Raw genomic sequence first — 72,089 nt, 5'->3', positions numbered from 1 at the left:
GATCAGACTATTTTGACATGTGGTTTAATTTTCATAGTGTCTGTTTGTAATTACAATATTTATTTTTAATGTTAACTTATTTTGTGCTGCCCCAATTTTACTCTTTTTTTTCTATCAAATTTCTTTATTCCTCTTCTTCTACCTACTGTTTTGATGCATGTTCTAATTTGAGTCCATTTGGACTTCTCTTACAACTTTGTAATTATTCATCACTTAACAGAATCAAAAGATAAACAATATCTGCTTCCCAGAAAATACTAGACTTTGGAGTCTGTTACCCATTTCTTTGGTTCTAATTTGATTTAAATGATTTTGCAGTTGATCTTTGTTATTTTAATTGTATTGATGTGTATCTGGATTGATGTATTGCTTACAAATTTTCTTTGTTTACCTTTGCTTCTGGAACATTTTTACCCCTTCTGGACTTAATTTTCTTGTTAGTTCTTTAATGAAATGTCTACGATTGTTAAAAATCATTCAGTCATTGCCTCAACATTTCTTTAATTTGCATTTACTCTTGAATGATAATATTGCTGGTAGAATTTAGTTACCTTCCATCAGCAATTTGATGAAATGGTTTTATTGCCTCCTGAAATCTGCTGTTGCTTAGGAGAAATTTTGTATTCATCAATTTTATTCCTTAGAGATGTTCTCTTCTGTCCTCCGACCACTTTTAACTTTTGTTTGTTTAGTTTTATTTGTTTGATTTCAGGTCAGATCTGTGAGGCTTAGGGCTAACTCATGGCTCTGTGCTCAGGGATCCATATGTAGTACTGGGGATCAAACCAGGGAAAGAGCCTTAATCCCTATGTGTTTCTTTTTCTTTCTTTCTTTCTTTCTTTTTTTTTTACTTGTTGGGTCACACCCGGCAATGCTCAGGAGTTACTCCTAGCTCTGCACTTAGGAATTACTACTGGCAATGCTCAGGGGACCATATGGGATGCTGGGAATCGAACCTGGGTCGACTGCGTGCAAGGCAAACGCCCTACCTGCTGTGCTATCGCTCCAGCCCCTCCCTATATGTTTCTGGTCCCCTCTGGCCACTTTTACTTTTTGAATTTAAAAATCCATCATGATCTCATTAGATATGGATTTAACCGTATACATTTTTCTTGAGGCCCCCTTTTCTTTTTTATTCCAAAGTCACATTTCTTTTCCCAAATCTTAATATTTCTCTCCGAGTAGTCTCTGGAACATTTTTCACCCTTTACCTTCACTTTTCAGTCATGGAAATCCCAACCGTCATCTTCCTACTGTCTCTTTTTCTCCCTCCCCTTTATTTCTAGCTTGTTCATAAAATATTTTCATCCTTAGAAAATCATGGTTTCTTCAGAATTCTCATTTATGCTTTAATTTCGGTCCTAATAAAAGTTACTTAACACTTGTTTCATTAGACTCTGGTTTTTAATCTCTTCTTACACAATGTTTGGGTTTGCTATTTCTTCTTTTTTTCATCTATTCAAATCCACCCATTTTAGGTTTTTTTGTGTGTATTTTTGTTCACATGCTTTGTAATCTTTGTTATGAGTTCATCTTCAGTGAGGTTTATTTTTTCTTTTTAAGTTCTCTGGAATCTAAGATGTGAAAGTGCCCCTAAAAATTTCTGTTTGCTTTTGCCTAAACTATGCCAGTGATTTGTTATTTTTTTCCTCTCTCTCCATGTATATGTATAATTCTACATATGTGCACACACATACATAAACACATATATGTATACACACACTACACACACGTGTATATAGATATAGATATATCTTCTGTATAGTCTTCACTATATAGCAATGAAACCTAATTTTTTTCCCCATAGGTGTTTTCAACTTTTGCACACAACCATGGGCACACAGAAAGCTTTCCAATTTCAAGGGGGCTTCCAATTTTTCAGCTCTCCTGATCTCGTTGGGCAATTTCGTCATTTTTTTGGTCTCTTTTTGAGCCTTAAAACCCCACCCCTCGTCCTTAGGACATATGTTTGTGACCTAAGTTTCTATGGTTACATGAATTAAGTTCTCTCTATAATTTTCTGGCTGTGGCTTGCTTGCTTTAGTTCTTGGCTATTACAGAAATTGTTTTTCTGGATGTGGGAGCCAGTGTTATATTTTCCATAGTATTGCAGTCCGTTTTTAATGGGATAGGGTGTGACTGTCCCATAGGGTCTGTCTGCCATATGGTGCCCTTGGGTCACTGTTTAGGAAGATTATTTATTGCACTTCTATTAAGTGCTGGGACAGAGTAGACATTCATTAAGAGAAATTACCTTTTTTTTAGTAAAAGGAGGGAGTGGGGAGATTGGGGCCACACCCATTGTGCTCAAGGATTACTCTTGGCTCTGTGCTCAGGGATCACTCTTGGTGTTGATCTGGGGAACATATGAAGTTCCAGAGATTGAACTGGGAATCAGCTATGTGTAAGTCAGATGCCTTACCCCAAGTTCTCTCTCTCTGTCCTGAGAAATTACTTTTCATTATCTCAAAATAGACCCATGGTTACTATACTACTCAAAAATTGACACTGCTGTTAGTATAAAAGAAAATTTTATAGGAATATGTTAAAGAAAAATTTAATTATACCCTCCTTATGCAACTCTCTTCACTTTGTATTTTATAACACATTTGCATATTTTTCTAATTATAATCTATTTATATAACATTTTGTATACTCTATTTTCTAATGTATGTTTTCAGGTAGGTAACACAATTCTTATAATTTTGTAGGCATTTAAGGGGAAAATTTGCAATTGAACGTCAGGCTAGTAAAATGTAAAAGGAGAGGAACTAGATTAACATTTTATGTTCAAGGACTCTAAAAAGAAAAAAGTAAAAGGTCTGTAATTTTGAGGCTTTTAGCAAATCAAAATTGTTTGTTTCTTTCTCTGGGAGCCAAACCTAGCTAGTTCAGGGTTTACTGCTGAACTGATGAACTTCAGATCATCCTGGCAGTGTTCAGGGGACCATAAGCAGTGTCAGGGAATGAAGTAGATTTGGCAAGGCAGGCACCTTACGAGTAACTATCTCTTCGCTCCCTTGATAAGGAACATTTTATGAGACTGGAGCAGCAGAACAGTGCTTAGGATGTTTGCCCAACATGTGGCTGACCCAGGTTCAATCTGTGGGACCCCACAGAGTCCCCTAAGCCCCATCAGGAGTGAGGCCTGAGTGCAGAGCCAAGAGTAAGCTCTGAGCACTGTTGGGTGTGGCCCAACTGTACCCTACCCCCAAGAACATTTTAACAGCAGGAAAAAACAAGAAGGGTGTAATCTAAAAGGAGAATGGCTTCAGTTACTTCAGCTTCCTAAGTAAAATCACTCTTCTTCCTCCTCTGCTCTTGCTCCCAGGATGAATTATTCTCAGACAGTCCCTGGGCAAGTTCAGATTGGGGGGAGTCTGAGGTCTGAGCGTGTGCCTTTGCTCGCAAGAGCTCTGATCCAGCCAGGAGAGCCAGTGAGAAAGATGTGTTGCCCTTGGTGGCCCTTAGTTCACTCCTTTCCCACAGGGGAACTTCCCCCACAGGCCAGGTCAGAGATCACAAAGGAAGGCCCAGACTGGTTAGTTGGCTGACATAAAAATATCACCTGAGAACTGCCTGGAAGGTGTGTTGTTGCCAAAGGTCTGGGTATTCTTTATCATATACATCATACACATACTCATCATCTTACATCATATACCATCATACCATCCTACAGTGTATACATACACACCATTCTACATTATATACATACATACCATCCTACAGCACATACATACACACCATCCCACTTCATATACATACATATCAGCCTAAATCATATACATACATATCATCCTACAGCATATATGTACACATCAGCCTACATCATTGATATACACACTATCCTACATCGTATGCATACACATCAGCCTACATCCTATGCATACACACCATCCTGTAATATATATATACACTCATTATCCTACATCATATACAATCATGATGCCATCCAACAGCATACACATACACACCATCCTACATCATATACATACATATCATTCTACATCATGTTCATACATATCGTCCTACATCATATACATGCACACTATCCTACATTACATACATACATGCCATCCTACACCATATACATACATACTATCCCACATCTTATACATTGTATACATACATGCCACCCTCCATCATATACATCATGCACATACACACATCCTACATTATATACAACATACACATATCTTTCATCATATACATCATACACATACACATCACCCTACATTATATACATCATATACATACACATCATCCTATATCATACATATCCATCCTTCATCACATACATATACCATATACATATACATCCTTCATTATGTGCATCTTATACACACATATACATTACATATAGGTAAAGGTAAAGGTAAAGGCCCTCCCGTTGATCGTCGATTTGCTCGAGCGGGCCCAGTAACGTCTCCATTGGAGACTTTGTTGTTACTGTGTTTGGCATATCGAATACTCTCGGTAGCTTGCCGGGGTGCATCCTTTGTCATAGACATATACACCTATGTCCTTTGGCATATACATCATATACATACATATACATCCTCCCTCATATACACCATATACGTGTAGACCCTTCATCATATCATATACATTCCTCACCCTATACATCTACATCCTTCATCATGAAACATATTTACTCAAAAGTAGATTTGATCTGGACAACTTTCAGATCTCTCCCTATAACAGAGAGAATCCTCACAAAATAAAGTTATCTTTTTTGGGGGGTGGGAGGCTTCCAAAAAATGATAATGAATTCTTGGGGTGGGGGGCGGGGCATTGCTGATTCTTGGCCAGCCAGGATAGTGGTTCATTGCAGGGCCCAAGGATGGGATTCTGCTTGGACCTTGCAGTGCTTGGGTTTTCCGGGTCACCCTAGTGGTGTTTGGGGACCACCAGGGCTGCCCCAGGTGATGCTTGAGGGGGTACCTAGGGGTTTGGGTGGTGCTGGGAATCGAACCTGGGTCTTTCTCACTTGGTGCTTGGTGTGTGGTCTAACCACCCTCCCGCCTCCCAGCCACCAGAGAAAAGTTCTATGGGCTGTGAGGGATGAGAGGTGCTGAAAGTTTCATCCCTGTAAAGAATCTACCCCGTCCAGTGTCAGTGAATGGTTGATGCCCGGGCTGGACAGAAGCTGGGGCTTCCCCGGCCCAGATCCCCCTCCAATGTGTCTGAGCCGGCCCCATGGCTCCTTCATGCCCTGTGCCCAAGTGGCTTGCCAGCTCCCCCTCAGCGGAGACAGAAGCTTGTCGAGAACTATTTTTTTTATGTGGTTTTTCTTTCATTTCTCAGGAGGAAATTCATTCTAACCGGAATCCTAACTTTCCTGAGGACTTTTCACCAGATCTTAGAGGTTAAGGAAGTGAAAGGCTGGTTGTGTTTGATTCAGGAAACTTCCAGCTGCTTTGAGTGGTGGAATAGAAAAACCTTAAATCATTATGAGCTGTTCAAAGATATTCTCCCGAAGGGCTTGAGAGAAGGAAGAACCAGAGGCCTCCATCAGTGCATGGTCCAGCATTACCCCCCACCCCCACCCCCACCTTACACACACATACTTTATTCTGTGTTGTTCTTTGCAGGTAAAGGAGCTTTTCAATGACAAGATCAGATTTCAGTGACTCTAAATAGATTCTCTCTGCTTCCCCAGTCCCCTCCATCTCCTTTCCCATCCTTTTAAAGTCAATATTGATCAAAAATAATTTTTTTCAAATGGCCAATGTTTGCACAGCTGTTTTGGTTTCTTTGCAAAAGAAAAAAAAAGCTTCTTTTATTTGCAGTGAAAAGTGTCAAAAGTTAAAGGCTGAAATTAAATCAAGAAGTAGGAGGTTTATGCCACTTGCAAACAGCGGGATGAAAATCGTCCAGGGAGACAAGACAGCTGGTTCCCAGGACTTGCAAAGTCCCAGCAAGTTCTCACTGTTTCTTGTGAAGTTCCTAGTAGCACTGTAGCACTGTCCTCCAGTTGTTCATTGATTTGCTCGAGCGGGCCCAGTAATGTCTCCATGGTGAGAATTCTTGTTACTGTGTTTGGCATATCGAATACGTCACAGGGAGCTTGCCAGGCTTTGCCGTACGGGCGAGATAATCTCGGCAGCTTGCCGGGCTCTCCAAGGGGGGCGGAGGAATCGAACTCAGGTTGGCCATGTCTACCGTGTGCAAGGCAAACGCCCTACCACTGTGCTATCGTTCCAGCCCTTTAATTCCTTTTTATGAAAGGTGCTGGTTGTTTTGATTTTTTTCCTATTTATTTAGTTTAAGCTTTCTTCTGTTATTACTCTAGGAGGACATTGTTGTTCTCTTGGCTTACAGCAGGGCCTGGAGATGCTTGCACACAGGAAAGGCAAGGCTCAGTGCTCCTAGAGAAGTGCTCATGGGGCATGGCGGGAAGTGAGTTGAGACACGGCAGGTGGGAGTAGAGGATGAGCAGAAGAAAAAGGGGAAAATGCTCTTCTGTGGGAACAATATTTAGTTCTGATGTGAACCTTGGTGTAAATGGTGGCACAGAGTTAAATCACTTACACACACACACACACACAGAGGCAGCTTGTCTGTCTCACATGTGATGCTGTAGATGCAAAGTGGGAGTGGGTGGAGGGGATGGTGCTCTTATCTGGGGACTCCCCACCCCTGCAGACCCCAGGAATTGAGAGCAATAGAGTCCAATGATGCACTTTCTCTGCTCTGGAGGAAAGTTCTGGCACAGCTGTTCGGCTGTCTGGAAGGGAAAGATGGTGTGAGGACAGCAGCTAAGCAGTTGCCCAAGACCTAATCACTGGCGTCATCTCTGAGTCCCTGTGCCAGGATGAGGCGGGGGAGGGGCTCAGCGTTTATCTTCCCAGAAGCTGCTGGCTGGACCAGATGGAAAGATGCGGGTGTTTCTTGAGCCCTCATTCAGGCTTTATCGAACCCAGTCCAAAGTGACAGTGGCTTCTTAGGTACCCTTATCCAGATTAGCCTGAAATCACTTTCTCGAACCTTCTCAAGAAGGTCATCTTGGTTGGGTGATATCTGGGGGGAAGTGAATTCAGAGACTCCGACACTGCAGTATAGCATCGTGGAGAGCTAGTAAAGCCAGAGAATGTGCTAGAACAGCAGCGAGGCCTGAGAGCAGAGATGGGGTGGAGAGAAGGTGATGTCTCCATGGAAGGACTCCTGCCTTCCGGGCGCAAGGCTGAGAGTTTGATTCCCAGCATGACCCTACACTGCTGCCGAGTGTAATTCTCATGTTTGCTGGTGAGCCCTACCTCACCGGTGCACTCTACAGTGAAGGAGCCCTTAGCTTGCATGGCCCCCCGCACACGTTGATTTGGGCCATAGGACAGAGTTGGTTTTGTTGGGTCACCTTGAATGTGTCTGACCCAGGTATCTCATATGGTCCCTTGAGCCCCGCCAGGAGTAAGCCCTGAACACCGGCCAGTTGTGGTCCAGGCAGGCAAGCAAGAAAACCAATAAACAAAACTCAAGGAAGACTTCAGGCCTTTCTTTACAGACTGGGTAGGGTGGAAACGAGAAACTTCTTCAGGCGTTTCTCTAAAACCAAGCGCTTCTGTGAAAATCCCAAGCTGGTGGCACTGTTTGCGGTGGGGGGAATACCCATTCCTGCCACTCCGTAGTGTTTTAGTACAGTCACGGGCTTAGAACAACTTATGACATGATGAGTTCAATGTCAGGCTTCTTTGATATTCCTCAAGCGTAAAAAGCAGATGAAAAGCTCTGTGCTCTGCCGGTGTTTTGTATTTGGTTGTTTTTAAGTGACAGAGGAGGGGCTGGAGCGCAGCACAGCAGGGAGGGCGTTTGCCTTGTACGTGATTGACCTGGGTTCGATTCCCAGCATCCCATATGTTCCCCCGAGCAATGCCAGGAGTAATTCCTGAGCGCATGAACCAGGAGTAACACCTGTGCATCACCAGGTGTGACCCAAAAAGCAAACAAGAAAAAAAGTGACAGAGGAGTAATGAGAAGGAATTGTAGAGACTTTCACAGTATCAGAGCATGCTAATTATTCTCCCTTCTTTCCGTCCTCTCTGCCTTTATCCTAGTGGTTTTTCTCAGGCAGATTTCTTCCGACCTGCCTCTTCCTGCTATATTCACAATAAAGACATGAATTGGTTTCTCCCAGGCATCACAGTGATGCTGAGAGCAACCAGGAACGCTCATATTCTCCGATCCCTCTCCTGATTAGTGTAAGGGAGATTCTTTTTTTTTTTTTGTCCTATTCTAGATCTTCTCACCAAATAAGAATTTTGTATTTCTTACTTGTGTTGTCCTGATGTTAACAAAATGTGGATTACTTTCACCGACCACCAGATGTTTTCACATACCACCTCAAAGGCCGTTGTGTGTCACTGATTGCGGTGCCTTTCCCCATTTAGTGATTTGTTTTGGCTTATGAATCACACTCAATAGTGCCCTTGGGCTACTCTAGGTTTTTTGGTGCTAGGGGGTTACTCCTGGAGGTGCTCAGAGGTGGCAAAAATCAAACATGCCAAGCCTGTGCCCAGCTCTTGCAGCTCTTACTCTCTTTTTTAACTTGTTTCTGCCCGGTGTGGGTAGCAAATGAGCATGAAGCAAACCTCACTTCACTTGCAAAAGATGGTATCCATGCGTTTGCCATCCTGAGGTTTTGACCCTGCCATTCTTTAAGATGAAATCGACTCTGACTTTCAAATTCCTCCTAAAACAGACTTCTCAGAGCTCTGTTTTCTTTGATGAATTTTCTTAGAAACACATAACGTTCCTTTAATCTGCGGCCCACTTGTCAGTTGTCTGCCCTTATGAAATGACTAAATGTTTATGTTTTCCAAGTTGAACCGAGGGGGGGAAAAAGAAGCCCTCTGGTCCCCTGTATTTCCTGGAACAGAGGCGCAGGAGAGAAGTCCTATTTATACTCGTTTCCCCTGGCTGCCTGTCACCTGCTGTTCAAACCAGGCCTGTTCTCCTTCAAATGTCTCCTTTTTCTCCTGGGGACCCACAGGGGATCCCCGTCCCCAGATGGAGGAGATGGTGTTTTGCCTTGGTGGGGGTGGAGAGGGTGGTTTTGGAGGGAAGCTAGCAAGCAAACCTTCCCCTCGGACATCAGCTTCTAAACCTTCGCATGCAAACAGCCGTGCAAGAAGGGAACAGAGACCCCGGATGTTTGTGTCTGCACGAAGGCGCAGTTTTGGCTGGATCCGTGTTGCTCGCCTCTAAGAAATCAGGACGGAGCTGTGTGGACAGAGGTCCGGATAGGGCTGGGAATGACCCACCAGCATCAAACTGACATGAAACCGCCCAGCACCAAAACAAACCCAGCCATCAGGAGCTCCGTGCCAGGGCCGAGACGTGGCTCTGACATGATTCACGGGCACTTGCTTCCAGCAAAACGGCTCCTGTTTATTTTCGCAACGTTTCGGCATGACTAAGAGCCAGAGAAGACCCTGTGGGGAATTCAGCACCATTCCAAGACTTGCCTCGCTACTACGTCTCAGCTGTACCGGGTCATGCAGCCCGCTGATTTGCAAAGTGGAAGCACGGCCGTGTCTGATGCACGGAGAGAACAATAAACAGTGACCCTTGGGGCTGACGCACCAGCTTTGGGGAGCACCAGCAGCTGAGCTGGAGGTGATTTAAGAGCTCCGGGCAGGCGGTGCTTTCCAGCTTTGGAACCCACCTCTTCACCTTTCTGTCTAGCGGTGTGTCTTGGGTGCAGCTGCCAGGAGAACGGCTGTTGTGTTTTTTTTTTCTTTTGCTGATCTTTGTAACCCTTCATCCTTCACAATTCCATCGGTTCCCCTGTAACCTCTTGTATAGACTCTCCTGGGGCGGCCAGGGAGAGGCCCCGACGGTTCTCCCCGTCGCCGCCCGCATCCGGGGTGGGCCCGGGCTGCTCCCCCAGCTGGGGCAGCCCAGGCCGTGGGGCAGACGGTGAACGAAATGAGGGCCAAGCTGGTTGGTTGATTAGTTGCCGTTTATTCCATTCTCCCAAAGCGCCTGCCCCAGTCTCTCTTAGCCCCCCATTCTAGTCTCACACAGCCCCTCATTCCCGTCTCCTCCTGTCTCTCCCGCTCATCTCTCCGTGCTCCATCTCGCACCCTGGGCTCTCTCTCTCCACGCGCCTGCTCCTGTATTCTTCTTCTACATCCTTCTCTCTCTGTCCTCTTTGCTAGTCTCTCCGCACTCCATCTTGCTGCCCTGTTCTCTCTCTCATTTCTCTCCAGCTCTCTTGTCTCTCCAACTCCCCGGCACTCTGGTCTGTCACTGCACCCAGTCTGGCAGCCACATCAACATAAGAAAGCCCTTCCTGAGGGCCCACCAGGTTAAAAAGAAATACCACTTGGGGTATTCCAAAGCCCTTCCTGACTGCCAGGGGCAAAATACCTCTTAAAGTGTTTTTCTCCTTTCCTCAGTCCAATAACTCTATCAACATCTTAATACTAGTTATTTTTGTATGGACACAGTAAGAGATACATTGAGGCTGGTAGGGCAGCTCTCCTGGGAACATCTTGCCACAGACTCAGACTACAGAGCTCGGGCTAGATTAATCATTCCTAATCCTAGCAGGATCCGAATCTAGTTATTACTTTTTGGATCATGACAGCATTTGTCCATGAAAGCTCTTAACTTATAGTTAAGCATTATGGCACTTTGGCCAGGCCCATCTCGATGCTAGGGAAGCACATAGCTTACCGCTTGCCCAGGGTCCCTCGTCAGGACCCTGCTTTTGGGGGGTGCTAGGAAATAAGGGCAGCTGAGGCTTAGGTGGAGAGAACAGATGCCCAGGAGGAAAATATCACTGAAAGTCACATTACAAAAGCATAGCATATACTGTCTTCTTGTTTCCATACAAAAAGGATATTGCTCTGAATAAACTATGCAAAGGACTTAAGGAGAAGAGAAAAACAATATCTACAGGTCAACAGAGCACAAAGAAAGAAGTTACAAATAAACACAGAGGAACGGGAGCACTGTGATGGGAGCAACCCAATAACCCTAAATTTTCTGAGGCTATGCAGGAAGGACAAAACAATGTTATCATATAGCCTCTGACTTCTGGGGCCCCAAGAGTAGAAGGGCAGCTTCTGGTGGCCTTCGTCTTTGTCCATCTCTCTCTCTGACTCTGGGGATTCCTACTGGCTCCTTGAAGTTAGCCGTGCTGAGAACACACACACACACACACACACACACACACACACACACATCAAAAGACTTGCCAAATGCTTCAAATTGAGAGTTTTCCTGTGTGGAGCTGATGATTAAATTTCTCATGGGAAACACACGCTGTGGACTTGGGCGAAGGGGGACCCCATGCACCATCCAGAGCACTGTTGTAACTTGAACTTTTCCGTCACTGGTTCTAGAATCTCTGCCCCTTACAATCTCTGTCCCTCCAGTTTTCCCTCCTCTTGTCTCCCTATAAACACATCTGCTATTCCCAGCCTTAGCAAACCAGTTAGAGAAACAGGTCACACTCAGTTGCACTGTGAATGTCGAGAGGGCAGGGCCTCGTCTGCTGCAAGGCTGAATCTCTGGCCCCAGCAGTTCTTGGGCTACCGTAGACCTATGGAGGCTGTCTGTGAATCACTGTATCACTGTTAACCCGTTGTTGATTGATTTACTCGTAACGTCTCTATTCGTCCCAACACTGAGATTTTAGCAGCCTCTCCTTACTCGTCCTTCTCAATGGTGCCATATTGGAGGCTCTTTCAGGGTCAGAGGAATGAGACCCGTTATTGTTACTGTTTTTGGCATATCGAATGTGCCATGGGCAGCTTGCCAAGCTCTGCAGTGTGGGACTGTCTGTAAATATGCTCATTGGTGCTCTTCCTTCACCCACTCTTCCCTGCTCTCTTGGTTGCTCAGTTTCCTTCCTTGATGACCTCCAACATCATCCTTCAAGCCAGCCACGTCCGAATCCTTGGAGACTGGCTTCCTCTGAAGCTTCTATGCAGCATGGCCAGCAGCCACCCAGAGGCTTCCCCTGGCCAGCTCCGACACCTGTTCTCAATATGTGTGTTTGGTTGAATGAATCTTCTCCATTCATTCATCTTTCTGGAGTTGGGATGCCGTGACCCATTCCTGTCTTACTCAATGTCCTCTCTTGGCTTCTCAGACTTGCAGCCTTTCTCGTTTGTTTCCAATTCTCAGTGTTCCTCCCTATGTTCTTGGCTCTTTTAAAAATTTTCTCTTTTAGTCTCCCAAGAAGTCCAGGTGCTGTCCTCAATCATATTCTGCTTACGCAACTCCTTTGTAGCTGGGGATCAAACTAAGGCAATGGGGGAGTTGGTATTTGTGATGGTTTTGTGTCTCCCTCTAGACACTGAAGTCACGGGCAAAGGCCATTCCTAGATTAGAGCTCGGCTTAGGAGCTGGCTCATGGAGGAACGGTGTCAGAGTGCCGTGGATGAATGGGTGACAGATGACGCATGCATGTGTTATGTATGTACTTATGCATAGATGAATTCATGATGGATGATGGATAATAGATGGATGGATGATAAATAGTGGATAATGGATGATCACAAATCACAAATCACAAATCATCCTGTTATTCGTCGATTGCCTCGAGCAGGCCCCAGTAAGGTCTCCTTCATCCTAGCCCTGAGATTATATCCAAGGCTCTTTAGGAGAATGAGACCCATCATTGTTACTGGTATTTGGCATATTGGCTACGCCACGGGGAGTTTGCCAGACTCTGCCGTGTGGGCAGGCTACATTCGGTAGCCTGCCAATTTGTCCAAATGGATGATGATGTATATATTTATCTACCGGTAGATCATAGATGATAGATAAAGGATGATGGGTAGCATTGTACCACTGTCCTCTTGTTGTTCATCAATTTGCTCGAGCAGGCACCAGTAATGTCTCCATTGTGAGACTTGTTGTTACTGTTTTTGGCATATTGAATACGTCCCAGGTAGCTTGCTAGGCTTTGCCGTGCGGGTGAGATACTCTTGGTAGCTTGCCAGGCTCTCCAAGGGGGCCCGAGGAATTGAACCTGGGTCAGCTGTGTGCAAGGCAAACACCCTACCACTGTGCTATCGCTCCAGTCCATTGTAAACTACTTTATAGAAATAAAATAAAATTTTAAAAAATAGATTATTGTTGGGGCCAAAGCGATAGTACAGTGGGTAGGGTTCAATCCCCGGCATTCCATATGATCCCCCAAGCACCGCCAGGAGTAATTTGAGCCCAGAGCCAGGAATAAACCCTGAGCACTGCTGGGTGTGGTGCAGAAGTAAGTACTTTTATGTGAAGCAGAATTAAAATATTTACAGGCACTGAGCAGCATTCTAATATGATTTGTATTCTTACAATTATCTGTTTAATGTACCTTGCTAAAAGTTTTTCTTTACAATCTATTTCGTAATAACAACTCTTCCTTTCTAATTGCTGCCATTATTACATATGAAGCTTGCTACGCACACATCCCTAGATTTTAGGATAAGGCAAGAAGAGCCAGAGAAAAAACAGATGAAGATAGAGCGGAATAAGGGTATAAAATATCCTAGACACCAAATAAGCTAATTTTATAAATAAGATGTAAGAGATGGGTAGTACTGTCCTCCCGTTGTTTATCCATTTGCTCGAGCGGGTCTAGTAATGTCTCCATCGTGAGATTTGTTGTTACTGTGTTTGACATATTGAATACATCACGGGTAGCTTGCCAGACTTTGCTGTGAGGGCGAGATACTCTCGGTAGCTTGCCGGGCTCTCCAAAAGGGGCAGAGGAATCGAACTCAGGTCATCGTCGTTGGCCGCATGGGCCACATGCAAGGAAAACACCCTACCTGCTCTGTTATTGCTGAGAAATGGGTGATACTTGAATGAATGAAAGGATTTGAAGGACAGGTTGAATTTAGATGATGGAAATAGGTAAGTCTATTGGGACTTTTCCTTAATTATATAGATAAGTCATGAACTATTTTTTTTTCCTTTTTGGGTCACGCCCAGCGATGCTCAGGGGTTATTCCTAGTTCTGCATTCAGAAATTACTCCTGGTGGTGCTGGGGGAGTGTGTGGGGGGGGCATATGGGATGCTGGGGATTGAACTCGGGTCAGCCGTATGCAAGGCAAATGCCCTACCTGCTGTGCTATCGCTCCAGCCCAAGAGCTATTTCTGAGCTGTATTTCGAGAGTGAGTCATTGCCCCTACAGGGTCCCTCTCCTGAGTTCTGTTCCTTCCCCTCAGGCCTTTGCTCTCTTCTTCATCCTCACACTCTGCCTGAGGAGGCGCTTCTGTCCTGTATGGTTAGATGGATGTGCTGCTCCTCTTTACCTCGATCACAGTTGCTGCCAACCAGCCCATTTTCTAAAAGCTGCCTCCCCCCTCCGATTGGGCTGGATGCCCATCTGGGATCTACATCACTGTCCTCCCATTGTTCACCGATTTGCTCGAGTGGGCCCAGTAACATCTCCATTTTGAGACTTGTTATTGTGTTTGGCATATTGAATACATCACAGGCAGTGAGATACTCTCGGTAGCTTGCCGGGCTCTCCAAGAGGGGCGGGGGAATCGAACCCAGCTCGGCCAGGCCAGCTGCGTGCAAGGCAAACACCGTACCACTGTGCTATCGCTTCAGTGCCAGCTTGGTGCTGCCTCTCTACATCACTTACCATCGTTATTTTTTTCCAAGCCCGCCATCAAATGCTGTGAGTGGGGAGAGGTGAGGGATGAGACAATTTCCTGAAATCTGGTTTGTTTTGAGATCGGGACTTGGAGAGCCAAGGGGACATGTGTGAATCCAACTCAGGTGGCCCAAGAATGACAGTGACTCTTCGGCACCTTCGGCGCACGGATCCTGTCATGACTAGGAGGGTTCGCACCTCTCCAAGTTGATCAATTCTGCTCTTCCTCTCCCTCGCAGAATCCCAGGGACTCACTCTGGCTTATTCCCAGTTGGTCATAGCACATGGGTTTCATCCTTGGGACTACCTCTCCTGAGAGATCGGAGTGTCACCCAGACAGGACATTGTCACACCTACACCTCTGCTTCGGCCAGCGGCTGTTCCCAGAGGTCCTCCCCTCCACACCATGCATTGGCCAGAATTCTATCAGAAACCCCTCTGCAGCAGTCCGTGGCAGGAGAGAGGACTGACCGAGGGTGAATCTCCACAGCTGGTGCTGGCTCCATCATCCTGAGGCACTTTGGGGTTGATCCTTGCCTCCCAAAGCTTCTTTTCAAAATATTGTTTTTGTTTTGTCTGGGACCACACTGGATGACCTCAGAGCTCTGCACTCAGGGATCATTTGTGGCAGTGCTTGTGGGATTATATATAAAAGGTGGGGTGGGCAGGCTGTGTGTAAGTCAATTGCCCTGCCTGCTGTAGTATCGCTCCGACCCCGGGTTTCATTTTCTGGGGGAGGGATTTGGGTGGCTAGACCCAGTGATGATCAGGGATTACTCCTGGATTTGTGCTCCCCAATGTCCTCTGGCTCCGGGCCCTGGGTGTCTTCTCTGGGGAGAAGTGTTCCCTTTAATATTTGTGCCACCTGGGGTGCGGGGTGGTCCTTCCCTGACACACTGTGTCCACCACACCTCGTGGGGTCCCTGAGGTTCCCTCTGTCCATTCCCGGTACAAATGAGGCTTTTCACAGAGTCTGAGTTTCCGCCCAGAACAGAGGCTGTTTCCCTTTGTAAAGGTAGAACTCAGATATCCAGTGGCCAGCCGTGGCTTAGAAGGTCTTGGCATTGTGGTCTAAAGGTAGCCAGAAGGACTGTGTGTGTGTGTGTGTGTGTGTGTGTGTGTGTGTGTGTGTGTGTGGCTTTTTGCTGGTGCCTTGGGGGGCAGGCAGAGATGGTCCTTGCACATGTCCATGTCACACTGTCCCCCGTGTTCTCCCCTGTGTGACCTGTCCCACTGACAGAGGGGGCTCTGCTGGTTGCTTGGGGGTGATGTGCCGGCCAAGACCTGGGGCCCCAAGAACAGGGTTCTTCCTTTCTGCTTCCCGTTAAGCTCAACCTCAGCCACTTTCAACATTGCCTTTATTATTTTACAACCTGCCACCCACCAAACAAAAAAAGGTTGAGAGAAATGAAAATAAAGGTTCACCAGATGAGGTGACAGTAGCCATCTCTGCAGAGAAATCTTTTTGTTTTGTTTGGCTTTAGGGCCATTCCCAGGGGTGCTCAGGGGCTACTCCTGCTTCTGGGCTCAGGGGTCACTCTTGGTGGTGGTTGGGGAACCATGTAGACTGCAGATGGACCCTGGACTTCCTCCGTGCCAAAAGGAAGAAAGCAGCTGTTCAGCCCCTTGATGCTTCTCTCTTGCCTCCAGGAAGAGTGTTCTCAGATTCTCCTGCCTGCGTCCACTTCTCCCCACACGGAATACAGGAAAGCCCCCATGCGGTCTGCACCTCTGGGTATTAGGGGAGTTTGGGGGGGGTACCACGGATGCCCACTTTCTGGGTTCTTCCGGTTCAGTGCCGCCAGGCAGCTTACATCGCCTTTTTGCTCAGCAACTGTGTTTGCGTAGTTCCTGAGTGTAGTTTGCGTAACTTCTGACCGTGGGCTTTGGTCAGGCTGGCCAGTATCTCACGGGCTGCGGCGAGCCTGCCACTGACCCGGCTTCTGTCCCAGAGTCGGCCGCATCTCTTTGGTTTCTCTGTGATTTCCCAGCTGCGCTGGGGCCGACATGTGCTGTCAGCTGGGTGGGTGTCTCTGGGTGAGGAAGGCGTCCAGATGTTGCTGATAAATCACCCAGGCACGCTTTTCAGGGTCTTTATTACCCTGGACTTCAGATCCAGTCCAACAAGGCTCATGGTAAATCAAATGAATATTTTTCCTGCAGAGTTGAAGATTTGGCACATACTAGGAGATTTTATACACACATGCGTAGTACCTACAAATGCACAACAGTACATGAATAGATTCACACACAATATATAAATGTATATGCATGAATGTATGGTAGGAGATTGGGTACCATAGGGTGACCTAGGAAATCTTTGTTCTTGTTTTTATTCTCTCTCTCTCTCTCTCTCTCTCTCTCTCTCTCTCTCTATTTCTCTCTCTTTCTCTCTCTTTTGGGTTTGGGAGCTGAGGATAGAGCTAGGATTGGCTACATGTAAGGAAACTCCTTGTCCTATTTCTCCAGCCCTTTTGTCACTTTTATTTATTTGTTATGTTTTAAATTTTTGGGTTATACCTGGTAGGTCTCAGGGATTACTCCTGGTTTTGTGTTCAGGGATTATTCCTGGTTCTGTGCTCAGGGATTACTCAGGGGACCAGTGCTCAGGTGGTGCTGGGGTTTGAACCAGAATCGGCCACATGAGAGGCAAGCACTTGATCTCTTGTGCTATCTCTCTGGCCAGCACCTTTCTTGCTTTTAAAAATTGTACTTCCCGGGTGGGATGGGGGGATGGGGGCGTGGGAGGGATACTGGGATTAGTGGTGGTAGAGAATGAGCACTGGTGGAGGGATGGGTACTCGATCATTGTATAACTGAAACCCAAGCACAAAAATTTGTAAGTCTACAACTGTACCTCATGGTGTTTCACTAATCACTGTCACTGTTCTCCCGTTGTTCATTGATTTTCTCGAGCAGGCCCAGTAATGTCTCCATCATGAGACTTTGTTGTTACTGTGTTTGGCATATCGAATATGTCACGGGGAACTTGCCAGGCTTTGCCGTGTGGGCGAGATACTTTCGGTAGCTTGCTGGGCTCACTAATAAATTTTTTTTTTAAAAGAAAAAGAATAAAAAAGAAAAAAATTGTACTTCCTCTGCAGTCATTGAGAGCTAACTACTATTTTGATCACTGGTCCTTGAAAAGCGATTAAGCCAGTGGTTATCAACTTTGGCCTTTGGCCACAGAGACTGGGACAATGGGAATCCCTTCCTTTCTGGTTTTGTTTTTGTGCTCAGGGTTTATGCTGGCTCTGTGCTTGGGGATCAGTCCTGGAGGGACTCAGGGGACCGTATATGGGTACAGGGGCTCAAACCCAGGTTTGGCACAAGTGAAGCAAGGGCCTTTCCCCCGTGTTGTCTGTCCAGCCTGGAAACAGCTCCTAGTTTGAAAACCAGGGGCCTGAGGGACACACACGGCCTAATAAGTCACTGGCATCTGGCGGTCTGGCTAGGCTCACCTCTGTGAGGACACTTGGGGTTGTGCTTCGGGTCACACAATCATTCTCGCTTTGGGTTTTGTCCCTCTGAGTGTCAGGAAGAACGAATTGTGTTTGGTTTTGAAGACTGAGCAATGAGTATTAATTATCAAGAGGAAATCAAGACTGCACAGTAATTTTTTGAGTATTGTTATTTTATTATTTTTTAACCTTATTTAATGGAACACCGTGAGATACAATTACAGACTGACACACTTTTGTAATTACGTTTCAGTCATACAGTGGTCGAGTACCCATCCCTCCACCTGTGCCCATTCTCCACCACCAATGTTCCCTGTATCCCACCCACCCCCCACCCCCCCCCACCTCCCAGATCTCTTTGGCAGGTACATTCCCTTTTACTCTCTCTCTCTCTCTCTCTCTCTCTCTCTCTCTCTCTCTCTCTCTCCTTTTGGGTGTTATGGTTTGCAATATAGGTTATAAGTGGCTGTCATGTTCAGCCTATAAGACTGCCCAGTAATTTTTGTTGGGCTCCCTTCTCTATAGTGTCTGGTGTTCTTTAGAGTACCCCACCCCCCACCCAACACACACACACTGGCCTCTCGTTCCTATTTTTTTAAAATTTTTATTAGTGAAACACCATGAGGTACAGTTGTACCGTCCCTATTTTTTTTTATTCCTTTTTAAATATTGGAGTCATGTTCTATATGTGGTTTGGTGTTCTCATTTCCTCCCCAAGAATGTCTTGTCATATTTTCCATAGCATAACTGATGCTTTGGGGGCGAGCTGAGCTTTGGGAACCCAGTGTTGGTGAACGCAGACACCCCCAGAGTTGAGTTGGGGTGGGCTGGGGCCTCGGGAGTACGCTGGGAGGGTTAGCTGGCCAGGGGAGCCCAGCAATCACGCTGCTTGTTGCGAAGATTGATTCTGATGTACTACTTAAGACAGTTTCTAATTTGAAAATATTTTCAACTGAAACAGTTGCCATTTGCAATTTGTCATGCTGTTGAGGATTCTATTAAGTAAATCGGGGAGCTGGATATTTCACTTGGAAAGTTGCGTAAGCACAGAAATCCCCATATCTCAAAAGGGGGGGATGAGGAAGAGGGAGGGGAAGAGAGAGGGGGGAGAGAGAGAGAGAGAGAGAGAGAGGAGAGAAGAAAAAAGAGAAGAGGTGAGGGAGAAGAGAAAGGGAGAGAGGAGAAAAAGGGAGAGAAGTGAGAGGGAGAGAGAGAAAAAGAGGGGAGAGGGAGAAAGGAAGAAGAGGGAAAGAGATTGAGGGAGGAGGAAGGAGGGAAGAAAGAGACAGAGATTGGACTTTTCAATTGTGTAAACAGGCATATTCTAAAGAACACCCCTCCTCTTTTTCCTCTTTCTTTCTTTCTTTCTTTCTTTCTTTCTTTCTTTCTTTCTTTCTTTCTTTCTTTTTTTGCCTTTTGGGTCATACCCGGCGATGCACAGGCGTTATTCCTGGCTCTGCACTCAGGAGTTACTCCTAGCAGTGCTCAGGGGACCATATGGGATGCTGGGAATCGAACCCAGGTCAGCCATGTGCAAGGCAAATGCCCTACCCGCTGTACTATCTCTCCAGCCCCAGTCCTTCCCTTTTTTCTTCTTAGCCTAACAGTATTCTGACCTAAAGCAAAGGCAGAGTTTTCTAGCATTTCCGGCTGAGCAAGGTTGCAAAGTAGTTGCTTATCGATGCTCTCTGCATGGTCCATAAGCTGTGACCAGGTTGTTAGGGGTCTGATGGTGGCAGGGGGTCGTGGAGTCTCCTCTGCCCTGGGTGTGTGTGGGTCAGTACCTGTCTTCCCTTCCTTGGCAGAGCTTCCCCAAGGTCTGTCACCTCGTGGCACCTCCCTCTTTCTCCTCCTCCCTGCCTTTTCTTAAAAGTTTATTTCCCTTTAAGGTTTTGAAAAAATGATGTTTAAGAAAAAGAAATTTGTCAGCAAGTGTACAGTTGATCCTTGGTATTAATATCTGGGGAAGAAGCCAAGGCTCACTAGGTTGAAATTCTTTTCTTTCAGGTTGTTCCAGGAGCTTTGAAAGACCCCAGAGCAGTCGTGTGGCCCCCTGTCAAGACCAATGACATACCGAGAACAAAGATGGTGGCTTCACGGGCAATTAAAGGTAAAAGTAAATTCAGACAGCCCTGTCACTCAAGCCCTCTTAGTCAGGAAACTTTAAAGAGCATGTGGAGGGGGCTGAAGAGATAGCACAGCAGGTGGGACATTTGCCTTGCACGTGGTCGACCCGGGTTCGATTCCCAGCATCCCATGTGGTCCCCTGAGCATTGTCAGGGTGACTCCTGAGTGCAGAGCCAGGAGTAACCCCTGTGCATCACCCAAAAAGCAGAAAAAAAAAAGAACATGTGGATACTTTATGTGGCTCAGGGTTGGTGCAGGGTGGGCCTAATCCTCCCAGGTCACCCTGCTTGCTCTGTTGGGACAGCAGGCTGAGCCCTGAAGCTACTGGGGTCAGCACTGGGCTCAGTCTGGCCCCATCCCCCTCCTGGAGCTCAGGGTGGGCAGCTGGGCTGTGTCTACAGAGCCCAGAGGCGCCTCTCGCGGCTGCTCTCTCGATCTCCATGGTCCTGAGTTTGCCGTGGCCATTGGACCTGTGCTCAGTGGAGCCTCATACCAGAGGGCCCTGCACCTGACCAGGAGGGACACTCTGCTGCCATGACCAGCTCCCCCCACAAACCAGGCTGGGGGGCTTCTGTACAAAACGCCACTCAGTTCTTTAGAAGGGGTAGATGTTCCCGGTAGGTCAGAACTGGACTGGGGATAGGACGAAGTTGGGGGTGGACCCATCGAACTCTCTGGCCCAGCCCAGAATGGAAGAGTGTCTCCTTGACTGAGATGGAACCAGGAGTTCCAGGAGGCGGGGGCCAACCCTGGTACCCAGGACATGGGTGCTGGGGAGGAAATGGTACCTGAGCCAGAGGGATGGTATGTGGGCAGAGTGATGGCATTCTGGCTAACCCAGGTTCAATCCCGGCATCCCAGAGGGTCCCCGAGCATCGATAGGAGTGATCCCTGAGCACAGAGCCAGGAGTAAGCCCTGAGCAACACTAGGTGTGGCCCCAAAAACACACAAAAAAAGTTCACATTCTCAATCTCATTAAAAAATAATACCCCATTTTGGCCTTATTTCTTTCCCTAGTGACCAGTCCATGTGTATACTAGAGTTTTATGATGATTATTTATTATTTTTCAGTTTTGCTTTTCTCAGTAATGTGGGAGTATTTACTCGAATGATGTTTTCCTTCTGGATATCTGTTCTCTCAACTTAAGCCTCAGTTGCCCTTACTTCCTAGCACCCCCAAAAGCAGGGTCCCGACAAGGGACTGGATGAACCTGGGGCAAGTGGTGAGCTATGTGTTACCCTGGCATCAAAATGGGCCTGGCCAAAATGCCATAATGCTTACTTATAAGTTAAGAGCATGGTCATGGACAAATTTTGTCATGATCCAGAAAGTAATAACTAGATTCGGACCCTGCTAGGGTTAGGAAAGATTAATCTGGCCTGAGCACTGTAGTCGGAGTCTATGGCGAGATGTTCCCAGGACATTGCTCTGAATTAACTATGCAAAGGACTTAAGGAGAAGAGAAAAACAATATTTACAAGTCAACAGAGCACAAAGAAAGAAGTTAAAAATAAACACAGGAATGGGAGCACTGTTGTGGGAGTAACTCCCTAAGTAAACCTAAGCTCCCTGTGGCTAGGTAGAAAGGACAAACCAGTGTTATCCTACACCTATAGAAATATGCTTTATCCTAAGAAAGGAATATTGGCTTTCTGTTACAAAATACAGATAAAATGTTTAAATGTTTGCATTGATAAGTAAAAGATTGTAATTAAAATTACATAAAAAGACCACCTGATATATAATGGTCACGGTCATGGTCACAGTCCTCCCGTTATTCATTGATTTGCTCCAGCGGGCCCAGTAACGTCTCCATCATGATACTTGTTGTTACTGTGTTTGGCATATCGAATTTGTCAGGGGTAGCTTGCCAGGCTTTGCCGTGCGGGCGAGATACTCTCGGTAGCTTGCCGGACTCTCTGAGAGGGGTGGAGGAATCGAACCCGGCTCAGCTGGGCCGGCTGCACACAAGGCAAATGCCCTACCGCTGTGCTATATAACAATTAGTGTAAATGAAATGCTAAATCTCATGATTGCGATTGTATAAAATTTCTTAGGATAGGAGTAAGCCTGGGCTGGAGCGATAGCACAGCAGTAGGGTGTTTGCCTTGCATGCAGCCGGCCCGGCAGAGCCGGGTTCGATTCCTCCGCCCCTCTCAGAGAGCCCGGCAAGCTACTGAGAGTATCTCGCCTGCAAGGTAAAGCCTGGCAAACTACCCCTGACGTATTCAATATGCCAAACACAGTAACAACAAGTCTCACAATGGAGACGTTACTGGGCCCGCTCAAGCAAATCGATGAACAATGGGAGGACAGTGCTACAGTGCTTTTCTCAGAAAGAAAAAATTGAAAGTATGTCTTGCCTCTCCCTTGCCCCCAACTGCAGCTCCCTGTTCCCCCAGTTATTCCCTTCATGCAACTTTGGTTCTGTTTTCGAGGCCACTGGCTTAGTTTTCATTGGTTTGGCTGTTTTTTTTTTCCCTTTGTTTCTTATGCTGGCCCTGTGGATCACAATAGCCAGTGTCTGTCCTTTTTCTGACTTATTTGGACTCACCTGCTGCTGTTGAGTCCCTTTGATTCTGTGCTGAAGAACATCATTCCACCACTTTATAGAGAATAGTGCTCTGCTGCATAGACAGACCATAGTGTCTTCCCCTCAACTAGTCACAGAGGTGCTGCCCTCTCCTCCTCCTCCTCTTCCTCCTCCTCCTCTTCATCCTTTTCCTCCTCCTCTTCTTCTTCTTCCTCCTCCTCCTCCTCCTCCTACTCTTCTTCTTCTTCTTCTTCTTCTTCTTCTTCTTCTTCTTCTTCTTCCTCTTCTCCTTCTCCTTCTCCTTCTCCTTCTCCTTCTCCTTCTCCTTCTCCTTCTCCTTCTCCTTCTCCTTCTCCTTCTCCTTCTCCTTCTCCTTCTTCTTCTTCTTCTTCTTCTTCTTCTTCTTCTTCTTCCCCTCCTCCTCCTCCTCCTTCTCCTCCTCCTTCTCCTCCTCCTCCTCCTCCTCCTCCTCTTCTTCTTCTTCTTCTTCTTCTTCTTCTTCTTCTTCTTCTTCTTCTTCTTCTTCTTCTTCTTCTTCTTCTTCTTCTTCCCCTCCTCCTCCTCCTCCTTCTCCTCCTCCTTCTCCTCCTCCTCCTCCTCCTCCTCCTCCTCCTCTTCTTCTTCTTCTTCTTCTTCTTCTTCTTCTTCTCCTTCTCCTTCTCCTTCTCCTTCTCCTTCTCCTTCTCCTTCTCCTTCTCCTTCTCCTTCTCCTTCTCCTTCTCCTTCTTCTTCTTCTTCTTCTTCTTCTTCTTCTTCTTCTTCTTCTTCTTCTTCCCCTCCTCCTCCTCCTCCTTCTCCTCCTCCTTCTCCTCCTCCTCCTCCTCCTCCTCCTCCTCCTCTTCTTCTTCTTCTTCTTCTTCTTCTTCTTCTTCTTCTCCTTCTCCTTCTCCTTCTCCTTCTCCTTCTCCTTCTCCTTCTCCTTCTCCTTCTCCTTCTCCTTCTCCTTCTCCTTCTTCTTCTTCTTCTTCTTCTTCTTCTTCTTCTTCTTCTTCCCCTCCTCCTCCTCCTCCTTCTCCTCCTCCTTCTCCTCCTCCTCCTCCTCCTCCTCCTCCTCCTCCTCTTCTTCTTCTTCTTCTTCTTCTTCTTCTTCTTCTTCTTCTTCTTCTTCTTCTTCTTCTTCCCCTCCTCCTCCTCCTCCTCCTTCTCCTCCTCCTCCTCCTCCTCTTCTTACTTTCTTCTCCTCCTCTTCTTCCTCTTTCTTCTCCTCCTCCTCTTCCTTCTCCTCCTCCTCCTCCTCCTCCTCCTCTTCCTTTCTTCTCCTCCTCCTCTTCCTCTTTCTTCTCCTCCTCCTCCTCCTCCACCTCCTCCTCCTTTTCTTCCTTATTTTCTTTTTCTCTTTCTCCTCCTCCTTCTCTTCTAATTTCTCCTCTTCCTTTATCCTTTTTAACTCCTCATTTCTTCCTCTTCCTTCTATCTCTTCTTCCTCCTCCTCTCTCCCCCAATCGCCAGCCAGACCTATGGTCCAGTTCATGGGCCCAGGGATGCTGTGCTGCTCCTTCCCTGCATTGCTGGGTACACCCAGCCCCCCGTGTGGTGCCAAGGCCTTCAGGCTTGCACTGGAGCCGCTCAAGGGACTATATGGTGCTGGGATAGAACCTGAGTCAGGGGCATGCCAGGCTGGTGCCCTATTTTAACTTTGTTCAGATGTCATAGCAATTCCCCCAAACAGTGGCCCCAGTCTTTCTTGGCACATGCTGGTGATGTATTAGGGCTGAAAAGAGGTGCTGTGCCCGGTAGAGAAGTCGATGTTCCTGTGTTTCCACTCATGTCCATGTCCTAAGGTGTCCCTGGGGCCTTCCCACAGTTCCCATGACTGATTCTCCTTCTCCAGGTGTATTCCACCCCCTGTTGTGGTCATTGACTGGTTTTATGTTGTTCTTTGTCTGCAGCTGTGTTGGGGCTGGAGCCGGTGGTGAGTGAGCTGACCTGCTGAAGGACATGATTCAGACTGTCCCCGACCCAGTCCTGCACGTCAAGGTAGGACGTCAAGGGCTCCCCCTGCTTCACGCTCACCGGAAGTCCCTGATTTCCTGCCGCAGAAGTTCATATCAGCTAGGGGCCTGTGGAGTCCCCCACCTGCTTTCATGTAGCTCCTGAGCTAAGTAGCAAATTCTCTTCTTTGAATTTCTTTTTGTAACACCCAACTCCATAAGCACAAATCCCCATGACTAAAAATGAGGACACTGAGGTTTCAGCATCCATTCCGACCATTTTCCTGGCTAGAGTCCCCCAGTGCCCTCAAGACCATTCCCACACAGACTGTGGATCAAAAAGCTGTGAATATTTACTCTCCAGCTCTTTGCAGGAAAACATCACCAACCCTTGGGTGACCGTGAAAACCACAATCCACCTTCACTGAATCCACTGCATCCCATCTGCATCCCATGCACCCGAGGTCTCCCAGGAGGAGATGGGGGACTCGGGCATTCTCCTTTGCAGCCTTGTCTTTGCTTCAGCAACTGGTTATGTCCCGATGGTCTCGCCGTGACTTGGAGGCGGGAACAATGCCTGGGTGAACCGGAAGCTTTCCCGCCCTGCTCTCTTCTCTTATTGTAGAGTAGTCATGTGGGGAAGAGCAGTGGTGGTCCCATGGACGAGGAAATGGGGGCTTGAGCTGAGTTATGCAGCTGGACTGTGTACACATAGACTGTCTAGCAGCGTTGTCTACACTGGCCCAGATCCTTCACTACTTTGCCAATGTCTCCCTGGCTCTGTGTGGGTTAATTTCTCCCAAGTGTCCTGCTTGCATGAATAAATTGTAGCCTTCGCCTAAAACATTTATTGAAGCTGGAATGTCATTCTGATCCAAAGGTATTGAACGAGTCACCATTTATTTATTTATATTTTATATATTTTTTGGAGAAATTCAATGTTATATATATTTTTTATTATGCTCCCCATGACGTATTCGATATGCCAAACACAGTAACAACAAGTCTCATGATGGAGACGTTACTGGGCCCGCTCGAGCAAATCGATGAACAACGGGAGGACCTTTACCTTTACCTTACCTTATTATTTTTAATAGTGAAACACTATGAGGTACAGTTGTAGACTTACACTTTTTTGTGCTTGGGTTTCAGTTATACAGTGGTTATACAAGGATTGAGTACCCATCCCTCCACCAGTGCCCATTCTCCACCTCCAGTGCTCTCAGGATGGGGGGGGGGTGAATGGGACGGATACTGGTCGCCTTTTAGTTTTGATTAAGATAGAAAATACCCTTCAAAGCACTCTCCATCCGCCGCACATTGAAAACAAGTATGTTTGGGAAAGTGTTATGTGTCCTATGTGACACATTCAAATACATTCAGCATTTCTTCGAAGAAGGGACCTAAGAGTTTTAGGACACTCTTTGTGGCTGCTTCTGAAGAGGGAGGGGTCGAGTGGTGGGGTCCCGGGAGTGCTGAGGATTCTCCTTTTCATTCACGGTCACAGTCCTCCTGTTGTTCATTGATTCGCTTGAGCGGGCCCAGTAACATCTCCATCGTGAGACTTGTTACTGTGTTTGGCATATCGAATACGTCACGGGGAGCTTGCCAGACTGCCGTGTGGGCGAGATACTCTCGGTAGCTTGCCAGGCTCTCTGAGAGGGACGGAGGAATCGAACTCGAGAAAAAAGAAAAGCCAGTATGGGGGTTTACTCTTACATTCCAGTTGGGTGTTGGTGAAATACGTTCTTGGGGTGCAGTCATTTTGGCTCTCTCCTACTTCGCTTCCTAAGGTTACCCTGGACGCATGGGCTGGGTGTGTCTGCATGTCACATAGATGTGGGGGTTGGCGCATTTTGGCTCTGTCTCCATGAAGTTGTGAAAAGCAAGCAAAGGCTTCTGGGAAAGGCAACACCAGTCATGCCCCGGCCATTCAAGCACAGGGACAGGCACTGGAAAGCCACTGGGCCCGGTGCTGATCCCCGCAGCTGTTGGAAACACTCGCGCTTCATTTAATGCAGGGAGGGGCTCCATCTCTGACTGGCCAACAGTCGTCAGAGTGGTTGTCACCAAGGTCACCAAGAGAAGGGAAGGGAAGGATTCATTTAGGAAATGGGAACTGAGGCCTTTTTTCTTTTTATGGAAAGGTTTAATTAATATATTTATGTGGGTCACACCCAGCGACACACAAGGGTTAGTTCTGGTTCTGCACTCAGAAATCATTCCTGGCTATGCTTGAGGGACCATTTGGGATGCTGGGGATTGAACCCAGGTCTGCCTCATGCAACGCTAGCACCTTACTTGCTGTGCTATCTCTTCAATCCCTGGAACTGAGGATTTTGCAAAAATAAATTCCCTCTCCAACTTGGAAGATAACCCGGCCATTTGGAGTTGCAGTTACTCAATATGACTCACAAGTGGAGAGAACCACAAAAAAAAAAAAAGATGATTGGTTCCTTTATAAATAGATCAAATTCTGCTGATTGAAATTTGAATAATTATTCCTGAGCTTTATTGCTTTTTTTTTTTTTTAGAGGTGAAATTGGTGTTGTTGACAAGCTAGTTAGGAAAATAGATTGCATTCTGCTATTTCCTTCGAAGAATCAGTTCAGGGGTTTATTCAGTGAAGTTTTAGGTGCTGGATGTGTCTGGGTGTGGCGTGCACTCGGTTTTATTTCCGGAGAGGATGTTCTTATAAACGCTCCATAAACGCTCCATGAACATTCCTCACGATGTGTTTGTGGAAGCAGCAGAAGCTTTTGTCTTTGGTTCTTGCTACTCATGTGCTTCCCTCCTCTGAAAATTCTACCCCGCTCCAGGTGTGTGTGTGGACCCAGCCGCCAACACACGTTCTTCCTGTGGCTGTGCTCGGACAGATCTAGAGGAAAGCAAACGTTTGAGTGTCTAAGAAATTTTGTGTCTAAGAAATTCATTCCTCAGGACTGGGGAGATAGTACAGTGGGTGGGTTGCACTCGACTGACCTGGGTTCGATTCCTGCCACAACATACAGTTCCCCCGATCCCACCAGGAGTGATCCCTGAATGCAGAGTCTGGAGTAAGCCCTGAGCACCTTGGGGTATGTCACCACAACAAAAACAAGGCTTGAAAGAGACACCTGGTTTGTAGTTGTGCCCTCTGAGGTTGTTTGCATTTGCTTCCAATAGCAATTTTCCCCTGTGGGGTATGTGAATGGCTCTCCCAGAATCCCATGTACATTGGGATTTTGGGGTTGAACAAAGATGACTGGGCAGTAAGGGGAAGAATCTGGCTGTCCTTCTGCTCTGCGGCTCTCTCTCTCTGTCTCTTTGTCTCTCTCTCTCTCTCTCTCTCTCTCTCTTTCTCTCTCTCTCTCTCATACACACACACAGTGACATTATTGGAGCCATGGGACATGGTCATTGGCCTCTCTGGGAAGAAGGGGGAAATAATATATAGATAAAACAAACTCATAGCATTCAAGGTTTGGATTGACCCACAGGGTCCTCTCCTCCATGCTGGCCTGAATGTTAAATACGAAAATTGCAAACTGCAGTTTTGTATTTTCTTGGTGTAACGGCTGGAGCGATAGCACAGTGGTAGGGCGTTTGCCTTGCATGCGGCCAACATGGCCAACCCAAGTTCGATTCCTCCGCCCCTCTCGGAGAGCCCGGAAAGCTACCGAGAGTATCTCGCCTGCACGGCAGAGCCTGGCAAGCTCCCCGTGATGTATTCGATATGCCAGACACAGTAACAACAAAGTCTCCAATGGAGACGTTACTGGGCCCGCTCGAGCAAATTGATGATCAACGGGAGGGCCTTTACTTTACTTTTTACTTTTAACCTCTTCAAACTGAAGCTGCATCTGTCTGGTGATATGAGTGTGGGTGTGGAGCCTTCGCCTCTATTGAATGATACCACCAGGACATTCACAAGAGCAAGACATTAGAAAGATCAAACGAAGAATAACAAACAGTTTGTAGACTGCGAACGGAATATTATGCACCAGTGAAAAATGAACACACATCTCTCTGTGTCCAAGCATCAACGTGGATGATTTTGAATGTTGATGAAAAATGGTACAAGAAGTCAAAGCAGGGCAAATGTAGTTAGATTCCCCATTTAAGATCACAGAGGGGCAAAGTTAATGAGCCTGTGTGGTTCAGAGGAAGATGGAGATACAAGGAAAGAAAGGCAGTTGAGTGCATATCTCTTTATACCTGGCATTCACTGCTGTGGGTTTTAGAGTACATGTGAGGGGGTTTGTGCCATGTCTTTACTGGCAGCATTATGTTCCATTTTGGCAAGAGGGAAGATTGCAATTTAAAAATAAAACAGGCTAGTTACTGGGGTGGGGGGTGGGGGATAAGTTAGGAAAGGGAATACTAGGACAATGGTGGAGGGGAAAAGTGTCTGCCACAGAGATAAGCTGGTAGGGGATGGGGGTGGGGAAGATAGTGGAGGGAGGGAAGTTGAGGACATTTGTGGAGGGAAGTGAACCCTGGTGAGAGTATTTGTGTTGGTACATTGTACACCTGGAACTCAATTATGAGTAACTTTGTAACTTTGTAATTCATGGTGTCTCATCTTAAAAAAAAGGTTAGTGAAATGAGAATTTTCAGAAGAAAATTCTACAAGAACTAGCTTAGCTAGTTCCCAGTGAAATCCCATTTGGGAGGCACTTTCTAATGTTAGGCTGGAGCGATAGCACAGCGGGTAGGGCGTTCGCCTTACAAGCGGCCAACATGGCCGACCCGAGTTCGATTCCTCCGCCCCTCTCGGAGAGCCCGGCAAGCTACCGAGAGTATTTGATATGCCAGACACAGTAACAACAAAGTCTCCAATGGAGACGTTACTGGGCCCGCTCGAGCAAATCGATGATCAACGGGAGGGCCTTTACCTTTACCTTTACCTTCTAATGTTGGTCCTTCTGCACAGCAACAGATCCTAGAGCTAGTTGGGTCCAGTGCTGGTCGGGCTGCTAAGGGAGGGGGGAGTCAGCTCTGGTCAGTGGCTGCCCCAGAGTGGAGGCCAGTGCAGGACCAGGTCAGAGGGATCTGTGGGGCACCTCCGGGTTGAGTGAGCCCGTCTTCATGTGCTTTGCATGGGGGTCCTCTGCCCCTCTGCAGCACAGACCTGTCTCTGGCTCTCACCCCAGCAAACATTCATCAAAGTCACCTGTGTTCCCATGCCGGGGAGCGGGTAGAGGATGCAGCCCCTGCCATACAGGACATGGGTCCCAGTTTTTCTGCCAGGTGGTGACAAGTCACCGAGAATAGAAGAACAGATTTGCCAAGAATTCCATGATGAGTGCATCTCTCTCTCTCTCTCTCTCTCTCTCTCTCTGTCTCTCTCTCTCTCTTTCTCTCTTTTAAATTCTTATTAGTGAAACACCATGAGGTACAGTTGTAGACTTACAAATTTTTGTGCTTGGGTTTCAGTTATACAATGATCAAGTACCCATCCCTCCACCAGTTCCCATTCTCCATCATTTACATTTTTTTAAAAAAATTTTTTTGTTAGTGAAACACCATGAAGTACAGTTGTAGATTTACAAACTTTTGTGCTTGGGTTTCAATTGTACAATGATCAAATACCCATCCCTCTACCAGTGCCCATTTTCCACCACCATGGGTCCCAGTATCCCTCCCATCCCCCACCCCCCATCCCACCCTGTCTCTGTGGCAGGGTATTCCCTTTTGTTCTCTCTCTCCTTTTGGGTGTTGTGGTTGTGCATATTTCTTTATACCTGAAAATTATCACTGTATCACTGTCATCCCATTGTGCATCAATTTACATGAGCAGGTGCCAGTAACATCTCCATTCGTCCCAACCCTGAGATTTTAGCAGCCTCTCCTTACTCGTCCTTCCCAACACTGCTGTATTGGAGGCTCTTTCAGGGTCAGGGAAATGAGACCCGTTATTGGTACTGTTTTTGGCATATTGAATACTCCACGGGGAGCTTGCCAGGCTCTACCATGCGGGCGGGATACCCTCGGTAGCTTGCCGATATTGTTGGAAATGATGAAGATGTCCAGTAGCCCCTATGGTGGAGACTGTTAGTGTCTGATGAACACAGGTCTGGTGAGGTTAAGTCTGCAGCTGGCACTGGGGTGGGGGAGCAAGCTCGGGGAGCCCGTGGCAGTTCCCTACTTGGTCCTGCATGTTGTCTGCACTCCTCTTCCCTGCAATACTGCAGTGGAGCTGTGGGAGGGGGCCCCAGCTGGGCCAGCAGGGGTGGCCGGGCTGCAGGAGGCTGATATCACTTCCAGGGGGATTGAACAGACACGGTGGAGGTTGGTCTAGAGCCCCCTCAGTCGCGACCCGGAGAGAGCTGGCTCAGATACAGACGCATCCCCAGAGCTTCTCCAGCCTCATTGGATTGGCCCCAGGCACCGTAATTTAGCACCACCTGAGATGCTTCCGTGAGCCCGAGTAGGTAATGATGTGGCTGATTAATGTAGCTGTCCACAGCTCACTGCTCAAACACTGTATGGACTCAGGTCTCTGCATCCCTGTCAGAATCTTTGGCTCTAGATCAAGCACTAGAGAGACCAGAAGAACCAGTCTCTGGTTCCTTCTGCCTTTGGAGAAATCAGCTTCTTAGGAATTCGAATCAACAGGAAACAGATGGGGAGAGGGGTGTCACTGAGATAATGGGGTGCGTGGTGTGGGTGGAATCTAGTCTTTGGGTCGTGGTAGAATGCTGAACACGTAATTTTACCTGGTCTTATCAACAAATATTAGTCAAAAACAATTTTTTTAAAAAAAATTTTTATTAGTGAGACACCATGAGGTACAGTTGTAGACTTACAAATTTTTGTGCTTGGGTTTCAATTATACAATGATCAAATACCCATCCCTCCACGAGTGCCCATTTCCCACCACCATGGATCCCAGTATCCCTGCAAAGCTCCCCCAGACTGGGAACCAACCTGAAAAAGCTCTTGATTCAAAATCATTTTAAAAAATTATTTTTGATTTGTTTTGATTTGACTTCTCTATCTGAAGGAAAAACAGAAAAAAATTCTTTTGATTTGACTTCTCTCTCTGAAGGGAGCATCAAAAACAATTTTTATTTTTAAAAAAGGATTTTGAATCAAGAGCTTTTTCAGGTTGGTTCCCAGCCTGGGGGAGCTTTGCAGACCCCTGCAGGGCTGACTGTCTGTGGTGACACTCCTGCTGTGAATTTGGACACTGGACCCCTGATCTTGGTTTCATTGGGGGTCAGCTCAGGGTACAGGAGGTTGAGGAAAGCCAATCCGGGTGGTTTCTGACCTACCCTGGCCTGTTCTTACCATGAGTGCAACCGAGGCTCCAGGGCTTCTCTCCACCTTCCCTTGGGTCTGATGTCCACGGTTTCAAGGACCAGGGGTTCTGCTTTCTTCCTGCTGCTGCTGGACACCCTGGCTGGATGTTGGTCCAGGCGCCTGCAACTGTGCAGCCAGCCAGTGATGGGATGGGACCATGGAGGGCATGCTCCAAGTCAGGTGATGCTTTTCCCAGTTAGTGGGTGATGCTGCAAGTCTTCAGCATTTCCCCGGTAATGGGTACATTTATTCTGGAGTGAAAGTCATGAGTGCAAGTCATGGAGAATCCAATGCCCTCTGTGTGTCAGAGGGATCCCCAGGTGTGCCCCAAAGTCTCTGCCTCCCAGCCCCTGGACTCTGTTCTCTGTTCATCCAGCCTTAGACCCAGCCCAGAGGCTTCCTGCCTAGACAGACATGGGTACCTCTCCAGATCTCTCAGGGAGCTTTAGGTTGTCCTGCCATCAGAGCCTAGAAAGCTCAGGCTTCCCTTCTAAGGGGGCACAAACCCAATTCTGGGATCCTGGCCATGGAGACTCTTTCTTCCTGCAGGAATCCTGAGGTGGGTTGGCAGTAGCCCCGTCCACCCAGTTACATGAGTGAGTGTGAATGACGAACAAGGCTCCCCACAATCCGCCAGCAAACACTGCTCATAGAGCTGCTGGGGTTTGGTCTGCACTGGAGAGAGTGTGGCTCTGTGTGGCTGGCTAGTCTCCAAGGGCTTAGGGAACATTACAGGGACATGGGTCTCAGCATCCCAGAAAGAATCTCTGGCTCTGTGGCTCTCACGAACACAGCATGGGCATCTCCTAGGGATCTCCTGCACCCCGTGTCCAACCCATTGGTACATTCCATATTTTCTGATCCAGATGTCCCCTAGGACCAAAGCTGTCCACTCTCTGCTCAGTCCCTGGTGCTGCATCCTCACCTTCCACATCCCCCGTTGCTCTTCCCTTGGAGTGTCCACGCAGCAGTCAGAGTGGCTCTTGGTAAACTTCTACCAATGACAAGAAAGCCCCACGGGAGAGGTGCTCCAGGGTTGCCTTCCGTTTCAAGCCTGGGGACCTGGGGGAGATGCAAAGTGGGGGGCAGGAGGAGGTGATGGGAATCTGGGACAATCCCACTATGCTGGGGGACCTGTCAAGAATCACCACAGTCGCTCTTCATCCAGCTCTAAGCAAAAGCTGTGCTGGGCATTTGATGGCTGCCTGCAGTGTCCACCTACAAGCTGGCCTGCCCCGAGGGAAAATACTTCCTCCTAGGACCTGCCCTTGGGAAAGTGAAGACATCCTAGAGAACAGCCTTTTGGCGTATTTTAGTTATACGCGTCCAAGTTTTCTCTGTCTTTTCATAGGTTGGTTGGTCATCTTAACTTTTTTGATGGAACTCTCCAGAAATTTATTTAGTAAAGTTCCATAAGGTTGTAACCTTCTACACATGTGCACCCTCCCCCTCCTTATGCTCACAGAAATATTGTAGTCAACTTGACAGCCCCCCAGAGACCCAGGGACCCTAGAGCTGGGGCTGGCAACCCCATGGCTCACGGTGGATGAATCAGACTTTTCTGTGCACCTAACTCTCCTACCAGAACATATGCTGCCTCTTGAAGTCAGCGCAGTGACAGCCCTTCTCTAAACAAAGATGGTTTGTTGAGGCACATTTTTCATTTAAATTCAGCTCAGATCACAGACCCACTTCATGATAGAAGATTCTAGAGTCAGAACTTTCATTTGGGGGACAAGTGGGAGGTTTGAGCTTCTGTCACACCAGACCCAGTTTCTGCTGAATTGGCCAACCTGGGGACCGTTTTTGGGGGCAAAGGATTTGGGCCACACACAGTGGTACTCAGGGCTCATTCCTGGTTCTGGGCTTAGGGATCATTCCTTGCAGGGTTCTGGAGACCATGCATGGTGCTGGGAATTTACCGGGGTTGGCTGAGTGCATCTTACCCACTGTTCTAGCTCTCTAGGTGCTAGGATCCCCTTTTTAAGAGCCAAGCTTCAAAATTCTGATTTTCAAACTCCAGAGCGTAACCCATGCATGGAAGGAAGTCAGGGACAAATTCACCACAGGACAAAAGCCAGGATGAAGTCTCTCAGTGGACACTCCATGGAGAAAGAAAACAATTTATTTTTTATTTTTTGGAAAACATTTTGGTGTCATTTTCTATCTGTATATGCAGACAGGGGGGTTGTCATATATAATATATGATTTTTCACTCTGGATACATTTGGAGAACATGCCTCGGGGTTTCTATAAGAAATAAGGGTGAGGGAAGCACCAGAAGGCTTTTATTCAAAAAAAAAAAAGACTGGTTTTGCAGGCATAAGAATGCGTGTGTCTCCACGGACTTTGCTCCACCAACTCTGGTGTCCAGATGTTGGGACTTTTCCCGAAGAAGGAACTGTAAATAGCAGGGAAAGTTTTTTTTTTCTTTTTTAAATCTTATTTTAAAGATCAAATTCCAGGGTCAAATGAAAATTCTGATTGGGTTTTTGTTTAACTGAGTGTACATGTTGCTGCAGAGAATGTTTCTTGTAAAAAGTAAACAAACAGAACCAAAGTGCAGCAATTAACTCACCAGTGATTCTTTGTGGATTTTCTGGAAAGTGCTATTCATTTGCATTATACCACATAGTAACTGCTAATATGCCGCTACTATCAATATCCCAAAGTAAACAATAACGCCGGTTTATATGAGCCTCCAAATTAGTCCCATGAAATTTTATAGTGTGGTGCTCTGAGCCAAGTGAATTTGAGGCTGAACTGACACAGTTACAGAGTCCCTAACTATGTGACTCTCACAGCCTTTGTTTTTCTAAACCAAGTTTTGAAGTGCTTTTATAGTAAGGTCTAATCATCACTATACTCAATATAAAGTGCCATTTAAAAAAATTTAATCATCTCTAATAAAAAGTATGTGCGTAGGTAACAGGACAGAATAAGTCAAATCTTTCATTGGTTCAAGTTGTTTAAACATACCCCCTCCCATCTCGAGTACTTGTTTTTCATTGTTTGTTCTTTGGCAAGAATCTACCTATTTTGTTATCCACTGCAAAGGCATCACCTGGAAGGTGACACAGAGGGTGTAGATGGGTCTCCAGGTTGCCCTTCAGGGGAGGATGTCCTGAGAGAATGATCTGGAAAACAGTATTAGCCACAAGCAAAGAGACCAGGGAAGAGAACAGACCCGAAAGACAGGAGATATTTTTATCTTGTGAATAATTTAAACAAGATGTGGTTGTTCTTATTGCATTGTCTTGAGCCATGGAAAATTCATATCTATCCAATATAAGCACTTAAAAAGACCTTTCAACTTGATTTCTCACAGCTGAAATTTAAAAGAGAAAAGAAAGCCTTATATGGCTTAAGATGTACCTGGTGGAGAAATGTAACTGCAGATAAGCAGGAAACTCCCCGCCTCCACCCAAATTTGGGTCTGGGAGCCATACATGGTGGTGCTTAGGAGTGACCCCTGGAAGTGCTTGGGGAACCATAGGTTGTGTGTGTGTGTGGGGGGGGGGTCAAATCAGGGTCAGCAGGATGCAAGGCAAGTGCCTTAATTCTTGTATGAGCTCTCTGGTCCTCACCCAGGATTTATGGTTTTTTGTTTGCTTGTTTAATACCGCTTAGAAAATCTCACTTATGTTAACACATGCTCTTGATGAATGGAAGGGCTTCTTAAGCGTACTCTCTTTCTACCAAATCTCTGATCAATCAGATGTGAAAGTCACGTGCTTTAAACAACCCTAACTACCTCCTGGAATGATGGTGACAATGGCCTTGTGTCCATCATCAGTGCCCTCGCTAAAAGACACAATGTGTGAGTCTTGCCTATTTCCTCCGAAATGGCCAGATAGCGTCATATAAGGAACCGGAATGAGAGAACACAGCATGGTCCAGAAAGGCCATCTTCACTTTGGACAAGTCACTGTCCTCTAGGATGGAGCTTGAGGGGCAGTGCGTGATTTCAGGTTTGAGATGCAGGTGGAGGTGCACTGGAGAGGGGACTGTGGAAGGGGCTGTGAGCATCACTGGCCAGATTCAGGCCAGAGAGCTTGACCACTCAGCTGGGAGCCTACTGGCCCTTGGCAGCATTAGACAGGCATGGGGCAGAAACACTCCAGCTCTGTATGCCTGCTGGGTGCAGTTCTTTCAACTGGCTGGGAGCTAGGATGAGCAGCGCCCGAGGTTATGCAGCTGGAAGGGAGATCCGAGTGGCACCATGTAGCAGGTTACCACACCGGAGCCAACCAGACTGTCACCTCTGACCTCTTTCCTGCGTGTATCAGTCACAGAGAGTGGGACAAATGCATCAGAAGTCAGACGCGCATGCAGGGACTGTCCAAGTTTTAGGATCACCTGGGCAGCCATCCGTGAGCTCAAATGTTACCCCTCCCACTCAATGCTTCCCTATGCATGAGTTACTAGGCAATTCAGAAACATCAAAATTCAGCGGGTGCCTTAAGAGCAGAGACTGAGATATTTGACCTGGCCACTCTGCAGGTACTGCTAAAGTATAAAGACAGAACAAATTTATAATTTCTTTTTTTGCCTATGTTGCCCTATACATCTAAAAGACACTACACTTATTTTATTCTGTCCTTCCCTGGGTGCAAGTTTGCTGCCTGCTGTGTATTCTATTCTTTCCCGGGAACACTTTTGCTGCCCGATTATGTTCTAAGACCTAAACTGTATTGTCCTGGAGATTATAGAGATCTTGGATATTTTTAGGGGCATAATCGCCCATAGCACCACTCTGGGGACAACCGCAGACCTGGGCTGAATCCAAAATAGGTGGAAGCGACAGAGGCTGCCTTGGAAAGTCGAGATGACTTTACTCCATGTTGTTCTCCCTTTCTTCTTGATGGATGGTATCACTTTTGCAGGATTATCTTTCTCCAGGAAGTCGATGCTCGAGGCTCATAAAATTTACCTGACGGTCACAATTTTCATGGAAGAGCCTCTAGTCCTGGATCTTCGAGTTGGACAGTTCCTTGGGTGGAACATGACCAGTTGCAGCCCATGGTGCTGGAGAAGTGGAAACTTTGGGGAGAAAAAAAGAGGTTATTAAGAACAAGAACTCCTTTGCGGCTGCTAATTCTGCTGTTTGGATGTTTCTGGAGTTAGACCCATGGGTAGATACACATATGCTTTCTCTGTTACAGTGTCTGCCTGACATGCCATCCTGCTCTTAATCAGTCAGCTTAGCCGAGGTCGAACACTCACATTTGATGGGTCCCAGTGTCACACTTTGTCCTCCCTCCGCTGCTGATGCTCCTCTCTGTCTCTCTCCTCTCACCCTCTCTCTCTCCCTCCCTCTCTCCCTCTCTCTCTTTCTCTCTCTCCCTCTCTCTCCCTGCCTCTCTTCCCCGCTATCTCTTTTTCTCTCCCAGTCTTGTGTGCCTCTGGGATTCTGAGAGACAGGATGTGAGATCCAGGGGCTAGAATCTTACTTCCTAGAACTGCCATGAAAGGAGGCAGGAAGATGCCCTTGGCTATATCCCCTGCTCATTCCCCTTCCACCACGCCTGCCATGACCCCAAAAACTCACTTATAATTGATATTTTGAGCTGGAGATCAGGGAAAAAATGGGGGGTGGGGAGGGTACGTAGCATGTTTCTGTCCTGTGCTTCAATACCAGGTGAAGTTTTGTGTCCCTCGAGAGCATCCGTAGATGTCTCCATACCGTGGTTCTTGTTCTCTTGGACCTATGGCCAAGGACACTAAATGTACCTCTATTTTCCCGCTCTCTTATACTTTCCTCTTGTGCTGATTATGTAGTTGGAAACCAATGTTTTATTTATTTGTTTATTTATTTCTGCTTTTTGGGTCACGCCCAGCGATGCTCAGGGGTTCCTCCTGGCTCTGCACTCAGGAATCATTCCTGCGGTGCTTGGGGGACCATATGGGATGCTGGGAATCGAACCCAGGTCAGCCCCGTGTAAGGCAAATGCCCTATTCGCTGTGCTATTGCTCCAGTCCCCCAAAGTAAATTCTGTGGGATTTACCTGATGTTGATGAAGAGCATTATACACAGTCCTCCTTTTTCTGTGTTGTAGAATAATCTGTTTACAACTATTGCTTTCTATGATCTAGAGTCAGGTTAATCTGCGTATTCTCCCCTTAGATACCTTGCACCTTCTTGTCCTGTTATTCTATGTCTTCATGACCTCACTCATACAACTGTAGTTTAGAGGGGTTGGGGAGAGAGAGAGAGTACACATGCACACACACATACACACACATAAAGAGAAAAAGAGAAAGAGAGGAGAAAAAAAAAGAATCCCCCCCCCCCCCCCGCTCTTTATTTGGTGTTTTTAACTTATTCATTAGAACCATGGGCTGGAGCGATATCACAGCGGGTAGGGCATTTGCCTTGCAAGCGGCTGACCCGAGTTTCTTCTGAGTTTCTTCTTACCCGATTCTTCCGCCCCTCTTGGAGAGCCCGGCAAGCTACCAAGAGTATCTCGCCTGCACAGCAAAGCCTGGCAAGCTACCTGTGATATACTCGATATGCCAAAAACAGTAACAACAAGTTACTGGTGCCCGCTCAAGCAAAATCGATGAACAACAGGAGGACAGTGCAGTGTTAACAGTGCATTAGAACCATTTATCCCCCTTCCCATTCTCCCACCAACATTTTGACTTGTAAGTTTCAAAACATCTTTGTGTGTCTGTTAGGGGAATAAATTTCTTATTACTCTGTGATGGAAATATACATATATATATTTATTTACACACATATATTTAAAGCTTGGTGCCACACCTGGTGGTGCTCAGGGCTTCCGCCTGGTTTTGTGCTCAGGAATCATTCATTATTCCTGGCTCTGTGTCCAAGGATCACTCCTGGTAAGGCTCTGGGGGCCATATGTGGTGCCGCGGATAGAAGTACTGTGTCTAGACTTGCAATGTTGCAGCAACGTCAAGCACCATCCAGTCTCCTTGTTTTTACTCTGTGGGATTTGAGGGCTTGGAGAGATGGACAACTGTCCTGTCTGGCACGTGTATCCAGCAGACTGTGCTTTTGCAGTAGGCTTTTGGAAAATAGGATGCAACCTGCAGAGGCAGAGGGGACCGTGACTTACGACTTCTCGAAGAATAAGATTTAAAAAATTCCTACTGTGACTTTTGTCAGTAGTGGCATTTACTGGTCTGTGAGGGCACATACATAGATGTGAGCCTTTTATTGAGTGGACTGAGCAAACTGAACATGGAGACTTTTTGATTTTATTTTTTATCACTATCCGTCCTTTTTTTCTTGGAGGAAAAAATTTTTTTAAACACTTAGGTATTTTATTTTGTGATTAGGTCTTTATTACGCTAAGATCTTGATCTCTTTTGTTTTGTTTTTGATTTTTAAAATTTATTTACTTATTTTGTGCATTTTGGGTGACACCCAGTGATGCTCAGGGGTTACTCCTGGCTCTGCGCTCAGGAATCTCTCCTGGTGGTGCTCGGGGGACCATATGGGTTGCCAGGGATTGAACCCAAGTCAGCCACATGCAACGCAAGCATCCTCCCCACTGTACTATCGCTCTGGCCCAGAAATATTCTTTTGCCCTCTCACAGGAACTCTTTGGTGCCCCAGAGTTTCTCCAGTTACTCCAGCAATTTCGTGGTCAGATTTTGAGGGCTCAAGTCAGTTTTTTAATCAAACTTCCTTCTTCTAGTCTAGGAAAAGTGTCTCGATTCTGGCTTGTTTCTGGCTGAGGAGTTTCAATGTGGGAGGAGGGGATGGTGGATCCTCACTGTCCCACCTCACTGCTAAGTCACCAATGGGCTGACGGGGCGTGGGGTGACCCTCTGGGAGTGGAGTGACCCTCTGCGCATTCTCCAGAGCCTGTGTCCTCTCTTCTGAATGCTGAAACTTGGGTGGCCAGTTTATTTCTGGTAGGAACTTCCACTCCATCAGAGTCAAAGAAAATAGAAAAAAAATGGTCAAAAGAGATAGAAAATGACCTTTACCAAAAGTGTCTGTCAAATGAAAAAATAGTCCCAGCTCACATAATAATCTTTAAAAGTTGTGTTGACTTTTTTATGCACAAGGGAAAAAAAACCCTGATCTTTCCTCTGGTCCTGGTGAAGTCTCCATCTTCAGAGCAGAGGAAGGAAAACATGTAGGCACTGCTGAGTGGGTCTTCATGGGACAGAGACCCACAAAAACATGTTTGCAGCACCAAGGAGGTTTTTTAAATTTTTTAAAATTTTAGAAGTTAGTTCACAATATTTGATTACATTAAATATTCAAATACCAATTCCACCACCATTACACCTTCCCACCAGCATATTCAGGATGCTTCCATCCCAAGCCCCAATCCCTATCCCAAAACACAACTGAAATAATATATTTTGTATTGTCTGTTATGAAGAACTGCTGAACATGCTTACAAAAAAGTGCTCATTTAGGAAACAGCGTGAAGATTGTTCTATTTTGGCAGGGGCCATTAAGACATTCTATGGATATCACGAACATGTTGTTAAAGTTTGGGTGATGTGAGCTTTGGTATATATATATATATATATATATACATACATATATATGAAAATATGTATATGTGATTATATATATATATATATTTCCCTCTATGATTTGTTGCCTACTGTCTGAACGCCATCAAATATGGTGTGGTAATTATGGAGAATGGGGAGGGAGTGTCTTATGATGTGGTCCAGGAATATGTTCACTCATATGTGACGGTTGACCTGAGCCTGTGGGGGGCGGCCTGCACATGGCAACAGTTGGGTTGTGGAGATTTTTGGTTGCTGGGGCTGGGTCCCTTTGTGGGAAAGGGCTCTCACCGGCCCCACTCTGGAGTACCCTGAGCGAAACAATCTGGTGCAAAATCCAGTGGCATGGCTATAGGGACCTCATGTTATGCTCCCTCCCGGGAGAAGTAGCTGTGTGATCTGGATGGTGGCCGATGATGAGATTATCTGCTGCTGGCAGGAGGTAGCTTATGGGTATGACCCCTGGGTCGCCAGAGACTGGGGAAAATGGGCAGAAGATCTGCACCTGGAAGTTTTGTGAAGACTTTGGTGAAACGGTCCAAGAAGCTTAGTGGGTTAGGGTTTTTTTTTGGTTCGTTTTGTTTTATTTTGCTTTGGATTGGGGTTGAGTCCAGCAGTACTCTGGAGCTATTCCTGACTGTCTGGAGAGTGCCTTGGCAGTTCTTGGAGGACTGTGCAGTGCTAGGGGTGGGAGTGGGGTTGGCTGTATGCAAGAGCCTTACCCCCTGTATAGTTTCTCCAGCCTCACGAAGCACACCACTTTTTCACAGGTAGCTCCATGCTAATCTGTACCTGTAAGAGCCCTTGTTACATGCTTTGTTTTGGTTAAAATACCAAGTGATTCGATATTTAATCACTTAGCCCCATCTTTTGTCGTTGATCCTCAGAGACCCTCTAAGCCCCCCAGGGAGACCCTAGAAGTCTGGGGGGATCTCCTAATAGCATGTGGCTGATGGTCTTGCCACTCCACTTAGTCCTGGCAATCAGAAGGGCATAGTTGAGGGAAATTAAGGGAAGGGGAAAAAAACCTGACAAGTCTGTCTGTGGCAGAGTCACGGCTGTCTTTCTAAAGCAGCCCACTGCACGATTGAAATTCAACATGGTGAAGCTTCCTTTTGGCTTGACGTACATCCAGAAATGTTATAGGATTAAAAATAGAGAAAGTCCCAAGTTTTCCTTTTTTGTTTTCCTAAGTATTAGGGAGACTTAACACTTTTCTTGGCGCTTGCAGGAACGCATCCTCCACCAGTTCTGGTGCCAGGTCCCGGGGATATTTAAAACTCTCTCCATGGGCACCTGGAGCTTTGAGTCGCTGCATGCACGTGCCAAGTGAATCTCATGAAGAGTCTCACAGGGCCTGGGCAGGCACCGGGTGGAGGTGGAGGAAGGTCAGGAGCTCTGAATCTTCTGAATCTGAATGGGATTGAGGTCTCTACCATATGGCTTCATATCACCGGACTCAGCTCTGTTGGGGGCCAGGAGAAAGGGACTCTCTTACTTGCAGAGGCTCTTACTCGCCTTCTTCCCACCCAGACTCTTCCCGTTACTGTGTCATGAGTAGCCTACCCTTCTAGACCCTGGGTAGGAGAAAGGAGGACCACGGGTAGAAGTGTCTCCTTGCTTCCCCATTGGTCAGTTCAGTCACATGACCACACCTGACTTCCCTGGAGGCTGGGACATGCAGTCCACTTGGTAGTTCGGGAACAAGGGACATTGGCAGATGCTCCTCCTGTCTCTGCTGAATCCACATGGTGTGGGCACGTGGCTGGATCATGGAGGAACTTCTGGTCTGTCTTTTCATATTCCACTTTCCATATGTCCCTTTGTCTCCTAGGGGGGAAAAGCAAATCTTTCACTCTTTGTTCTCTGGAGGAAAACTCTGTATGTCATGACAAGCGCCCTTTGAAAAATAAAATAAAGAGAATAAATGCACACAAATCCAAGCACTCGGATACCCAGGATCACGTTTTAATGAATGCCTCTCCAGTTTATTTTTTTCATGAAGAATATTGCATACTAATTATTTTTTGCCCAAAAGGTTTATAGCACACATTTTGCAACTGTTGTTTCATCATTGATATGTTCTTGTATCTTTAGAACTGTTTCCTGAGGTCATGGAATTGTAGGCTTTGACTGTTCCATACAGTCTGAACTAAATATCATGAGTGAATTTCTAGGTGATCAGATATTTGACTATAATCTATTAGACTGTGTTGTGTATCTTTTTTTTTTTCCAATAATGTAGGAGTACTGCTGGAGTGATAGCACAGCGGTAGGGCGTTGCACAGGGGTTACTCCTGCCTTGCATGCAGCCAACATGGCCGACCCGAGTTTGATTCCTCTGTCCCTCTCGGAGAGCCCGGCAAGCTACCGAGAGTATCTCACCCGCACGGCAGAGCCTGGCAAGCTACCCGTGATGTATTCGATATGCCAAACACAGTAACAACAAAAAGTTTCCAATGGAGACATTACTGGGCCCGCTCGAGCAAATCGATGAACAACGGGAGGACAGTGACAGTGACAGTGACAGGAGTACTGCTATTTATTCAGCCATTGATCAAGCTGATTGAATTGGGCATGAACTCCACTGTGTTGTGTATCTTACCTATGCTTATATGTATAAACTTCTTTAAGATATAATCATAGAAATGGAATGATTAACATGCAGAATTCCTGAACTTTAAATTTCCAAATTTCTAGTTGAAGACACACCATTGTCCAAGAGCACCAGTGAACAGGGAAACTCTCTCCATGACAAATATTGTAATCATTATTACAGTAATCTAATACCACCAGGTGAACAGCAAACACATTGCCTGCTATATGCACTTGTCCTCTATTATTAATTTCCAAAAAAGTCATTGGCATTGCTACTTCTTCTCATCCTTTGCCTGTTTTCCCTTGTGAGGTTGAATTTTTTTCTTCCATTCTTCACTTTTCTTGCAAATATGAAGCACGGTAGATTGCAGTCTAGACCAGCACAGACACTGTCAATTGAATGAACGAAATTAGAAGGATTTGGGGTGTTGAAACTCCATCAAATATGTTTTAAATATTTTCCCTGCATTATTGAAACATTTTCTAATGTTTTTTTTCCACAAAGTATATATATTTCTTTTATCACTGAAAGAGAACAAATCTCTTTGCTTTTTCAGTCTATACAGATTCAGTGTACATAGAGGTTTCTTTTTTGTTTGTTTGTTTGTTTGTTTGCTTTTTTTGGAGAGGGTCACACCCGGCGTTGCACAGGGGTTACTCCTGGCTCTGCACTCAGGAATTACTCCTGGCGGTGCCCAGGGGACCATATGGGATGCTGGGAATCGAACCCAGGTCGGCCGCGTGCAAGGCAAACACCCTACCCGCTGTACTATCGCTCCAGCCCCCACACAGAGTTGTTTTTAAAAAAATTCGATTTCACCTATCGATATATTCCTTTATGGATTCATTGTGCCAGAGGCTGTTCTCATTCTGTATCACAAAAATATCACAAAAATAATAAAAATTTCCTTTTATCAATGAACTCTTAGTAACACATGCATTTTCCTGATGTGTGACATGAGAGAGGCCTTCAAAGAAATAAATGCCTATACACGTAGTATTTATTCATTGACAATTTATTTTAATCCACTGATATGAGAATATCATCCTAAAAATTCTTTACTCTCTTAAAATTATCTTTTTCTTAATTATCATAACTTAGGTCGTAATAATACTGTTAAAGTTTATGGTGTCAATAGACAAAATTATTGCATGCCCCCCTCACCCCAATTGTAGAATACCCTCCACCACTATTCTTATTCTCTTTGTTTGTTTGGGTTTTTTGCCATACCCCGCAGTGCTCAGAAGTTACTCCTGGCTCTGCTCTCAGTAATCACTATTGGCAGTGCTCGGGGGAACCACATGTGGTGCTGGAGGTTGAATCTAGATCAGTCATGTGCAGGTGAAGTGCTCCACCCTCAGTACTATTGCTCCTGCCCCACCATTCTTATTCTTAAGTATGTAACGTGTGTTTCTAGATTTTTGCAGTCTGTTCCATCCACTTGCTCACAACCCACCCTGGCTGATTTCTGTACCTCTTATTTTGATCTCAGATCTGGTCTGAGACTGAGTTCCCTCTGCAGTGGTCCAACCAGAACCAGCTTTGTTGGGTTCTAGGTGGTTCTAGTTTGACCCTCTGCTCCATCATCATCTAGAAGTGACCTGCCCGTATAGAGTGAACTGTGCATTTGAGTACATCCTCCATCCCCCAAACACCCCACCAGGATGTCAGTCTCTACCTTCTCCCCCTCAGTGAGAATGGGCTAAGTCCTGGGGGTCCCAATGCCTTCCACCACCCCAGCCCCCCTGAATCCCCCAAGTCACCTGCCTGGGAATTTCTGGGTCTTTCTCACTGTAACTGAGCAGCCTGCAGAAAGCATTTATACATTCTTTTGACATTTATGTTCTCTTATTTTTGTTGTTTCTTTGTTTGGGGGCCACACCCAGTGATGCTCAAGGGTTGCTACTGGCTCTATACTCAGTAATTACTCCTGGCAGTGCTTGGGGGCCATGTGAGATGCTGGGGATCAAACTCAGGTCAGCTGCTTGCAAGGCAAACACCCTACCTGATGTACTATCTCTCCAGCCCCACCTTTTCTTCTCTTAATCCCCAAGTCCTCCAGAGGCCAGAGAGTCCCACTTTGTAGGGGGGAGAGAGGAGAAAACAGCATCCAAGTGCAAATGAACTCCAATTTATGCACATAGCATGTGGGAAGGATCTAGCAGTGTCTCTCAGGCCCTTCCCCCATTGTCCCACACATTGCCCTGAGCAGGTTTCTCCTCTCACCTGGACAGTGGTGGCTGCTGCCCCCCACACCACCTTTGATGCTCCCTTCTAAGCCAGAGCAGGCAGGGGACCCTGAGCTGCTTGCTACCCCTCCCTCCCCTGCCCTCCCCAGGGCCCTGGGCTGAACCTCCCGGTCAAAGCCACCTCCCTTGGTCTTTGATTAGGTCTTGGGTTCTGAGAAACAAAGGAGCTGATGGGATTCCTAGGGGCTTCGGGGAGTTTTGCTTCTGTGCCTCCTCCCAATAAAGTAAATATATGCCCACAAACAAGTATCGATTTGGAAAGACTCATGTCCCGTGGCACTATCCTGTTACACCACTAGAGATCTTGCAAATTATGAACAGTCCCCAGCACTCTTTATAGTGTGCGTGCGTGTATGTGTGAGCGCGCACATGTGTGTGCCTGTGTGTGTATGTGTGAATGTGTGCGTGTGTGTGTGTGTGTGTGTGTGTGTGTGTGTGTGTGTGTGTGTGTGTGATTCTTAACAGAAAATCCTGGGAAAGCCACTGAACTCTGGGCTCAGGAGCCTAACCTCTGATAGACAGACTGGGTGGCTGTAGATTTGGGTAAAGCAGCTGAACCACATTGGTTCCTGTCTGGGGAACTCAAGGAGTTTAGCTGATTAGCCTCAGATTATGCAATAGAGCGGAAGCTGAACTCCAAACTTGTCTCAAAACCAGGGTTTCTCCATCTTCTTTTTTCAACTGTAGTCCCCTTCTGACCTGGTTTTCTTCCTGTGGTCTTGTTCCCGTGTCCTACTGGTTGAGCCTCTGGTCCGCTAACTCCCAAGTATGAGTTACCCATGATCCCTATGGAATATCCTGAGGGCTCACAGGGGCTCTATGACACCTGGTTGAGAAATGCTGGACAAGGAAACCTCCAGATTATGCCCACCGCACACTAGTTTAGGGCCTGAGAGACAGACACCAGGGAGCACAGAGAGTTCCTGGGCCCGTAACTCCATCAGAGAAGCTGAGGTCACCGGTCTGGGTGAGCTTAGGTCTGTCTTTTCCGATGCCTGTTGGTGCTTCAGATGTGCCACCAAGGGTTTGTATGCCACACTTCCAAATTACAACACTTCAAAAACTAGTTCCAAAGTCAAATTAGGTGAAATTTCTAAAAGCTCCTATTTTCTTTACAACAAAATCATAAGAGGGAAGCTGGCAAGAGAATACAGCAGATAAGGCATTTCCCTTACATGAGACTGACTCTCATTCAATCCCTGATACCACATGTGGTCCTCAGAGCACTGACAGGAGTGATCCTTGAGCCCAGAGCCAGGAGTAAGTCCTGAGCACTGCTAAGTGTGGCCCCCAACCAAAACCAAACAAATGAATCCGAGGCAATGATCCCTGTTCTAAAACATCTAAGAATGGTTGATGGTATTAGTTTAAGAAATTTTATTTTTGGAACATGATTTGAAAGAAAAATAAGCTAATCAATAAATATCAGCCTATATGGGGCATTGTGAGTTTTTAAAAAGCTCTTTGAAATTTTTGTGACTTGAAGTAAAGAGGCCCTCTGGTTGGCTATGATCTTCACTGTCCAATAAGCAGAGATTTCTCAGAGCTATCTAAAGGGTATTCAGTAATGCAATGTAATGACAATGGTACCGTGTACTTCTCTGAGGCTCCCTACTTGTCTAGCCTTACAGGATGCCAGTGAGATGAGGAAAGTGACATCATAGTATATGTTTTTTTGGATTAAATAATGACATATATATATATATATATGATCACCAAAGATGTAAGTTGTAAATCAAGAACAATCTTATCCTTTTAGAAACCTGAAATATTTTCCTGCTCTGGATCTCTGTAGTTTCATTAGACAGAAAAGAGTTGAGTTGTTGATTGTCCTTCATTACATGTGTAAGAATATGGAAAAATATGAAAAAACCACCTTAAATTTCATAAAAAATATTAAAAATGCCTTTGATATGTAAAAATGCCCCCAGATCAACAAATGTGTAAACTCACTGATTTGGGCTACAGTGAGGAAGATGGGGTATTTTTCACAAGTTAGAATCAAGAAAATAGTTTAGGACCAAACATATAGCTGATGGAGCTAAAGGTATGGTTTTAAAAACATATTTTATAGCTATAATTGGGTCATAACAGCACATAATTTGCTATGGAGGGCAACCCCCTTCCCAAAGAAAATTTAAAAAATTAAAAAACCCAAAGTGTCCATGATTGTGCAAGATCTGAAGAGGAATTCTGGTGCTGAGGGCAGACACAACTTGTGACTGGTTTTCTCTCACTGCCCACCTTTGCTCTTCTGTCCATGTTAGCTGATCTCTTCCAGATGCTCTGGGTCTCCCCTGGGGGAGGCCGCCTTCCTGCTTGTCATCCAGGGATCTGTTTGTTACACTCTCCATTGAGGAGAGTTGAATGGAGCTAGAACAGTTATTCCCTGTCAGACAGGAACTGTTAGTGAGTCAGACTTGTTACGCAAGATAGAGCAAGCAGTCCTCCATCTCTATTCTAATTTCAAGCAGTTCAGCCAGGATAAAGTTAAGAGTTCACTGCAGAAGTGACTGAGAGTATCGAAGCAGGACAACTGAGGGAATAAGATAATGGCAGAAAACCCTTACATCTGTATTTCACTCTGAACAGACTCCCTGAGCATGAATAAAGGCAATGGGGAAATTCTCCAGGCATTTCTCACATGTGTCCTTCTTCCCACATCCAACCTCAATTCAAGCAAATGACAAGAAGCAATTCTACAGACCAGCCAGATCAAGAAGACCACCAACAGAGAGAGAGTTGCTAAAAGTTTTCAGCAGGTTGCAAACTACTTGGTCTATCTACCCACAAAAACAAGAAATAAGTCATCACTGATCCATTTTGTCGGGCATGGGATATACTTGGATTTCTTAGGCCCCATTCTTATTTTCACACTTGCTTCTCTGCGGAGGTCAGCCAAAAGAGACCCCACCTCTCAACGGTAATTCCTTGGGAGATATGCAATTACTCTCCGGGAGTGGCCTCCAGGAGATGTGCAGTTACTCTTTGAAAGTGGCCTCTGGGAGATGTGCAGTTACTCTCCGGAAGTGTCGTTCAGGAGCAGACACCGCATATTGGCACTTTCTGAACATGCACTGTGGAGGCTGGGGGTGGGCCCAGGTTGTTTCTTACCTCCTCCTCTTGTGTTTCTTTTGATGCCCATGCAGTGATTGGAATGAGAAATACCATGACCACAAAGTCGATCACTTAGAAACTTATCACAAAAGAGAACACACATTCTCTTGCATGGGCATGTGATCAACTGTGGCAGTTGTGCTTAGACCCGAGAACTGAGGTTCTATTAGAATCAGACTGGGGCAGACAGAGATATTCCTCATCTGAGAGCTGGGGTTGCACTTTTGTTTGTTTGGGAGCCACACCCAGCAATGCTCAGGGCTTACTCCTGGCTCTGGGCTCAGGGATCTTTCCTGATTGGGGTCAGGGGACTACATGGGATGCTGAGGATCAAATCCTTATCGACTGCATGCCAGGCAAGTGCTCTAACCACTACACTATCTCTCTGGCCCCTAGGTTTGCATTCTAATAAACCCAAATGTAAGTTGAAAATCTTATAACTGGAAAAGCACTTAATATTCTTTTTTTTTAATTGAATCACTGTGAGCAACACTTACAAAGTTTTCATGTTTGAGTTTCAGTCATACAATGATCCAACCCATCCCTCCACCAGTGCACATTTTCTACCACCAGTGTCCCAGAATCCCCGCCCCCACCACATCCTGCTCCTCCTCCTGCCTCTATGGCAGACAATTCCCCCCATTACTCTCGCTCTACTTTGGGGCATTATGGTCTGCAATACAGATACTGAGAGGCCATCATGTTTGGTCCTTTATCTACTTTCAGCACACATCTCCTATCCCTATTGATTCCTCCAACCATCACTGACTTAGTGATCCCTTCTCTATTTCAGCTGCCTTCTCCCCCAGCTCACAAGGGAGGCTCCCAACTATAGAGCAATCTTCCTGGCCCTGTCTCTACTGTCCTTGGGTGTCAGTCTCATATTATGTTATTTTATACCCCACAAATAAATACAGTTATTCTATGTCTGCCCCTCTCTTTCTGACTCATTTTATTTAGCATGATACTCTCTATGACCGTCTACTTACAAGCAAATTTCATGACCTCATCTTTCCTAACAGTTGCATAGTATTCCATTGTGTAGATGTACCAAAGTTTCTTTAACCAGTCGTCGGTTCTCGGACACTTGGAGTTGTTTCCAGATTCTGGCTATTGTGAACAAGCACATTAATATTCTTCAGCTAGCGAACATCAGAAGAGTTCAGAGTTGGGCAGTCATCTAACAGCTCTCTGACAGGCCAGTGTGAAATATTCTCCTTGGTTATTGAAGCCTGAACTAGAGTGAGAGTCTGAGCACTCACTGTTTTTACACATGGCTAGCGGTGCACCGTGTCGAGGCATTGAACAAAAACCTGTTGCTGAATAATGGGGTTACCGCAGTGACAAAGCTCTTAGTTTCTCCTTTTGCAAGGCTCTAAAAAAGCTGCTAGAAGGTCATTAGTCTGTGTCTAACTGGAAGCAGCTGTCAGCATCACTGGGAACAGATGCTGCGTATCACCAGCCCAGTGTTGCTGTGGAACATGCATCACATTCACAGTCATAAAGCCACCGCGAGCCACTATATGTCAGGAGATGGTCTGTGTCAGGCAGGAAGTAAGCAGTGGCCACGAGGGTGCTGTGTGAATGCATACCTGGACAGGAAGTGCGGCCACAGCATGTCGGAGCCTGGTGGATCTTGTTGTACACTCTGCATGGCTCTGCAGTGGACAGAAGAGGGACCAGGACAGCTTTCCAGTTCCTGGCACACTTCTGTGTGAGCAGAGGTAGATAAGACATGAAAAGTTTTTCCTGTTGTAACAGAAATGAAAGAAAATCTGTAGAATGTCGGAGGCGGGGGTGAGGGACACTCATATGCAGGGAAGAATAGGCTATAGGGGGGCAATATGTGGACATGGCGATGGAGTGGGCCAGGAAAGTCAGGGGCTCCATGAGGACAAGGCCACTTTGCATCTGACTAGATCTTAGGCACTAAGGCGGGAGCTGACCGTGACTGATGGCTGGACCCAGGACCTGGAATACGGAGAAAAGGGTTGTTATCTGTAGGAATAAGCTGGTCCATGAAGAAGAGAAGTATGGAGCTGGATAGAAAAAGAAAAGAAAAGGCGATATGGACAATTTGGTTTCTGACTGTTGGGTATCTGGGACAGGAAGTGGGCTGGAGCTAAAATAAGATAGTGGAACAGGAGGCATTTGAAGGGTGTGTGTGTGTGTGTGTGTGTGTGTGTGTGTGTATGTTGTTACCCTTGACAAGTGTATACCTATTGTGAATGCTCTTAGTTGTCTTTTTCAGCTGCCATATTGTCAGTGATTAACATGTTGATTTCGATGCGTGTCACTGGCGGCTCACACTTGAATGCAGTTTAATGAACACTCTTTATAGCACCAGCATCCACATGCTAGAGATTGCGGGCAATGTGACAAGGTGTGTTGACTGTTCTTTGGAGAATCAGAGTGGGGAAGGCCAGGACTCCATGTCTGCCTTTGTGTTTGAGAAAGGCAGTATTGTACAACTCAGTTGTATTTTTATTTTATTTTATTTTTTTGCTTTTTGGGTCACACCCAGTGATGCTCAGGGGTTACTCCTGGCTTTGCACTCAAGAGTCACTCCTGGCGGTGCTCAGGGGACCATATGGGATGCTGGGAATCGAACCCAGGTCAGCCACATGCAAGGCAAACGCTCTACCCTATGCTGTTCTATTGCTCCAGCCCCTCAGTTGTATTTTTTTTTTGTGGAAATTGTGGAGCATGAGATGTTATTAGCTTGCTGTGGAGCCTAGAGGTGTTTTGGATTGTTTGCTTGAGAGTAGGAGGAATTTTTTTAAAAATTGTTTTTGTTTGGGGGCTATACTTAGCAATGCTGAGGGGTTACTCCTAGCTCTGAACTCAGGGATCACTCATGGCAATACTCAGGGGATAATGGGGATTAAAACAGGTCGGTTGCATGCAAGGTGATTGCCTACCTGCTGTACTATCTCTCTAGCCGGGGAGAGATTTCTCTCGTACTGAGAAAATACTATTATGGTAAGAATGATGAAGATGCATAAGGAGGAAGAACATTGGTGGATGGGACCACGTGCCAGAAACCCATGTCAGAGTGTGCCTCAAGGGCACAGATAGAGGGTTAAATTGGGAAAAGAGGAGGGAGCTTTTCTCCTATAAGTCAAGAGAAAAGGGGTGGAGGAGTAGGTTCATGACAAACTCTGAGTGTGAGAGACACACATCGAAAGAACTTTTACATTTTGTGACTTTATTCTTCTGTGGAAAATAAGCAGCCAGGTCAGACTCTCTGAATGAATGAGAACAGGTTTGGGGTAAGGACAGGATATTTGAAAGTTTCTAGTGACAGAGTTGAAAATTATTTAAGAACAGAATCAGAAACAAATCTGAAAAAAAAAAAACAGTTCAGGAATAGAAAGTAAACTCCAAAATGAGTTTTTAAAATGAATGGGTTTGTGGTCAACCCAGCCAAAATAGTTGCATGATTTTTCTCCAACGATATTTCAACTGGTGTTTCTCAACCTCTTCCTGACGTCACCTGAGGCTTTGCGGACCTGGACCCTTCCTGAGTAGCCCCTGTCCTACAATCTCCCTAGTCCTGTGCCTCGGCCCCACAGGAAGGCGATCCTTGTGGTCCCCTTGGAATATTCTGGGGGCCAACAAAGGGGTCATATGGCTCCCAGTGGAGAAATACTGGCATAGATTCTGGGACTGGGAAGGAAGATGAGCTGGAGTCTCCAGCCTTCCGGTTGCTAAGGAGACAAGAGATTTCAGGGTTCCTTGGGGGAATGCAGAAAACCATGAGTTGATAAAGGAAATTTAGGGGCAGCCAGGGGAGAGGGTCTAAGGAGCTGGAGAAAGCGAAAGGGTGAGGGGAAGGTGGAAGGAGAGAAGGCTGCGGTTTGTGGAAGGAAAGTTAGTGGGAGGCTTTCTTGTTCTTCCCCGTTCCAGTCCCGCACGGTCTGTGTACCTTGTTTAATCATTCTCATCGTGCTGGCTGGCTCGCCTGTAGATTTCTGTGTTTGTTAGAACTGGATACCCTGGGAAAGGAAATGTAAAATCCTATCTCTCTTTGCCCTGGTAAGACCACAGATGGAGGGGTGGGTTTCATTCCAGACTTCCAGCTCTGTGTTCTGCACTCATGCAGCTGCTGAGCTGAGCACATCTGACAGTGGCCCTTGGCGGCTGCTAATCTGGGCCCCTCGTCTTGCCGGCCCATTGGGACTTCATCCTGACCTTCCCTGGCTCCCTTCTGCTCCAGCCTTTTGTGGGGTCTGTTCTTTCCAGACAACTCAAGTGCCCGTGAAACCCTTTGGGAGACTTTGCCTCACTCCTGCTGAGGACCACCCAGCACCTTCCAGTCTCCAAGAAAGAAGGCTGGGGACCAGGCCCGTGGGAGCCTGGCCTCAAGTCTTTGGCGGTTTAGATTTTTGGCTTTCACCCTGTTAGCAGTGCTCAGGGCTTATTCTTTTTATTTATTTAAAAATTATATATTTTTTATTGAATCACCATGAGCTACAGTTTGAGCTTTAATGTTTGAGTTTCAGTCATACAATGATCAAACACCCATTCCTCCACCAGTGAACATTTTCCAACACCAATCCTCCCATCCCCATCCCAACCTTCCCCCTGCCTCCATGGCAGACAGTTTCCCCCATACTTTTCTTTTGGGCATTATGGTTTGCAATACAGATACTTGAGAGGCTATCATGTTTGGTCCTTTATCTACTTTCAGCACACATCTCCCATCTCGAACAATTCCTCCAACCGTCATTGACTTAGTGATCCGTTTTCTATTTCAGCTGCCTTCTGCCACAGCTCATGAGGCAGGCTTCCAACTATAGAGCAATTTTCCTGGCGCTGTCTCTACTGTCCTTGGGTGTCAGTCTCATATTCACTACCACTATCACTATCACCCTGTTGTTCATTGATTCGCTCGAGCAGGTGCCAGTAACATCTCCATTTGTCCCTGTCACATGCTAGTGTAGCCTGATGGCATATTGGGGGCTCTTTCAGGGTCAGGGGAATGAGGACCATCATTGTTACTGTTTTGGGCATATCGAGTACACTGCCTCCAATCACCTTTACAGGTGTTCCCAGTCAGACATACATGCGGCAGCCTACTCTCAGTAGCCTGCCTGGTTCTCTGAGAGTGAGAACTAGAGAATAAGAGGTTGCTTCTGGGAGCTTGGTTTTATAGTCTCTGGATCCTCACCATTGATGGGGTTACACAGCAGTTGGTGGGTGTAACTGTCTAGCTACTGGAAGATGGGGGATCTGGGTGGAGGAGGCCCAGTCCCAAACTGAGCAGGCTTGGAGATCTCAGCCCCAGGTCCTGCACACCTGGGTTCTTCTGCCAGTTCCTTCATGCATGAGACTCATCCGAGCGTGTAGAGAGTGGTCTCAGCATAGCTGTGGCTGGGTCCTGGAGGTCTTCAGCTGCTGGGGCTCTGCTTGGGGTAGAGAGGGAAACTAAACCCTCCCTCCTCCAAGGGGCCTTGGTGAGGACAGCCAGACACGGGGTCAGGAGATTCTGCCTCATATTATATTATTTTATGTTCCATAAATGAGTGCAGTCATTCTATGTCTGTCCCTCTCTTTCTGACTCATTTCACTTAGCATGATACTCTCCATGACCACCCACTTACAAGAAAATTTCATGACCTCATCTCTCCTAACAGCTGCATAGTATTCCATTGTGTAGATGTACCAAAGTTTCCTTAACTAGTCGTCTATTCTTGGGCACTTGGGTTGTTTAGATTCTGGCTATTGTGAACAGTGCTGCAATGAACATACAGGTGCAGATGTCATTTCTACTGTGTTTTTTGCACTGATGGGATATATTACTAGAAGTGGTAATGCTTGGTCACATGGAAGCTCAATTTCTAGTTTTTGAGGGAATGTCCATATTGTTTTCCAAAAAGGCTGGACCAATCAGTATTCCACCAACAATGAAAGAGAGTCCCTTTCTCCCCACATCTGCACCAGCACTGGTTATTCTTGTTCTTTTTGATGTGTGTCAGGACTTATTCTTGACTCTATGCTCAGATTTCAGTTCTGGTTGTGCTTGGGGGAATATAAGGGGTGTCAGGAATGAAGCCCAGGTCAGCTGCATGCAAAGGAAGTGCTTTACCCTCTAGAGTACGTCTTCTAATCATCTAGTTACATATTTAACCTCACCTGTGACTGCTTTACCCTATCTTTCCTCCGTTCCACTTGCCTGTGCTTTCTGTGTTCCAGGCACATTTCTACCTCTGGACCTTAGAACACACCTTATTCCCCCCCCCCCCCCCCCCCACCGAGTGATTCTGCCCATTCTCCAGGTGATATCTTCCCATGCCTTCCTTTAGCTATACGTCCAATCCTTCTCTCCTCACCCCTTCTCATTTATCTTGCTTTCTGGCATGCTATGAATGCTATTCCATTTTTTTTCTTTCATGGCACTTATCCTGGCATGAGAAATGTACATTTGCAGGGGCCAGGGATCGCCATTGATCTCGTCTGTGGCTGCATTCTTGGCTCCAGTGGTTCCTGACTCGCAACTGGCACTGAACAGCAGCCCCTCCAGGTGTGGGTGTCGACTTCCTGTCTGCCCCAGCCATGTGTGCCTGCCGCAGACATTGGGGAAATACAAAGAAGCGTGAAGGAGGAAACAAAGGTCGCCAAGATTCTACCTGGAAAGAACCCGTGCCAACCCTGCAGGGTTTGTCTTTTGAAATCTGTGCCTTGCTGCTGGAGGCCTCTCCAGAGATATTGGAACAGAACGAGATCATTGCAAAAATGTCTGCAAGGGAAAGCTCTGAAGTGCAACATCTGGACGCCACGTGGAGGGACGCTTGAGTTAGAGATGAGAGGGCTGTGGGCTCTGGAGAGCTTGATGAAAGTTTTAGCTAGTGTAGTGTCCACGACATAGGATACTTTTTAAAAATTACTTTGGGGGAATCTCCCAAGCGTTACTACAGGAGCCCCTCCTGGTAATTTTTAGCCCACTTGGCCGGTGGTTCCATGCCAGGCCCCAGGATGCATGGCTGCATTACTTGGGCCACTTGGTGGTCATCAAGGCTCTCCAGCATCACATCCAGTGATGCTCAGGAAAGCACAAGGTGCCGTGGAATTGAGTTAGGGTGGGCCACGTGCTGTGCTGTTCCTACTTACATGACATAAACAGAAAGTGGGCAGAACCCCTCTTTGGGGAAAGCCTATAAAGGGCTGGATCAGCTCCATCAAAAGAACAGAAATCTCCAATTGGCCGCACTTTACAGGAGAGGAAGTTAAAATTACAACAGAAACCCTATTGTGTATTGGTTCTTTTCTTGAGACTTTTTTGGAAAATTCCAGGTAGGAGGCAGTAACAGATTTTTTATTGTTCTGTATTCTAATTTTTTTTGGTAGCTCACTAACTTTATTTGGAGAAATCTGAAGGGAGAGAGGGCAAGATAGGGGGTGAGGAGGCTTAAGAGTACACATCCCAGGCTGAGGTGCTGCCTACTCTCCAAGACAGAGAATGCACCTATTTCTCGTTTTCTGTTGATGACACTTTTTGATTCCTCAGAGACCATTACTTGTGACTTTTTGTGGAATACCTGTTTAGAACTCCCCACATCTTTCATAACCTCCTTTGCGTTCCGTTTAAATGTGGGATTATTTGGGAAGAAGGTGAATTAGTCACGCCAAACATAGATCAGACAAGTAGTTCATTTTTGTTTTTTGACAAAATGCGCGCTCTATTTTTAGAATTAGTTGCTCCAGAAACATCAGGAATGCATTAGACTACATAATAACTAAGATTTTAAAGCTGTGTTTTGAGGACCCTCTAAACCCACTGGTATAAACACTGCTACGCCCCATCATGGAAATGATGTCATTTTCCCCCATAAATATGCTGGAACTTTTGGAGAGTCCAAGCAGACTTATCTGTAGGATTTATAAACAAATACGCACACAGACAAAGTCCATCATTTTGAGTAATTTATGCTGAAAAATCACAAGGCATATTGACGAATTTATAATGTGGCAATAGAACAAAGTAGAGTGTTTCATTTTGAAGCTAGTGGCGTTTTTAAAGATCAATGTCTCTTTCTTAGACTAGCTTTGCCGATTTGTAGCACATCTAAAATTCTACTCAAGTTGCCGCAATTCTGTTGTGAAGTACCCCACATATCATAACTTGTATTTGATTTCCATTTCAAATCCAGTTTGAAGTCTGAATAAATATTGGCATAATGGTGGAGGGAAGGACTGGGATCTGAGCAGCCTATTGTGTTCAGGCTTTATTTATTTCTGTCTCAGTGCTCAGGAGTGACCCTGGTGGTGCTCAGGGGACCATATGTGGTGCTGGGGATTTGAACCAGGGTCGTGGCTGCCTTAGCTGCTTGTAATGCAAGTAAGTACCTTACCTCCTGGACTGTCTCTCTGGCATGAAAGTCTAACTTTTAAAAAATAATATCCTGATCTTTTAATAACAACCATACACAAGATGAATTTTAAATTGTTCAAGATTCAGTGTGGGGCTGGAGCAATAGCACAGTGGGTAGGGCATTTGCCTTGCACTCAGCTGACCCGGGTTCAATTCCCACATCCCATATGGTCCCCTGAGCAACACCAGGAGTTATTTCTAAGTGCACGAGCCAGGAGTAACCCCTATGCATCACTGGGTGTGACCCAAAAAGGAAAAAAAAAACCAAAAGATTCAGTGCAAGACTGACCTTGAAATTCACACCCCCATTATTATTATTATTTTTTCAGATCATGGTAGTCACATTGCACCAAGCATGTTAGAGTTGATGGCAAGTGGCAATCCTGCGGCTGTGGATGGCCTTCTCATTCTCAGCAGATCCATTAGGATCCTGGGAGGTCAGGGGAGAGAAGGCGCATTCCAGCCAGCTCTGGCTGCCTTGCTCTGTGCATCTGGATTACCACAATGATCGAGGGGATTCTCACTCAGGTTGTTGTGGTCGGGTAATCTGGACTTCTCTTCACATTCAATTTGAGTGAAGCATCTTAAGCAGGAACAGATGGGTGTGTGACCGCCAGCCTGAGGACTCACACGGCTGTAAAGAGGCTGAGGGGATGCCTAATTGGTCGGCAACTTCCCTCCAGATGGGTGAGCAGCGGGGTAAAGCCCAGAGCGTGCAGACAGAATCCACCCCTCCCCCCCCCCCCCCCCCAATGAGACATGCCCACACAGACCTGTGGTCCAGTCTGACTGACTCTGACCCAGACCAGTATCATGCTTTTCTGATATCCCGATCCTTTCGCAGGCCCAAAGCACTGCAGACAGCTGGGAAGGAAGGAAGGGCTACAGCCCAAACCGCGAAGGCGTTCCCTGTGCATTTTGCTTCTTGGAGAGGGCATCCTGCTTACGGACCCCTTTTGGTCTTGGCCCTCTAGGAGACTCCAGGAAGGGCATTGGACACCCCCAGGAAATAGTGTTGTGATCTGTCCATACCAGATTTTGAGGGAGGCCTGTGAACCCGCAGAGGGAATAGCTTCAAAGGGCTGTGTGTGAAGCTGAAGACTCCTCATCTCAAGGAAACGTTCTGTTCCTGTTTGGTCTTTTCCTGTAGTGTAACTGCATGAAAAGAAGACAGCTGCCAACCAGACTTGGGCTATTTTGCCTTAGAGATAGGTCAACACACTGTGATGTGCACCACAAACATACAGTGCTGGCTATCAATTAGATCCCAGTGAAAAAGACAAACTAAAATGTCAAACTATATCTACTATAGATACATGTGTATATCTCCCTCCCCTCACCTCCAAGGTGTTGGGGATTGAACCCGGGGTCTCATAGATGCAAGACACGTGCTTTACCACTGAGTCACCTTCCTGGGAACTAAATAATATTTGTAAAAGTTGACTTAGAACTAAGGGTATCTCACTTGTGCCCAAAATCTTGAGATGGTGGGGGGTGAAGAAAATGAGGAGCTATTGCTTAATGGGAAGGGAGCCTCCTATTTTTGGGGGGTAGGGTGGGGATAGCACAGTGGGTAGGGTGTTTGCCTTGTAAGCAGCCTACCGGGCTGACCCAAGTTCGATTCCTCTGCCTCTTTTGGAGAGCCCGGCAAGCTGCTGAGAGTATCTCGCCCGCACGGCAAAGCCTGGCAAGCCACCCGTGATGTATTCGATATGCCAAACACAGTAACAAGTCTCATAGTGTTACTGGACCCGCTCGAGCAAATCGATGAACACCTGGAGGACAGTGACAGTGACAGTGAGAATGTTTTAGAACTAGGCAGATGTTTGTATCCATGCCTGCAAAGCGCCGGGAGTTGTCTTGCTTCGAATGGTGTTTTACTGTCATCCATAAAGTGGCAGTAGAGAGAGATGCCTAGGATGTGAAAGGCTGTGAGTTCCACCCCAAGCGATGTACAGCCCCCAGCACCACCAGGTATAGCCCTGGTGCCCTTGAGCACCCGTGTTAGCCACCAAGGCAGGCACCAGGAGTGCCTGTCTCCCATCCTGCCTGGGAAAGCTGAATGCTGGCTCTCTAGACCCCCTGACCCAGTGGGGAAAGGGATCTGGACCATACAGATGGAGTTTCCAGAGTAGGAAGGAATCTTACAGGGGTCAGGGAATGGTCCCTGGCTGCCTGCCTGTCCACAGAGGAGCTGACATGAGACTCTCTGACATGGATGACACCAGGGATGCACCGTATCTCCTGCCCTGGCCATGATCACGTGTCCAAGAGCCAGGAACACAACCTGGTGCTTTGTGTGAAATTGCACAACTCTATGGAAACCACAGAAATCGACAGCCCAGGGCAGTGGCCTAACTTGGGGCTGCTAGCGGCCAGTTGCCTACTCTGGGAGTCAGAACACAACCCAGCCAGGGGCTCTGCGCTGGATCTGGTCCCAGACAGGCAGAGACAGGCCACGATCCCATTTCTCATTAGACCCCTTGGGTCTTTCTGGCCGCATTTCCACCCTCCTGGTGAGAGCTTTGCAAGGGAAGCTGGACGAGCCACAGTCAGGCACACTTACATTCTCTCTGCCTCTCGGAGCCTTAAATCCTGAGATTTTTATCAGGGGTGGGGGAAAGTACATCTGTTAAATTTATTCATGCTTTTTTTTTTCTATTTTGGTTATGGAAAGACTTCACTTGTGAAAAAAATATTTCAGGGTTGGAACCATTGAAGTCAACTTTGTTTGGCACTTTTACATTGGGATTGATCCCGACGAAGTGCAGAGTCCCCCCCCCCCCCCCCGTCCCCCCCCCCATAAACGCACACAGGTTTTTTCAGCTTCCCCATGCGTGGCTGTGTGCATGAGGGAGCGGGTAGAAGCTCAAAGATGGAGACTTCCTTATGACAGGTTCTTTCTGAGAGGCTGCACCAAATACCCAGGATGCATTCCACAGAACACTTCATTCGGGGGTGAAGCGAGTTCTGAGGTGGACCAGGAGAGAAATTCTCACAGTGAGAAAAGGAGTGTGTGTGTGGAGGCAGGGGGGAGGGGTTGAGATAGGGGTGGGGTGGACTGTTCTGGAAAACTCAGCTGTTTTCACCTGGGCTGCTCTGCCAGAAATCTAGTCCCTGGGCAGATTTCCAGCCTGGACCCTAGACTGGGAGGGGCATGTGCAACTGTGGCAGGGCAGGGGGTGTCCCGGGACCCCTGGTTATGGTTGATTGGAAGCAACTTCAGTTCTGTCAGGAGAGTCCATTTGGTTTAGTTAGTCACCAAGGTTTTTACCTGCCTTAAAGGCATCCTCAACTGGGCTCCAGCTGGAGGTACAGAGAGAACAGGGGTGCAGAGCCTGAGTGATGCTTTTCATGAACGAAAGTAAACTAGGACTGTGTCCAGAAACATTTTCTTGGGGGGGAGTAGGGAAAGGAAACAGAGGATATGAGCTTTAAAAAATTGCACCAAGAAGCTAATTTTGGTTAAAAGCAAATAGGACCAGAGAGATAGTACCGTGGGCAAAGCACTTGCCTTGCATGCAGCCATCCCAGGTTTGATCCCTGGCAACACAGATGGTCGCCCGAATCCCACCAGCAATGACCCCCGAAGCCAGGAGAAAGCCCCAAGCACCACTGGGTGTGGTTCAAGAATGAAATAACAGTCTAACCAAAAAGAATTGTGGGGCTCCAGGGAGTGGCTCTGTGGTAAGGCACATCCCTTACATGTGTGGGACCATGGGTTTGGCCTCTGACCTCACAACCACCACAAAAAGCAGTTGTGTTTTCTTACAAGTAGGAATTGTGGATTTAACTGAAAAACATCTCTCCCACTGAAATCCCATTGAATTTGATAGCATTTTGCCAGTCGCCCTCTTACTCACAGTGCCAGTGAATTTACGGGAAGAACTTGGTAGCATATCTGAAATTGCGATTGAATCGAAAAGACTCAAGAAAACAAAGCAGCTTTGACACGAGTCCTTTCTACTTCCTGTTAGTGAACTGTGTGTCCCTGTAAGGTCCTTCCGAGTTGGGAATGCCCCCAATTTGTCCCTGGGTCTTCCAGGCTGCCCAGCCCCTAGATGTATACATCACAAGCTGTTTATAAATACCTGCTATTAAAGAAAGGAAAGGGGAGACGAGTAAAAGCAATTTGAAAATCACAAGATTTTTGCCAGTGTAAGACATAAAGTGCCGATTAATTTGTCATGGGTGTCAAAATAACTTTTATTTTTAATTTGTCGATCCTTCATGTTTATGATGGCCATTATGAGGTGTGCTTATCAAAATAAATATGACATGTTACTTTTATTTGTTTTACATTAGAGTTTTAATAAGACTTATAAGACCATGATTATTATATCAAATGAGAAGAGAACTAACTTTCTTTCTTCTTTCTTTGGGCCCCCCCAAGTGGTACCCAGGACTTACTTCTGGCTCTGTGCTCAGGGATCAGTTCTGGTGGGATTTGGAGGACTGATTCATGATTGGCTACATTTTTTTTTTTGCTTTTTGGGTAACACCCGATGATGCTCAGGGGTTATCCCTGGCTCTGAACTCAGGAATTACTCTGGGCGGTGCTTGGGGGCCATATGGGATGCCGGGGATCAAACCCGGGTTGGCCGTGTGCAAGGCAAACGCCCTACTTGTGGTGCTATCACTCCAGCCCCCATTCAAGGCATTTTTAAGGAAGCTGAAATATATTTAAATATTGTTCTTTTAAAATTTAAATTATTGGATTGAGATATAATTTATACAGCACATGCATTTAGTTTCTAACATTTCAACATGATGATCTGATAAATGTATATACTATATGATGAGTGGTATAGAAAGTCTGGTTAATACCCATCCAATACATAGTTTTCATGAAGTTTTCCTTGTGATGAGAGGGGGATCTCCCAAATGGTACTCAGGGCCCCCTGGAACTTCACTGGTTATTCTCCAGAAACTGGCCTGGTGCAAGGGTCCAAGGATATGGTGTTGCCTGGGCCCTACAGTGCTGGGGATGAGTGGGCCATCCTGGGGGTGCTGAGAAACACCAGGGCCACACCAGAGGGTGTTCATGGACCTCCTGGACTGCACTCAGCAATGTTCTATAACCATGTGGTCCTGGAAATCAAACCTGGGTTGGATGCATGCTGGACAGGTGTTCCCCCGACTGTCCTCTCTAACAGCCTGGGTGATGAGTACTTTTAAGATTTACTCTTTTATTTAGCAACTGTCAAATGGAGCCAACTTTGTGATGAAGGAAACATTACTCCCAGTGTTTTATCCATGATAAATGTCTTATTTATTCCTCATTGCACAGTTCAGTAATGCTACGTACATTCGCATGGCCAAAATGCCAGCCCCTGGGACAAAACCATCTTGAAAAGCCATAGCTCTATCAGCAATGAATAACCCTCCTCCATGCCCCTAGCCCCTGACACCTGCCCTTCTGCCTCTCTGTCTCTGATCTGTCGATATCAAGTGCCTCATATAAGGGGAATCACACTGTGTGTTTCTGTCTGTGCCTTATATTTCAATCAGCACAAAGCACGGATGCAAATTGCATGGGGGATATTTCTGCCTCTGTGTTTAGTGGTTTCTTGCTGCCAGGGAGGGAATCAAACCCTGCTTTCTGTATGCAAGATGACATTGCAGCCCTTTGAGCGATCTCTCTGAGTAACAATATTCCACAGTTTCTTTTCTTTTTTCTTTTTTTTTTAAATGAATCACTGTGGGGTTTCATTCATGCAATGTTCCAACACTCATCCCTCCACCAGTGTATGTGTCCCGGCACCAATATTCCAGTTTCTTTATCCTTTCATCCTAGGTAGACACTGGGCTGCTTTTGATCTCTGCTAGTGTGAGTAGCAGTGCTATGAACGAGAGTGTCTCTTCCAGACGCTATTTCACTTCTTTGAGATAGACCCCTGAAATGGAGTTGTGGGGTCCCAACATTGTTCTGTTTGTGTTCCTTTCAGGACCCCCACTCCTTTCCATCTCAGTCACCCCACTGAACATGCTTGCAGATGACGCATGAGCACTCCGAGTCCTCCATATTCTCACAGCCCTTGTTTTCTACTTTCCAGCATCATGGCTGTCAGGTGTCAAACTGTCGTGGTTTTTTTTTTTTTGGTCAAAGATGAAGGATGTTATGGGGTGCCACTTGCTCACTTTCAATCCCTCGGGGTCTTTGGAAAATCATTCTTCCAAACGGAAGATATGCTGGCATCAGAGGGTTCATTGGTGTAACTTTCAGAAACTCTTTGAATCCAGTGTTGTTTTCCTTGGAGATAGAAGCTAGCCTGAAACGTCCCTGACAACCTGCTCTCCCAAGCTTCCAAGGAAACACTCAGCAAATGTTTTGAAAACATCTCAAGTTGGTTGTTCTGTTCACAATGGCTAGGGGTCATGCAGAGTTTAAGATGAGTAAGTCAAACTTCTCAGGGTGATAGGTAGAGGAAGAAGAACAGAAGGGGCCATTATGGTATTGTCTGTCTGAGAAACAGTTGTGTGAAGTGTCTGAAGGAGCTGTCCAGCAGAGGAAGCAAGTCCCAAAGATTTAATTGCAGTATTTTGCCTCTTTGTTTCAGATGAAACAAAGCTATGTTTCCCTCTTTGTTTCAAATAAAAGTCAAGTCAAGGTGTAACATGTGTGTGTCTGTGTGTGTATATGTGCGTGTCTGTGTGTATGAGAGAGACAGAGACAGAGTCAGAGACAGAGAGACAGAGACAGAGAGACAGAGACAGAGAGACAGAGACAGAGAGAGACAGAGACAGAAAGTCAGAGAGAGACTGGGAGTGTTTCTTATGCAGGGAAAATGGTTTCTGTTCCTCACTTACTTCATGGCATGAGAAAAATACATGTAGTTGTGCAAGGCAGGAAATTTTAAGAGCCGGGATACTGTGACATCACCCACTCACGCATCATTTGAGTTAAATATGACTCGAGCTGCTGGTATAGATGGTTTGCAATGAGTTGCAGGGGCTTTGAAACTTTCTATATTCATTTACACCCTTTGTGGCCTGATTTGAAGATTTTCGTTTTGCTTAAGTGTTTGTTTTAATGAAGCATTACCAGGCAGCCCACTGAAATGAAAACCACATGATGTTCCCCCAGGCAACTGAGAAGCAATAACTCTGCAGAATTTTGAAGAAGACTAGTCATACCACAGGGCACCCTTATAATAGGGAAAAATAACAAGAAGTTTAATACAGTTGTCTGGCCAAATGCATTAATATAAACTGAATGCCTTTAAAAATATTATAGCTGTGAGGCAGGACGTTCCATTGGCAAAGCATCCTCCAGACCTTCCTTTCAGAGGACGCATCGTGAAGCACAGCCCCGGTACACGCATAGTTGCTAGATCTACTTTAAATCCCCGGATCCTTTTACCTCCTTGAATTTTAATCATGTTTCTGAGACAGTAGAGATGCACTTTCCAACAGGTCAATGTCTGTTTTGTTCTTACCCAAGACTGTGGCTGATTTGCGGTACTGAGAAAAGAAATGTCTTCAAGAGTTCTAGACTGAGAGCACAGGTCCTGTGTCCAGATTGATGGTTAGCCCGTTGACCACATGCTGACCAGCTCAATAGTCTGTGCCCAATTTCAGTTCCTCTTATTTAGAAATATTTTCTGACAAAGATGTTCTGTGACCCAACTTGAGCATAAGAACTGGGCTCTAACAATTCTTGTAAAGAGTGTTTTGGCTTCTGGGTAGACTTCTGTTGAGAAATCTGAAATCTCAAAATTCATTGATTTCAGTATAGCAAACCTTTTTTTTTTGCTGACTCCTGAGATGAAAACAGGTTAGTTGGAGACTCGGTCCTGAGCTGGTTAACTTTTCCTAAAGGACTCCGATGTTCTGTAGAGGACCACAGGGTCCTAGAAATATTGGGTCTAGTGATGCAGTCTCATGATTTGATTTTCTTTTGACTTTCTCTTCTAAATGCCCAACTAAGGAATTAGAGGGATGGTTCCTCCCTCTCTCTGTGGACTGACTGAATCCAGGCACACAGAATCGGAGTAAGTCTCATATCTGGGGGATTAAATCCGATTCATCCAAACTGGGTCCTTGGATGGTCTTCATATGACCCACACTTCACTCTCAGCTTGAATACCTCCCCACTGTGGACCAAAAGCAGGAATCTTGCTTTTAGTTTATCTCCAGTTTCAACATTTTACTGAATTTTCCTGAAGCTTCAGAGACTCCAACTGTGAGGGAAAGCTTCAATTAATGAGCTGTCTGCTGTAGAGACTCACCTGGTTCCAACTGGAATTATTTCCCACCCAGGGACAGCACCAGGCATGGATAAAGGTTTTAGTTAAAAGATTTTTTTTAAATTTTGGCACTGTGATTTACAAAGCTGTTTTACTGTATTACTCTACTATACATTAAGCATACTCTGTTATACTCAAAACTGCATTACTCTGTTACAAACCATTCCAGGCAGTCAGTGCTCCCAGCTACAAGTCCCACCACCAATGTCAGCCTCCCTCCACCAATGACCAACATGCCCTTCCTCTCCCCTCCTCCACCTCCTTAGCAAACTAATTTAAACAATTAATTTCCTTATTATAGTTTAGGTCACATGCTTGCCCTAGTGATCATTTTCTCTTGTAATTTTTTTTAATTTTTTTTTTATTAGTGAAACACCATGAGGTACAGTTATAGACTTACAAATTTTTGTGCTTGGGTTTCAGTTATACAATGATCAAGTACCCATCCCTCCACCAGCGCCCATCCTCTTGTACTTTTGATACGCAGCCCCTCTACATCATCAAAATTCCCAAGACCCTTACCAATGAATGTCCCTCATAGTATCACCAGCCCACTTCCTCCTCTTAATCCCCCTTCCCTTGACACTCCCATTCCTATAATTGGATCATTTTTGTCTTACGAGACAAACTTTAGCTGAAGCTTCAAGAGTTATTTTTTACCAGTTGAATGGGAAGCCCTCCAGTAGGTATGACCTGTCAGTATATCTTCATCTTCAGCTATTGTGCCTTGCTTAGAGGTAGGGGAGAGTCTATTTTTGTCCCCTGTAAGTCAGATGAAGCCAGAAATAAGCCCTTCTGATGTCATTCTTGCTTTGGACAACTTGGCAGGCTACCGAATGTAGCCTGCCCACACGGTAGAGTCTGGCAAACTCCCCGTGGTGTACCCAATATGCCAAATACCAGTAACAATGATGGTTCTCATTCTCCTAACCCTGAAAGAGCCTTGAATGTGGCACTTTTTAGAATCTCAGGGCTAGGTTGAAGGAGATGTTACTGGTGCCTGCTCGAGGAAATCGACGAACAACAGGATGATCGTGATCGTGATTCAATAAGAAATAGTTTATTGTGTCAGATTGTCCATATTTTCTCTTATCCTCTTATCCCTGGTGGTTGTTTGTCCTGTGAATACCCGGAAGGGTGTTCCCTTCTTGGTTATTGCAGATAGTCTGAACAAAAATTGAGACATTGTTCACTGATCCTCCTTGAGACCTGGAACTCTTCTAAATACATTTCCAAAGGACTGGTTCGTGCACCCACGTGGCTGGGATCTCGGTTGAGAGGCCAAAAGGACCAATCCTGCTATAACAATGTTCTTGCTTTATCGAAAGGCGCCTTTCTGGAAATGAGCAGAAATAATCTCATTTTAGAAAATGGGCTGTCCTGAAGCTCTGAGGGGCCCGAGTTCTGTTATATGCCTGTACTCTGTTCTGTTTTATCTCAGTCTATCCCTCTGAGCTTGCTGGGTTCCATGTGTGATGGAAACACCCCCGTGTTCCAGCCTTGCTAGCATCTTGGCAAGTGATGTTTCTCCCAGATGGCCCCCACCTTCCTCATTAGTCCTTCCATCCCCCAGCCATTATTTTGCAAATTAAACTCAAATTTGCAACATTTGAAGGAAAACCACAAGAATTTGATCTTTTGTAATCCCTTGAGGTCTGTTTGCCTGCAACTCCCTGACTAGAGTTAGGAGAGCCTTTACACTGGTCTCTCTGGATTCGGTCTGATTTTTGTCTAAGTCTTTGATGAGGTAAGGAAAATGTGTCCCACCAAAGCAATACAGAGACTTTCCCCTGAACATGGGCCGGGTTTGTCCCACCAAACCGTTTCTTCAAAGAGTTAAGGAAGTGTTAAGCTTGGGTTTTGTGGTATCCTCAGTCTTCAGCCAGATCCCAGTGTTGGGGGGACAATTGCCCTGGAAAAGCCTATTGGCCACATGCTGGGTGACATCACGGATCTGGAGGTCAGTGGGAAGAGGAGATTCTGAGGCACAGAGTGTCAGGGATGTTTCTGATCAGCTCAGTCACAAGAGGGGTGCTCTGAAAAATGACACCCAGACGTCCCCTCCATGAGAACATCTGCTACTGGGCACCAGAGGTGGAGGGGACGGGGCTGGCAGCCGTCCCCGGACTTGGCCTCTCCAATTTATCCCAGAGGAGGAAGGTCTAGCACAGAGACTTCTGATTCAGGGGGGGATGGATCCCTAATCTTCATCTTGTGCAGGTTGGGTCTGGGTTTGGGGTCTGCTCTCACCCACGCAAACCTCTCATGGTGCTTCAGAGGTGTGAGGGTCTAACACCACCAGCGTTTTCCTAGATGAGACATTTTCCTGTTCAGACAGAAACATAAGTGCTCGGAACAGGGACTCGGAGGGACAGGGAGAGCCTTTGGTCCCCCACCCTACCCCGAGCTTCAGTATTTGGAACGTGGCACATTCCTTTCAGAATCGCAGAAACTCCGAGATGAACCTGGTTGGAGTCAATTTGGGTCTTTCTCTTTTTCATGTTATGATTTGAATCCACCCCAGGGGGCCGGTTGCTGGTTCCTTCACACTGCTGTAGGAGCAAAGCCGCACCCCCTTTCTCTGTGTTTGAGACTCACCACACCCCGGCCACACTGGCTCTGTAGCACCCCCCACCCCCAACACTGGCTCCAGAGCGGGGAAGGGGTGTTCTCTTCCAGACAGTTGCCTGTGAGGGCTGAGAGAATGAGAGTCTGATCTCCCCCGCCCATTGCAGACCCAGGCTAATTTCTGCCACCTTCCTTGCCTCTGTCTTCCCCGGAGCCTTCTGGAAAGTTGACCAGTTGGTCTTCCAGCCTCTGGTTCCATAAACCACAAACCCCCCTTTTCCCGCAAAATGAGTCAATCCCCTCTTCCATGGAGTGTCTCAGACACGAGACTGAGCCAGCCATTCTTCCCTCTTGCCTCATTGCTTCTTCTCTGACTTAGTTCCACCGACTTTGCATCCTTTGCCTCCCAGGCTGAGTCCCGGGGTGGATGTCGGCTTGGAAAATGCTCCTCTCTCCCTCTGTGCCAGAGGTAGAGCTGGAGCTTCAGAGTTAAGGGGGCAAGGTTGTCCAGCAGCTGGAGGCTCGCTCTGAATTACTGCCATTTTGCAGCACAGTTTGCAGTTGGGGAGGACGATGCCTCTCATCTTCTTTTCCCCAAGAATTGCTTTAGTTTTCCAAGGGGAGGTTATTGTTCCATATGAATTTCAGGAATATTTGATCTATTTCTTTTAAAAAGTGTCATCATGCATTGCTGAAAGTAGACTACAGACCAAACATGATTGCCACTCAATGCCTCTTTTGCAAACCACAACATCCAAAAGGAGAGCGAGAACAAAAAGGTATGCCCTGCCACAGAGGCAGGGTGGGATGGGGGGGAGGATGGGGGTGGGAGGGATACTGGGATCCGTGATGATGGGAAATGGGCACTGGTGGAGGGATAGGTATTTGATCATTGTATAATTGAAACCCAAGAACAAAAATTTGTAAGTCTACAACTGTACCTCATGGTGTCTCACTAATAAAATTTTTTTAAAAAATTGAAAATGAAAAAAAAAAGTGTCATGCGTATCCTTATAGGGACCACATTGAACCTGTATAATGCTTTGGGGAGTGTTGCCATTTTGACAATGTGAATCCTCTTGATCCATGAGTGGGGGATGTGTCTCCATTTCCTCACGTTCTCTTTTATTTCTTGAAGTAGTGTTTTGTAGTTTTCTTTGTACAAGCTCTTCAGTCGAGTTAAGCTGATTCCAAGGTAGTTGATTTTCTGAGGAACAATTGTGAATTGAATTTTTTTAAAAAAAAATCTCCTTCCTTTCTTTCATTATTTGTATGTAGAAAAGACAAAAGAACAAGGAGCTCACTCTGTGTCATCTGCAGCGTGCAACCAGAACCTTTGGGCTCGATCCTCACTTTCCTGCCTTCTTTTTCCCTTTGAGTAGAGCTATCCTGGAGAACTTCACTGGCACGTGTGGGGTTGTAGGAATTCATTTTCCTAACAGGAAACTCCAAGGTTGGAATATTCCTCTGGGTAAAACAGTTTAGGTCTTAGAATGCCAGGAAAGCATAGACTATGTTACAGGGCAAGCAAAAATGCACTCGGGAAAGATTGACAGTTGATGGGTCTTTAGATACAGAGGACAACATGGGAAATAACGGAACAGGAAGCTGTCATGGCTTTATACATTTCAGGTACCTGCTGATGGATTATATGGAATACTCCCGCCTCTGCTCTTAGAGCAGCTTAGCAAATCATGGTGCTTTAATAAGAATATTAAATTTTTTTGAAAACAGATAACCACTTGTTCCTTTCAAAAGTGCAGAGCAGTGCTGCCCTGGGTGGGGCCAACAGCTTCCTTCCAGCTCTCCAGCTTTCATTTCACCCAGATCCAGACATTCCTGAGTTGGAGCTTGAGAAACCTCATCAGCCGTCACCTCCTGAGTGGCTCCTTAACTTTTCTATGCCACAGGTCCCCTGGCTAACCTGGCAATGCGCGCACCCGCCTTTCTGAGATCCTAAAGCCCCAAGTTAAAAGACACAGAATTACAAAGGGAACAACTGGTGCTGAAATCAAAGTCTTCAACATTTAAACATTTTAGTTAGAAAGTTTGTAAAATAAGAAGTGCAAGTCATTCACAGGGATACAAAGAATAAATATCTTCTGGCATCCTCTCCTAGGGAAATAACAGTGATGGAACATTGAGGGGTATGAAACAATGTGTATGATGTGGGCTCCATTATATACAATGGGATGTTTTATGTGTTTATGTTTGGAGAGAATGGAAAATGGGCACCAAAATGATGGTAGTTTGCTTTTTTTTTTAATAGGGAGACTCTGTTGTATGCATCAGCTCATGTCTATGCGTGCCTGTAACATGTATATACACAAATGTATATGTCTCTGTGTTTGAATGTGTATGTATGCATGCTTGTGCATGAGTGTGTCTGCATATGCTTGTGTGTATGTATATGTGCATATATGTACACATGACAGCATGCCTCATCTGGTGATGTACACTTTGACAGGGGATAAAGATAGCACACCAGAACACTCGGTATTTTTTTTTAATCATCGTGAGATAGTTACAAAGCTTTCATGTTTCAGTCATACAATGATCAAACACCCATCCCTCCACCAGTGCACATTCTCCACCACCAATGTCCCCAGTATCCCCCCAATCCCAACCCTCCCCCTGCCTCCATGGCAGACAATTTCCCCCATACTCTCTCTGCAAAGCCACCTGAGATTCTCTTGGGGCATGCAAGTGGCTGCAAGGATCCAACTCTGGGTCTCATGCTTACAAGGTCAGAGTTCTTTTTTTAATTTTTGGCTTTTTGGGTCATATCTAGTGATGGTCAGGGGTTACTCCTGGCTTTGCACTCAGGAATTACTCCTGATGGTGCTTGGGAGGCCATGTGGGATGCCGGGGGTTGAACCGAGGTCAGCCACATGCAAGGCAAGCACCCAGGCCCCTGTACTATCACTCTAGCCCCTTGTAGCCCCCAAGGTCAGAGTTCTTCCACTGAGCTCTCCTTGACGCTGATGGGGTCTCGCTCAGAGCTGAGTGCCAGTCCTCACATGTGAAACAAGCCTCAATTCTTGTTTACCCTCCAATTTTACGTTTACTAACTTAAGAATTTCAAATTCAGGTGGTAGAACATTTCTCTTGCCACTGGGTTTCAGATATTTTCCCAGCATTATCTGGGTGAATGGGACAGTCTTTTTATTTTTATTTTTTTTTGCTTTTTGGGTCACACCTAGTGATGTTCAGGGTTTACTCCTGGCTCTGCACTCAGGAGTCACTCCTGGTGGTCCAGTGCTCCAGGGACCATACGGGTTGCTGGTAATCGAACCTGGGTTGGCCGAGTACAAGGCAAATGCCCTACCCTCTGTGCTATCGCTCTAGCCTCTGAACGGTACTGTAGCACTGCACTGTAACACTGTCCTCCCATTGTTCATCGATTTGCTTGAGCGGGCACTGGTAACGTCTCACAACAAATCATGAGACTTGTTGTTACTGTTTTTGGCATATTGGATACATACATCATGGGCAGCTTGCCAGGCTTTGCCGTGTGAGCGAGATACTCTCAGTAGCTTGCCTGGCTCTTTGAGAGGGGTGGAGGAATCAAACCAGGGTCGGCCATGTTAGCTGCATGCAAGGCAAACACCTTACCCACTGTGCTATCGCTGTCTTTTAAAATTAATTCATTATCTTTACAGATTTTTCGGAGTGTCCCAAGTAAAGGGCCTGTTCTGACTCTGGGTTTCTTTGACTTGGGGAACTTCCATGGCCAGGTACCCACCTGCTCCCTTACCAAGGAACACGAACATCTCTGCACAGTCTGCCTCTGTCTCCTCATTCCGCAGATAGACAGGCCTTTCACTTGTTTTGTTGTAAATATGCCACATCACTAAAAATACTCTGGGATGGGGTAGGAGAAGCCGTGGCAGCTTCGTGCAGAATGCCAGCGGTGGCGGCGGCTGGCCCAGGCAATGCCAACAGGGCTCAGAGCTGGTTGTGGTTCTGTGGATGCATCGTTTGAAGTGACGTTCTGCAGTGCGGTGCTTCTGAGACACGAACTCTCTTCCTGGGGAGCGTCTGGTTTCGTAACTCTTCCTTGCCCAGAGATCAGTGAATCCCTACCACTCTGCGACATAGTGCGATTTATTCTTTGTTTACCGAAATCCAAGCCAGAGAGCCTCATAGTTTTGGCCATGGATGAAAGCCACGTCAGTTTGGGTCCTGACACCGTAATTCAGTGTGAGCACGGGCAGAGAGCGCATTCCAGGTTCCTTCCAGGTGGGGCGGGCGCTGCAGCTGGCCCGGCCGCTGTCTAGTTTGGGTTAGGTCTCAGAGCTCCCAAAGAAAGCTTTGATTGAGAAATAGCTGGGCTGAAGAGCGCCTTCCAAAATATATCCTGGAGAGGTATGAGCTAACTAAATAAATGAAAGAAAATTGGATTAATTTGAATAATTCTGTTGCTTTGATTCCAAAGCCTTGCACACCTACAAAAATAAAGTGC

The sequence above is a fragment of the Sorex fumeus genome, unplaced genomic scaffold, assembly GCF_029834395.1.
Source record: "Sorex fumeus unplaced genomic scaffold, SorFum_2.1 ptg000041l, whole genome shotgun sequence".
Taxonomy (NCBI): Eukaryota; Metazoa; Chordata; class Mammalia; order Eulipotyphla; family Soricidae; genus Sorex; species Sorex fumeus.
This window is presented reverse-complemented; position numbering follows the sequence as displayed.